This window comes from Microtus pennsylvanicus, chromosome 18, assembly GCF_037038515.1.
Source record: "Microtus pennsylvanicus isolate mMicPen1 chromosome 18, mMicPen1.hap1, whole genome shotgun sequence".
Taxonomy (NCBI): Eukaryota; Metazoa; Chordata; class Mammalia; order Rodentia; family Cricetidae; genus Microtus; species Microtus pennsylvanicus.
In genome coordinates this window covers 41365171-41436097 of record NC_134596.1, presented here as the reverse complement: position 1 = coordinate 41436097, position 70927 = coordinate 41365171, and the positions used below count along the sequence as shown (strand labels likewise).

Sequence of the window (70927 nt, the reverse complement as noted above, 5' to 3'; positions counted from 1 at the left end):
TGTCCCCCACATACACTAGAGCCCCTTGGAGGTAGGGTCTGAGCCTGCTCCATCTTCAATCCCCTTCCCACCCAGGACAAGCTTCTGGCTTTACTGCTAAGCAGAGAGCTGGATGTTCGAAGGCAGGATGGTAAATGATGGGTTGATGGGGTTCTCCAGGTCCCTTGAGGCCCCAGGACAGCTGTCCTGAGCCTGGTACCCCTGCTTTGGCCTCTCAGGGAAGATGCAAAGACATCCCATCCCCCACCAGCTCTGATTTGTGGGGCTCCTGAGATGGTGAGAGTAGTCTGGGTCCCCTCTCTCCTCAGCTTACCCAACATGGTCCTCTCAGAATCTCCTTGCCAGAAAGCTCTCCTAAGGCAGTGGCTCTCAACCTTCCTGATGCTGTGACCCTTTAAAACAGTTCCTCATGTTGTGGTGAGCCCTCCCAACCCTAAAATTATTTCATTTCTAACTATAATTTTGCTACTGCTACGAATCTTTTTTTTTTTTTTGGATTTTTTGAGACAGGGTTTCTCCGTAGCTTTTTTGGTTCCTGTCCTGGAACTAGCTCTTGTAGACCAGGCTGGCCTCGAACTCACAGAGATCCGCCTGTCTCTGCCTCCAAGTGCTGGGATTAAAGGCGTGCGCCACCACCGCCCGGCTACGAATAAATGATGTAAATATCTGATATGCAGAATATCTGATACATAGCCGGTTGTGGTGGCGCACGCCGGTAGGATTTGCTGAAGGAGGCAGAGGCAGGAGGATCACGAGTTCGAGGCCAGCCTGGGCTACACATTTTAAAAAAAAAAAAGAAAAAGAAAAAAAAAAGAATATCTGATACATAAACCCAACAGGGGTCACGACCCACAGGTTGAGAACTGCTCTCCTTGTTGGGAGCCATCTCTCAACAGTATCAGAGGACAGACATAGCCAGCTCGCTTGTCAGCCCTGCTCGACACCTGCCTGCACTGCTTCACAGGGAAAGGCTTGCTCTCCCTTCTTGGCGTTTGCCTTGGAGTCCTTTCCTCCCCACGTCTGCTCCCCATGAGCGCGACCCGCTCATTTCCTTCTGAAAACACCAAGGCTTCCTGGCTTTGCAGAGAACCACCGGGTGAAATGGGGCACCGTCCGAAAGGAGCCTGTGTACCCTCGGCCCCGGCTGCGCCGAGATGGCCCCTCCCTAGCACATAACGTCCCCCAGCAAGCCTCTGTGGGGTCAGCCAGGGTCTGGGCTGCCAGCGTTGGTGACAAGAAGCACACCCATCTTTACTTCAAGGCTTGGAGAAGAGAAGCCAGGGGCTGTCACTCTCCAGGTTGGGTACAAGTCCTGACTGGGTGAACCCAAGGCTGAGTGTCCGGGTGAGGATCCCCAGACCTTGGCATTGGGTACAGATAGGGCAGGGCTGTACCCAATGAGAAAAGTGCTCGTTGATATGATGCAGGCACCTGGGACAGAAATACTCAAGCTGAGGAAGCAGTTCCTGCCAGAGACATCAGACCTTTGCAGGCGGGGGTGCATTGAGGAGAGTCACCGAGAGCCCCATAGTCTGGAGACTATGATGAACACTCACTACCTCTAAGGCCCCAGAGTCTGACTTCCTGTTCTGGAGGAGGGGACAGAGAACCCTGGAGGACCAGGATTCTATTTCAGACACAGACCCAGGTCGGGGCAGTGGTTGGGATGGGTTCAGTATAGTCATCGTGTTACTGAAGGGCAGGTCTCTGAAGCCTCCCACAAACCCATGTCCACATTCTTCATGTCTCAAAGAATTGAACAAGGCACAGGTAAAGCAACAGTCAAAGGGGCAGCCTTAGTAAAAGCAAGAAGGACCCTCCACAGGGTGGAGGCAGACACCAGCAAGCCTGTGACTCTACAGCTCCTCTTTCTGGGTCCAGAGGGGAAGAGTAGCTCCCTAGGGCGTGACCCTTCCTTTGAGCGGCATTGGTGATTGACACTGCTGAGCTATATAAAGTTCTGTTTATTGTGCAGGTGCTACCCCACTGTCCTCTGTTACAATCCAGGCAGGAGACGCAGCCCCAGTGCGTTAGCCGACAGTGGTTTGTGATGTCTTGGGACAATCTTGTCCCTAGAATGCCTGTGTATCTCCAGGGAATTCGCCTTATATTTTCATTGCGGTCAACTGTTTCCCATTTGTTGAAGGAAGTTTGTATAACATGCAGCCATGGGCAAATGACCCGACCGTCTTCCCTCGGTCCCACTTCCTTAGGAAAAAGGGACACACAAAGGGGAGATGAGAGAGAGATGCGGAGGACAAAGTCCAAGGGAGGCAGAAAGCAAAGTCTGACTTGTAGGTGAAGGGGGAGATGTGGATAAACGTGTTTATGTCCAGCCACCCTCAGACAGCCCGACCTTGTTGGACCCCTGGATATTCCCGGGCCTGTAGACCCAACCCAGGATGGGCCAGGACAGGACACTGCTCCCTTCCGGGACCACTTGGTTATATCAGACAGTTCACCTGATGACACACAGAGATGGGTATATTTGGGATTTCCTGTTTTTTGCCTTCCCTCCCTCTGTTTTGCCTTTTTAAACAGCCTCCTGTAGTGTAGACTGTTCAAGACTTGAACTTGCTGCTATAAAGCCATGGGTAGCCTTGAACTTGGGATCCTCTGCCTTCACTGTCCAAGTGTTGGAATTAAAGGCTTGTGCTGGTTTGCTGGGGCTTTGTGTTTACTCGGCAAGCATTCTACCAACTGGCTCCCCGCTCAGCCCCTCAAAACAAGTTTCCATTTAAAAAAGCAACAACCATAGCTCCCCCGTCTGCTGTCTCTTCTTCCCTTGCACTAGTCACTGCCCAGTCAGGCCATCATAATGTCCCCTGGACCACAATCCTGGTTTTATCTCCATCCTTGCCCCAAACTGGAGCTGCCAGAATAAGGTTTTTTTTTTTTTTAAAAATAAAAGTATAGATACCCTGTCCTTAAAACCTCTCACTGTGGTTAGGGAGATGGCTCAGAGGTTAAGAGCACTGGCTGCTCTTCCAGAGGGCCGGAGTTCGACTCCTAGCATCTACATGGTGGCTCACAGCTGTCTGAAACTCCAGTTCCAGGGGATTCAACACCCTCATATGGTTATACATGCAGGCAGAAACATGAGTGCTCATGAAATAAAAATAAATAATAAAAAGAACTCCCTGAAAAATAGCCACTCATTTCCTGAGTTGCAGATTTAACTGAATATGTATATCTGACCTAATACTTATAACCCCAGTTCCCCAAGAGCCTGCCACTGGCTGCTTAAACCTGTCCCAGGTCCTCCAGCCACGGGATCCATCTAAGTTCTTGAGAATTCTTTTTTCAGCTTCTTCCAGATTCTTCCACGTCTCCATCTCCCACAGCCAAGCTACAGTAAACTTCTTAAGATTTATCCATCTCTCCACTCAGTTTTTTTTTCTGAGCACTTACTATGTATCAGTCTCTACCCCAGCTGCGTGAGTCCCCCCAAAGTACGGTCATTTTGCAGGTGCTGCTGCTCTGCCTAGGAATCCCTCCAGAGTTTAGCTAGCTGATTAATTCATCTTCAACATTCAGGTCAAGTTCCCCCTATCCTCCCAGGGGATTCCCTGACCCTCCTGACCCCAGGCAATGGGTTGGGGGGCTGTCCTCAGGTTTCTTTGTCTCAGATGAGCACACTGGTTTGTCATTGTCATTGCCTGTGTCCACACCTGTCTCTCTATCAGACTGTGACTTCATCCTGGACAAGGGCCAGGTCTGACTCATCTCAGGGTCCCCAGGCTCACCTCAGTGCCTGGAGTGTAGCTGGCACAAGGAAAGGTGTGTGGCGCCTGCGGAGGAATGGGCGATAAATAAGCTGGAGTTCTTTCCTTTCTGTGGCTCCCCTAAGACCCCAGCGTGTCTTAAGTGCAGTTTAGGGGGACATGATCTCAACCGCAGGAGAAGCCCAGAGCCTGGGTACACAGTGGCTAGCAGCTGGACTGGAGGTTCTAGCTCTGTCTCTACCTCAGCGTGTCACCTGCCCTATCCTCCCCAGCCTCTGTCCCGAGGCTATGAATGAGGCGGTGGAGACTGGAGGGTGTCTAAGTGTCCTTGTCACATGGCCTTTCCAGTCCTGGCTTGCCCTCCTCCAATGGCCACGGGGCTCACGCTCCATCGCCTCGGGCTGTGGGAGTCGACACCAACAGCAGCTCAGGTGAAACCCCAGTGCATTAATGGGGCCCCTGTTGACCCAGGCCGGGCTCATAAAATGCTTCGAGCGGAACCGCTCTGAACTGGGAGCTGTGAGGCACTGTCCGTTCCAGTTGCTGGTCCTTGGAATGGACCACCCGGAGGGCCTGTCCTTCCACAGACACCCTAGGGAACTGCCGAGGGAAGCCTGGGAAAGCCTGGGAGCTGGAGAGTGGGCAAGGGCGGCTTTGCGAGGAGCAGGCCGTTGGAAGGTCAAGCTATCCACACCTTTCCTTTGCCAGGGTCCTCCGAAGGCCATCTGATAACTGAAAGGAAGAAAGACATAGGCTTCTGCTCGCTTCTTCTAAGCAGAAGCCTGCACTGGCACCCAGCAGACAGGGCTCAGGGACATGCCACCTCTGCCTAGTCTGTGTTCTCTTTCCCTGTACTTGTGGAGATCAGGGGGTAGAACCCTGGGTCTCCTGGTCCCTCTTCTGCAGCCTTGTTCTTTTCTGCCTTTGTCTTCTGTGTCTGTGAACTCTCAGGACCAGATATATGTCAGATTCAGTATTGCTTTGGGGGGAGTTTATGTCTAACCTAGACAATAGCTGGATACCCAACAAATTTGAGAATATAGCAAGAATCTGTTGGGACCATTTGGAGTCCTGGCCTCCAGCTGCTCTTCCCTGCTTGAGATCTTTACTTTCCTTCTGATTTGAGTTACTGAAAGCTGTGTCAAAGTTGTTTACCAGCTCTGCTTCACGAACACGTGTTGCCTTGCCTTGAGGATCAGGGGATAAAGTTTTCACCTGTTGGCCCACCTGACTGTGTTGGGTATATAAGCCTCCATGGTGCTATTGAATAGAGGGCTTCTTACCAGTGACTAGAGGTCCATGTCTCTGTCTTTCTGTCTGTCTTTGTGTGTTTCAATCTCCAGCCCCTTGTCCAAAGCTCGCGAACTGTATAGTAGCACATAGTGCGCAGACAGGCGTTGTGCGCTGCAAGAATCCGTCCATCCGTCCATCCATCCATCCATCCATCCATCCATCCATCCATTTCTTGAGAACAGTCCCGTCAGCTTCTTGAATACAGAAGATACTAGTGAAGGCTCTAGGTTCCCATAATTCTGACTTTAAACTTGCTTCTTATTACGCTATCTCTGTCTTTCCTGACCTTAGCTATGGAACTCTGTGGATTACAGAAGGGCCTGCCACTGTGGCCCAGGTACCAGGAAGCTGATGAAACCCACAGTGCAGGGCCCTTTCTTTGAAGCTCTTCCTCTGGAAGAGCCCCTAGCCATGTGTTACCATGACGGCAGTGTTCTGTGAAAATCTGTGAAAAGGGAGCTGTGCTAGCCACAGAAGTTTGGAGCATAGTTTCCTTCCGTGCCGAGTTCCCTCCACCCTTCTTTCCCTACAGGAGTGTTGAACGGCTGAGGCATTTGGGGGGCTGAGCCAAGAGGAGCTGAGCTGGGGATTAGTGATGTATATTTATATGGCTTGTGGTCACTTATGGGTACAGTCGTTGCTAAAGGTCCCCATGTAGGAAGAGCTTCCAGAGTGAGCACCCTGCTGTCCAGGGCACTCAGTCACGTGACACCCCAGGAAGACAGTGGAGAAACAAGTTTTGAAATGTTTGGCACTGGAAGCTAGTCAGTGGACTGTTCTTTTAGGCATGCAGAGTGTCACACTGTAGACAAAGAATCTGGGAACTGACGAAACAGATTCTCTTCTGTCAGGAATGTAACCGGAGAGCTGAAGATCTGGCTTAGACGGACCAGCGCCCACCACCCAAGCCTGAGGACCAGAGCTGGGTCCCCAGGATCCGTGTAAAAAGCCAGACGTGGTGGCATACACTTCTAATCACGGCACTGGGAAGGCAGATATGGGAAGACCCCTGAGGTTTTCTGGCCAGCCAGCATCCTCATCAGCTAACCCAAGGTTCTAGAGCGAGACCCCCTCTTCTTCCTCAAGCAACAGCAAAGAGACAAGGTGAGGGAGTCTTGAGGGGCAACACCCAACGTTGATTTCCGGCCTCTCCATGCAAGAGCACACATATACACACATACTTACACACACACCATACATACATACATGCAGCAGAATTGCGAATGATAACGCAGCCTATATAATTAGATAGCAGAGCTGTATCTTTGTTTTCTTCATGGTTGGCAGGTGTGTGACGTCGAAGCTAGCAGCTGCTCCGTGGTTGTTGTCAGGCATCAGGCTAGAGCAGGGCTGAAGGCAGCAAGTACATTTGGCTCTGAAGCTGCACACAATATACTTTGTCGGCAATAGCGAATGAGTTCCAGTCAACCATGCGACCTGGAGGACAGGGCTGCCTTTCCCTTTGTTCTGTGACAGACAGTTAATAGTTATTATAGTGTAAAGTGGAAAACAATTGGGACAAAGCCCCAATTTCAGGTTTTTGTTGTTTTTCATTTTTTTTGTTTGTTTGTCTAAGACAGAGTTTCTCTGGGTAGCCCTGGCTGTCCTGTGACCTGCTCTGTAGACCAGACTGACCTCAAACTCAGAGATCTGCCTGCCTCTTACCTTTCAAGTCCTAGGATTTTAATCCTAGGATTAAAGGTGTGCACCACTACCAGCAAGACCCAAACTTGTAAGAAAAGAATATTGAAGAGAAATTTCTGATAGTTAAAAATACATTGTTTTTCTGTATTTGGTGATACTTGTTGATTTTTAAATTTTTCTGATTGGGGCCAGCTAAGCGGCTTGGCAAGAAAAGGCACGAGCTCCACAAGACTGAGCACCTGGGCTCAATCCCAGGAACCCATAAAAGGTGGAAGGAGGGAGCCAGCGCTACAAAGTTGCCCTCTGACTGTCACACACACACACACTCACACTCACACACTCACACACTCACACACACACACTCACACACTCACACACACACAGAATGTCCTCCAGCCACACAAAAATAAAGTTTAAAAGTGTTTTAATTGTAATTGATTGCCAGGCGGTGGTAGCACGTGCCTTTAATCCCAGCACTTGGGAGGCAGAAGCAGGCAGATATCTTTGTGAGTTCAAGGCCAGCCTGGTCTACAGAGCAAGTTCCAGGACAGGCTGCAAAGCTACAGCGAAACCCTACCTTAAAAAACAAAAACAAACAAAAAAAATGCAATTGATTGTGATTTTTCTCATTTTAAATAAATATTCACGTCTATACTTGATTTTAATACATTTATTTCAGCCCAGCTTCCTCCAAACTGCAGCCAAGCCTGCCTAGCACACAAGACTCTAAGCACTAAAAGGTTTCTCACTGAACCCTTTCATCCTAACCTACTCCATTCAAGGTCTGCCCACTCTGCCATCACAGACCCCAGAATCAGCCTCCCATACAGAGGCCCTCTGGCTCCCCGGAGAGTCCTGTGTCGCTGACCTAAGTGGGAACGTCATTGAGCACACCCCACTACTGACCTTGGCAATGCGGTGTTGGATGATGTCACAGTACCCCATACAGTGTCCTTGTTCACCCTGTGATGTCACAGCTGCCTGCAGCTGCGGCTTGCTCACACTGCCCAGTGTCCTGAGGGATTATGACACTGCTCACCACTGGCCCAGGAAGAGACCTACTTCCAGTTTTTGAAGATCTGGGGATCGTGCCCCATATTTCAGCTACTTTGGGGGTTGAAACAAGAGGGTGACTCCATGAGTTTAAGACAAAGCTGGCATAGGGAAACCTCCTTCTACTCCCTCAAAACAAAACAAAATCCACTTCTTAAAGGTACCGTAACCTTCAAAACCAAATGGTGACTAGGTTTTTAAACATATTGGGGGATATTTTGGATTCAAACAGTAACACACTCCAAACCCCCTAACCCCTCTTCCCTTTTAAATGATACATTGTTAGATATTGTTATTTTGTCCATGCAATGTGGCAGCAACTACTGATCCAAAAATTGAGCACCATGGATGCCCCATGTTCTCTGGGGCTTCCCCCAACTCTACAACTGTTCTTGTTCTTAGTCTACAGATAGTCTTGCTCCAGGCTCAACCCACCCTCAGCAGTCCCCTGGGCAGGATGTAGATCTGGTCCACATGGCCCTGTCATTTCCCTTCAGGTCCTGCAGCCCCAGTGACCCTGCTGGGGTAAATCCAGTATGAATACTGACAATAACAATTCACAATGGCCCAAGTTCACGGAAGGCTCACTCTCCAGATGAACCTGTTCCATTTCACCAAGTGACAGGCGCTAATTCAACAAGTCTGCAGCCACCTGAGAAGGTGCCACAAGTATCCCACTATAGAGATAAGAACACTGGAGCACACAGAGAAGTAACTTGTCCCAGGGTTCCATGAGTAAGACGTTAGCAGAGTCCGGATGAAATTGATGAAGCCTGGCTCTGAGCCCTGAGTGACATCTCGGCATTTGTTACATGTTCCTTTGTAAAATAGTTGCAAACCGGGACTGGAGGACACAGGGCTGTGGAGACCAAGGTACCTGCAGTTGGAACACTCACAAAACAGAAATGCAAGTGTCACGTTCAAACATTTAAGGCCACGGCTACTCCTGCTCTCAGAGGAGGCAGCTGAGCTCAAAGAGATGGGGGTGCAGAAGTTAGCCCAGCCTTAGGAAGGAAAGGACCCCAGGGGCCCCACATCGGAGTGCCCAGTGTCCCTCAGTCCTTGGCCCTGCCACCTATGAAGCAATCCTTCCCAGGCAAGCATCAAGCTGATGCCCCTGCTTCCCTGGCCCTTATGGAATGCTGACCCTTGGCCACGCCTCAGTTCCCAGTAAGACTCTGAGAGTTAGGAGGGAACTTCAGGCTAGCACCTCCTGTCCAGACAGAGAGGTCCCTTGAATGCCGCACAAGGTGCTGCGGGCAAGTCATGGGATTGCTCTGAGCCTCCTTTTTTTTTTCACCTGCAATTCGATATTGAAGAAAGGGATGGGCATGAGAGTCAGTAAAACAAAGCACGTACAACTGAGCCTTGCAACAGACTGGGCTCCAAAGCATGCAAACGCCAACTTCCCCTTCTCATCACCATCTCCAACCCTGCCCTGCACTGCCTCCCTTGTGCCTCCCCCTTGCACTCCCCTGGGATGGAAGCTGAGGATTTGCTGGGACTGCTGAATTCACTCCAGGGCTCTCCTCGGGACCACGGCACCCAGGAGTAGACCCTGGTCTTTCACGGGCCACCTCTCGCAGCAAGCTTGGACTTCAGTACACTGACCTGGGTGGTGCTACTTCCCGCTGTCCTTGGCCGTCTTTTCTCCCCACCCACATCCTCAGCCTTCTCTACCGTCCTTGGCAGCAGCCAATGTCCTAGCCTGGTCCTGGCTAAATATAGCAGAGTGTCCATGTTAACCCTGTGGCCCCTCTCCTCTCCTCCCAACCCAAATCTCCAGATGACTTAACCTGTAAAGAAGACACACAACCCCCACAGTCCTTGCCCTCCGAGGACTTTCAGCTCTGGCCGCCTTCATACTTGGCTGGGAACGACTGTCATTATCGGATCGGTTTGGAGCCTACACTTTGTCTCTGTTTTGCACCGCTGTCTTAAAATGTGAGTGTAGGGCAGGGTGGTGGCAGTGCCCACCCTGAATCTCAGCATTCGGGAGGCAGAGGCAGGACGACCTCTGTGAGCTCAAGGCCAGCCTGGGCTACAGAGTGAGTTCTAGGAAAGCCAGGGCTATACAGAGAAACCCTGCCTCGGAAATAAAAAAAAAAAAAAAAAGCAAGCGTGGGATCTGAAGCAGAGAAGGTGTCCACAAAGACTTCCAGGGCTTTCTCTTCCAAAAACAGGGGAAGACAGAATCAACAGGAAGAAGAATAAAGAGCAGAAAGCAGAGCAATGTGAACCACCAGACAGCCGGACCCCTGCAGGCTCCTGGAGATGGACATAAACCCAAGGATTGGGAGGGATTCGTTTTTAATTAAAAAGCTATCAAGGCCCAGATATAAAGTATCATGACACTAATAGCCCAGGAAATCTGGAACCTTAAATCACAACAATTCCTCCCCCGAGGGCAAGCCTGGGACCTTGGGATGGGGGGGGGGGGTCTTGCCGCTTGCCGGGGTAGGAAGTGCAGGTGGCGAACTCTGCCAGAGCTTCCAGACGAAAACAGGCAAGGGCTCCAGCTAGATCTGGTTGGCACCGTCATTTCTTAAATGGGGAAACCGAGGAAGGGTCTAGGGGCACCAAGATCTCCCAGGGAGCAGGAGCAGAGTGGAAGCCAGAAACTGAGCGGAAGTTTCTCATTTTAGAGCTGGCTTGCCATCACTCTCAGGCTGCCTGAGGGGTGGGTGGGGCTGACGTCGAGACTGCAGGTGGGCCACGCTAGATGTCCCCCTGGAGCAGAGGCTTTCTGCACCCAACATGGCCCTCTTCCACGAGGGCACCATGACTTGTTAATCTAGGGACCAGTGCCCACCTCCCTCTGTGGTGAGAAGGTCGGCTAGACTCTCTGCAGAGGCCCTTCTGCTGCTAACAATCTTCAACGCTATTCGTCAATCGACCCTGCTGTTCCGCTCCTCAGTAAGATGGATTCTGGACTCAGAAGGCTACCAGCAGGGAGCAGTGATGAATGGAGAGACCGGAAATAGTTTGAACTCTCAAAGCAAAACTCTAACAACCACCTCCAACCCGGAGGGTCCCCCCTTGTACCACCTGACTCTCCAGAGTTTTCATCTCAGGGCTGGCCTGAGCCAAAAGCCAGACACTTCGTTCATTCTTCTTCCCAAGGATTTATAGCTTCCAGGGAATGTTCTTGCTTCTATAATTCTTACATTGTCTGAGAGCATGCAGCTAAGGTGGGAGGATTTCCCTGCCTCAGCTGAGGGGAAGACGAGATGCCAAGCAATCGCTCATCCCTTGGACCACATCCACAGAGATACTGTACCCAAATCCAGGGAGAGGATATTCCCAATCTATTTTACATCACTAGATTTCCAGAGAGTGATGGCCGGTATAGGAACGGAACATTGAAGATCTCCAGAAGAGGTGGCCAGGAAGCTGGGACCTAGACCATGTGAGATTGCTAAATCAGGTCAGCTCAAAAAGTGAATGAATGCAAAGGGCCTGGGTCCTGGGTTCAAATCTCTAGAAGCATTCTGCAGCAGAGGACACGTGTGTTTGGGGCAGTTACAGGCCTGAAATCCTCTCTGTGGAGCTTCTATTGGTTCAGTCTAGAGTCTTCCTGGCAGTTCCTTCCTCATAGGCTGAAGCTGAGTGTGGTGGTGTATACCTTTAATCCTAGCAGAGGCAGAGGTAGGTGGATCTCTGTGAGTTCAAGGCCAGCCTGGTCTTCTCAGTGAGTTCTGGGACAATCAGGGTTATATATAAAGAGATCCTGCCCTCCCCTGAAAAAAAAAAGATTTGAGCTGATAGGAAGGTCTGTTCATTTGTGACATTCCGGGAACATCAGTCACACATCCTTCTTCATTTCATTCTCACAACGCTGAATTACCCCTTGTTTCTACAAATCCTAGGCTGAGACCATGCCGGGCAGCTCCCTCAACCCCCGACTGGGAGCCAAAGCAAGCTGGGAGTCAGCCTTGCATCTCTGACACCACAGAGCTCTCTCCTCTTTCCTGCTTCTGCCACCCTGTCCCCTCCTCCCTGAGCCTCATCTTCTGAGAGCCTCTGCTTTTGCCTGAGGCTCCGGGTGCCCAGAGAGTCCTCCCTTCATGGCTGGGGATGGAAACCTCCTCCTGAAGGGTATGTGTTTCTCATGGCTGCGTCACACATGCCCCAGCTCCTGGGCTCACTTTCTGTTGTCCCCCAATAGGTACTTGGCATTTGAGTCCTTGGGACATCCTGTCCTTGACTCAGCTCTCCCTGACTACAGACCTCCAGGGTGGGCAGGTTTATCTGGGTTCCCCACCTCTAGCCTAGCTCTGATGTCTCTTTCGACCCCAACATTGGCACAAAGACTTGACTCAGGAAGGCATGTGAACACCAGGCAAACTGGATCACCAGTGAAACTCAACGGCAGCCTCATCTAATCCCCTGCTGTTGCAGAAGGAGAAACTGAGTCCCAGGGAAAACAGACTGGAGGTCAGGATCTAAGCAACAAGTTTCCCTAACACTAGATGGTCCCGATCAAGAAAAGTAAGTGAAGAGGAGGCCTGTGGTGGCCCCTGCTGGCCCCTCAAGATGGTTACCCTGCAGTGGTCTCAGACCTGCCTCTGGGACTTTGGAGAGGTGAGCCAGAGGTCAGGGGGAGTTGCTGAGGCTTCTGCCTCCCCACAGAGGCCTCTTATATTCCAAACTGAGGTCCTGCTCTCCGCTGGCAGGAGGAAAGGCCCCTGGTGGGTACTGAGTATCAGCCTGAGGTTCAAAGGCTGCCTGAAATAGGCACTAGCCCTCTCAGCTTCCGCCACGAATTTACAACCCCCAAAAAAGTCCTCTATGCTGGGAGTGGGAGGCGATTTTCCACGGCTGGCCCAGCTGCCCTGCCTGGTCCCCAACTTACTGGAAAGTCAGAGACAAAGTGGGTTGTTCATGCTGGGGAAAGGCCTGGCCTGGCCTGAGAAAACAGACCCTGACTAAGTGGGCTGCAGGTGTGATGTCACAGGCACTCCAATCTGAGAAGGCCATGTCCTGGGCTCCCTGGCTTCTGAAAATAGAACTCAAATCCTGGGATCTAGAGGAACAATCGGGGGTCATTAGGGAGGGAAGAAGACTGCCCTCCTGCCCCGCTTGGCCCACAGACGGGCAAGCCTGGCAGAGGATCCCAGTACTGTAGACAGCAGTCTGCAGTCTGCAACAGGGGAGAGTATTTGGGACACAGCAAGCAGGGGACTCGAGGCTGCAGGGTGAGCCCCTTGAGAAAACGTCATGAAGGTACAGCTCCTGGGGGAGCAGGATGCCTGCTGTGGCTACCGGAGACCTCCGCCTTACTCCTCAGCCCTACAGTTCTCGGATGCCAGTGTCAATGCCTCGACTGGAGTTGCACTGACTTATACCAGAGTTTGCGGGATCCACAAGCACCAGATGCAGGAGAAGCCAAATTGGGTCCCCGACTCCAAAATCAGCTTTATGCAAAATGGAGAAGTAAAAGGGAGGAAAGGGAACTGCCCCAGGCTAGAGCTGAAATGGTAAGAAAAGAACACACCTTGTTCTCCTGTGGTACAACCGGCTTTGGAGCGTTCACTTGAGCCAGCTAGGAGAGCTGCAAGCAACACCTAACCCAACCTTCCCTGATTCAGGCTGCCTGGGTATGTGGCCCTGAGGTCTCAGATCTGCTACAGGCCTCCTAGTGAGACAGACGCTGAGGGCAGACCCTGTGTTCAGAAGGATAAAGGCAGGATAGAATGAGGCCACAGAGAAGTGGGAGAGAAAGAATCTAGACGGTGGACCAAAGTGTTCAAAAATTGGGAGGGTATACCCAATGAGGAGTGCACCCAGCCAGGGGTGTGGGTGTATTTGGAGCATCCCAGGATACAGGGTGGAGTCAAGATGGACAGGAGGAAAGGAAGCAGGAAGGAGCTGGGGCAGGAGAGGTATGTGTGTTGAGCCGGGCTAGGTTTGGGGTCTCTTGTGAAAGAAACAGGTTTCCTCCTGAATTCAGAAAGGGTTCAATCAAGTGCATCCCTCACAGTTTGCTGTGACAGAGCCAAGCCAATGCTCGGGTACCTTGTTCTGTCTGCACCCATCCACTCACCACAAAGGCCTGCAATCACAAAACACAAATACTGGTCCATGCCCAGCCAAAGGCCACCCCAGATCTCATCAAGGTCCTACTCTAGGATCTTGGGAGTCCTGTTTGTCTAGTCCCAGCCTTCTCTAACCAGAAGTTAGCATCCTGCGGTCTCTAATTGGGGCCATTTTCTTCTGCACATGATACAAATCAAAAACAAAACAACAAGCCTTGTTCCCTGTTGCTTGGGGACAGATTTCCCCACCCAAGAGCCCAGTAGCCTCCACACATGGTTCCCCAGCATTAGCTACAACTCCCAGTGTGGGCCAGACTAGGGGGCCAAGGTGTGGCAGGTCAGCCTGCCCACCACAGGCTGCAGGAGGGGCCAAATCACAGAGTCCATATAAATTAATTTAATTGGGCCCTATTATCACTTTGCTCTGAGCCTGCAAGTCTAATCTAGCGTTGAAGTAATTCATTGGGTGTGAAGTGTCCCTAGCCAAGACTTCCCTCTGCTCACGGAACAAACCTCTCCACACTTGGCGGAGACCCTGGGCCACTGCAGCCTGGCTCCGGCAGAGGGGTTGTGCAGGGAGCAGGGCCAGCAGGGGAAAACTTAAAATAGCTCCAGGGTTGGCTGCTTCCCCTGACTTTTCCCAGAATGAGGCCCCAGCCCACACCCCACCAACCCCCCAAAGTACACATATGCTCAGCCACACAAGTATAAGATGAAGTGACATTCAGGCCTTTGCAGAGTCAGAGGGTGGTTATAGACGTCCCAGGAAACCCAGGTCAACCCCAAATTACTAGGAACTTTTGGGGCAAGTCTTTTCTCTCTGCTCTGTGCCTCAGTTTGCCCTCCTGAAAAAAAATGCCCTGGCTTCTCGCTTCAGAATCAAGTCGTTCAGTTCTCACCTGTGAAACAGGCTCTCCTAATGGTTAGCAGAGTCTCTGGAAGGGTTAGAGGAACTAGCAAATGATGAGGACACAATGGCACGCAGTAAGCGCTCCCTAAATGCTCACACATTGTGAGACTCAGGTAGAACATGGTAGGGAGTCATCTGCAGCTGTAATGGCTGAGGCCAAGGCACACACGTGTTGTAATTTCAGAGCTGCAGAAGGGCGTGGGATGGTATGGTTCCCACGGAACCTTGATCCCGGGGTTGGGGGCACCTGAGAACCGAGGGACTGCAAGGTGCCCAGCTTGATGTGTTATGATTTGATTTGCATAAATTATGGTGCAATTGTGCATAGCCTGATGTCAAGCTCATTAAGTCATCAGGCACCATGAACCAGCTAGTTGAGCCCAAATCTGAGGTGGGGGAACCTGGGGACCCGAGCCTGAGGATAGAAGCAGGAGCTCATGCATGAAGACATGTACGCATAGCAACACCCACCTCGGGGCCTGCTCCTCCGTCCCAAGCAACTCCTCAGAAAGGGTGCTGGTTGTAAAGGCCTAGGGGAGGTAGAGGATTTCCTGAGTGGTCTGCCCCTCAACCCCAGATACTGAGATAGCACCAGTTTTTTATTTTATTATTATTATTGTTATTATTATTATTATTATCTGGCCTGGAACTCACTATGTAAACCACTCTGCCCTCGAACTCACAGAGATCCATCTCCCTCTGCCTCCCCAGTGCTGGGATTAAAGGTTTGCAACCACGATGCCCAACACTGCCAATTCTTGTCCGATTCCTGCTCCTGGGTCTGAGCTAACCTCAGAATCTGAACTACACCACAGCTGTAGGAACAGTCACCAATAGATGAGCAAAATGACAGGCGGCAGAAACAATCGGAACCTCTTCTAGCAAGTGGCAAAGTCCCGGTCTCCCTAATTCAGAGAGTACAGGACCCTGGCTCCGACTCAGAGGAAGTATCTGGGAAATTGAAAGGAGTAGGAAGGGACTTGGGAGCTCAGTTTAGGCCCTTTCTCTTCTCCAGACTCAAGTCTCCTACTCGGAGTCTGCGCACGCTGGTCTCAGTCTTCCCTTCAGCAATGGGTCGCTGTGCAAATTGTGTCCGTACAAAAATGACTCAAAAATCCCGTAGGGTGCGCGTTAGCTGTACCAAGAAAAACAGCTTCAGAACTCAGCTCTAGAGACACCAAGTCAGGAAACGTTCAAACAGCTCCTTCCTTTTATGCCTTCGTCTCACGGAGAGGCCCAGGCTTAAGCCTTCAGAGAAATTCTCCTATAGGCTGGATCTCAGGACTCCAGCCTCATTACCCACAATGCAACCTTCTGTGCTTTCTTACCGCGGCCCAGGGAGTGGTTGGGAGGTGGGCGGTTCTTCGCTCCACACCCATGGCTCATCATTCACGACCGGCTCTGCTTCCAGACAGCCTTAACCTGTCTTCTGCCGATGGTGACGGGGATATGGACACAGACAGATACCCTTCCTCTTTACCCTCGCTCGAGGACTGCCAAGGCTCTGTCGCGGGGAAGGGACAGGTCACACTTCAAATTGCTCTCGAGTTCTTTTCCTCTCATCCGGTTCCCACCGCTTTTACCATTCGATGCACCATAGTGCTTAGACTCCCAGCGTCTCGTCTTTCAACCAGGCTGGCAAGTGGTGTGCCCTCACAGAGTGGTGAGAACCCAGCAATGTGCATAAAGGTTTCAGGAAAGCGCTTGGGAAACCGTGACTATGATTGGGTGTTGGTGTTTTGTTGTGCTTTGTTGTTTAGTTTGTCTAATCCGTGTCCTGGGAATGGCGGGGCCCAGCTCAGCCCTACCTGTCTTGCCCCTTAAAACATAGGGCTGACATTACCTGCTGGCTCTCAGTCAGGACCCGACCATGTCTCTGAAGGGCGTGGGGCCAAGGATATCACTGAAGTCAAGTGAGGGCAGTTCTGGGGCTGTGAAGCTCCAGTAGGAGGCCCCAGAGTCCCCTCCCTGATGCTATCTTAGGTATCCCAGATTGGCCTCAAATTCCCTGTGTAGCTGAGGGTGGTCTGGAACCGCCCATCCCCCTGTAACTCCTAAGTGGTGGGATTATAGATGTGGCCAGCCGGACCCCATCTATGCAGTACTGGGGATCAAACTCAGGGTTTCATCCATGCTAAGCAAACACCTTAACAGCTAAACTACAGTTTCTAGCCCCTCGTTATGGTTGGAATGCATCCTCTGCAGTGAGCACTAGGCACTTGTATCCACTGCACAACATTGGGAGGTGAGCCTCTAAGAAGTAACTCAGCCATAAGGATTACCTCCCTCCTGAATGGATTCCTATGGAGTGTACCTCACAGACAACACGGAACTATGATACAACAGCCCAGAAGGGCTGGGGGAGCCCCGAGGCAGCCCACTAAAGGCTCAGATGCTGAGAGGCCTTTTGGAAGAGTCGACGTCGGCAGAAAAGCGTTCTCAGCGCAGGCAGCACAGAGGTGCTGTGTCCCCACCTACCCTGTGTCCCAGTGATGTGGGACAGGTGAGGAGATGATAGCCCTGCAAGCTGTGAAAAGAACGCATGCTGGCCTCATGCCTGGAGGTGAGGGTGCCTCCTACTTCATCTCAGCAGCCACCTCTGCATACTGTAATGTTAGGGAGGGCCAGTGCAGGGCACAGGGAAAGGCAGGCCATGTCATGCTCTGGCCTCCGAAGACCAGTCCACTCAATCACTAGACAAGTGTCAATCAAATCTTATTATGAGGGAGTTAAGTTATTTCCCCATCACAAACACTCTAGGAAGAGATTATGGGTGAATTTGCTTTCCCTATGGGCATGCATGGAGAATTGGGGAAAGGACTGAATGTGGACTCCAAGTTTCATTCAAGAATGGGTTCCCCAGTAATAAATGCGCAGTTGGGGATCTCCGTAGATCAGGGAAAACAAAGACACCCACACCGCAAGAAAGCGGCCGTGAGGATAGGGAGATCTCTACATGTATGTGTCCCGGTGCCCTCTGTGTGTATTTCCTGATAGGCAGCAACTGGTTCAAGGATGAGACAGCCAGAGGAGGAGCAGAAATCAGGCAGAGAGGCTACAGGGCGAGCCAAGACTTGCCTGACTTCCCACCTGCAGTGGGATGATGGTTTTCCTCTCACGTCACCCGAGGCAAGTTGGTGGCACCGTCCCAAGAGTCAATCTGATTTTTCTCACTGGGAAATCAGCAGGGAGCTCACCTTGCATATCCCACAGCTGGGCAACAGTGAACAGAGAGTCCCACCATGCAGGGCAGGGTGGAGGTAGATAGAGGTACCTCATCCTGATCATGAAGCATTTGCCTCTTGGATGTGGTTAGACCCCTTGGCTGCATCAAGCAGCTGTGACCAGGACCTGTGGGAGCCACTGGGGAAGCCTTCCAGAGAGGATGACCTCACCACGAGGTATGATGCTGGCTGGCAGCAGGTGGGCACCATGTTGGGCATACCAAACTGACATCTCTCTTCCCCAGCAATCTTACGATGTCCTTCCCCACATATTCCCTCAAAGATGTTCATCTAGAAGGAGGGTACACTTGGAGAAGGCTCCCAGCACTCTCTGCGCGCTCATCCTGGGACGAGCTCATGTCCCCAGGCTTTGCGGTACCAGCCAATGTGCGGAGTATCCTTCATCATACACTGCCCTGTGGTGCCAGCGAACTTCCAGCTCCTCTGCAGGGTTTAAGTCTCTGTGTCAAGAAAGCCAAGACAATCTGCTCTCACCAGGTTGTCAGAGGCTGCACGGGGAAGCACAAAGCCTGGCCCGCTGGAAGTGGGCAGTGGCAAGGCACCTCCACAGTCCTGCTCGTCCAAAATGACTGTGCTGAGCCCTGTGACAGAGGATGGAGGTGGAGCAGGTATCAGGGCCCCTGTCTGCAGGCTCTGAGTCATCCATCAGAGCAGACAGACACAGGGCACTCAGTCACAGCGTCACAGGCAGAGGAACCCAGGAGGTGCACCTAGCCTTCCATGTCCCTGAGGCCCCCACCAAGGCACAGATGCTGAGCCGCAGTTTGACCAGAGGGTCATGCAGGGAACATTTCAGGGGCAGGGGACCTAGGCAGATCTGCATGCTAAGAGAACGCGGGTGTCTGTCGCAGGCTGAACAACCTGTGGTGACCAGGACACTTTAGCAGGGAAGGCTAATGGTTAGATCAATGGGTAGAAAAGTCCCCTGGAGTTGGGGGAAGGACTTGGACAGTCATGTAAAAGACCTACAGCTCAGAGACCTGAAAGAAGCCTGGGCAGTTCTGCCCTAGCCAGGCAGAAGGTTAGGGAAGGGAAGGAGGGAAGGCAGGAAGAAGGCAAACAGACTCAGAAGGAGGAAGTGGCTGGGTGGGAGAGGGAGCACCCCTCTGGCACGCTAGAATCTCTGTGTCTTACCAACCTATCCAGCGATTCAGCCAGCCCCTTCCTCGCCAGGCCTTAGTTTCCCCATCTGGGAAATAGGAGTCTAGGCCAGAGCAGCCCCAGAGGCCCATCCCAAGACACACACCCCCGAGAGGCTTTAAAGCAGTCTTTTCGTGCTTCAGGAGTAGGGGCACTGGGCCCCCACAATTGAGCCTTCCTCTCAATCTAAGCACTGGAGTTAGGGGGCCTCCCCCACTCCCAGGTGAGGGCAGGTAACCTAGCCCAGGAGGCTGCATTGCAGAACTCCAGCGCCACCTACTGTCCATCCGGGAAAGCCCGCCGGGTTCAGGCACTTGTTTGGACCCAAGTCCCTGCGGACTGAAGCACTTCTGGTCCCTCTTCAGGTGACTCATTGCACACAAAACGTTTCCTTCTCCGAAGATTCTAAACTCATCAGCTCTTTCCAGGAGGGGCACTGGGTAAGACAGCACCACCTACCTGCCCTTACTGCCTCCTGTTCATTTCACTCCCTCTGGCCCCACACCACACCTCCTGTCCTCACTCTCATCCCACACCACAGTGGCCTTCTTTAAAAGAGAAGACTGGAAGGCAAGACTTCAGCAGCTTTTCCAAGGCCAAAGGCTGGTCCAGCTCTTTCTTGCGTACTACACTTTTAAGCCCAGTACTTCACTGATGCATCTGACAGAAGGTCTTGGCATATTCTGTCCCCCAAATTCTTCCATCTTTAGGAACTTTTTGAAACTGTCATCAAGAAGCCTGGGTTGAACGGGGAAGCCTCCCGCTGCTGCCCACCCAGGGGCCGGCTTCCCTGTTGGATCCCAGGCACCCTTCTGGTGGTCAGGACAGAAGGAGCAAGGAAAAGCTGGTTTCTGGCCTGACTGCCCCACCCTCAGCCCTGGCCCACTAACGAGGGCTTGAGGGGAGGGTTGGAGGCTGTAGTAGCTCAGGAAACACCTTGCACCTGGGTTATACCTAGTGGGAGATGGGTGCATGGCTAGTCACTTGTGGAACCCAACCTCCCCCCAGTCTCCCAGGTTCTCCCCTCCCCCGCCTTGATGGCCGACTCAGTCTGGAAGCAAAGAGCCCCCCTCTTTATGCCCCCACCTATACTGGCTGACCCATAAAGGCGGAAGAAGCCTTCCAGGGAGGCAGGTGTAGCGCTCTCTGTGTGGGTGGCTGTTGCAGAGGCACCCCTGCCTGTAACATCCTAACTGGGCTCACTTCCCAGGCGGGAAACTGAAGCATCCCAAAGTCAGAGAAAAGGGCCTGCTGTGTCCACTCTGTCTTTAGCATCCCTGTAGATCGAGGGCAGCTCACTCTTGGATGAGCACAACAGATAATCGATACATACATAAACACGTGCTCAGGAAAATATCAATCAAAACTACACGGAGAATCCGTCTCACCTTAGATGGCTATCGTCAAAAAAGCAACTAACAAAGACTGGAGGGGATGGGGTGAGGTGATCTACTACTGACGGGGATGTAAATTCTCATAGCCACTACAGAAATCAGTATGGGGGTTCCTGAAAAACTAAAGACAGAACTGCCACAGGATCCAGATGTTTCTACCCCTCCTGGGTATACACCCAAGGGAACGGAAAGCCGGTGCATAATTAAAATCCTCTCACTTCTGTGTCTGTCACACCGGTAACAACGGCCAAGTCCTGAACTCAGCCTCTCATAGATGGGTGGATGAAGAAACCGTGAACAGATGAGCACAGTGGGTTATTACTCGACCATAAAGGAAAATGAAGCCTATCTGTAGGAAAGTGGATGGACCTGGGAACCATCATGATCAGCAATGGAAGACAAGTACAGTGTCTTTTCTTGTACTGAGAATCTAGAAAATGCAGCATCAAAGTGGGTCGGGCCTATGAGAGAAGCGGGGGAGCTGGGGAAGGAGCATAAGAGAGGGCCTTGGGAAGGTATGTCTACGTGAAGATATCATAATGAAACCTGTTGTTTTATACACCAATGACAATTGCGGTGAGGCCTGAGAACAGCTCAGTTGGTAAAGGGCTGAGTTTGATGAAATCAGGCTGGCCTTGGAAGGAAAGGATTTGAGTCCCGAAGCCAGAGCTTTGCAGCTGTGAGGTTAACCTCTGTATCCTGGCTCCCTCTTGCCTCAAAGAGAGATAGCATCCAACCCACCAACCAGTTCCTGTAACACCGGAGATCTGGTGAAAATGACTCACAAAGTTTACCCCAGCCCTGGTTATTTTTCCAGTCACTGCAAGTTCTCTATGAGAGAAGCCAGGCTGGGAGTGGCTGGTGGGCTTAGCAGCCCCTCTGCAACACCACCCTGGGCCAGTCACAAGGAATGAAGTCCCTCTTCCTCCATACCACACCCAACAGTTTTGTGGGGACTAAATCTATGGGCCTTCCCTGTGTCTAGGCTGACTTCAGCATGTGTCCTTTTCTCAACAGAACATGACCTCTTCGGGGTGCCTCAAGGTCAGCGATGGCAGAGGGCCTGGAGGGAGGGGGCAGAGCTGAGCTCAAATTCTAGCTCTGTCAGAGCTGTGGGAATGGTCTGTGGACCAATGTCCCTGAACCCCTGTAGCTAGAAAATGCTATGTATGAATGAAATGGCCCTGGCAAGGTACATCTGCTACTGTGGGTTGGCCCAATCAGATCAAGAAAGATATGAGCTTGGGAGACAAGAAGACATCACAAGAAGTCCCTTGAGCATTTAGAGCTGGGATGGGTCAGATTGGGGCAGGGGGAGTGGTTGAGGACCACACTGCCTTAGATGCTTCTGGAATTCACTGTGCCGAGTACTTCTGAAGCTGGGTAGGTATGGAGCTACTGTTAGGACTATGAGTGTACCGTCTAGGAGATATTTATTGGGTCTCATCTCTGCCACATCACAACTTTGGCTACAAGAACTCTTTGCAGTACCAGATCAAGTCACGGTGGCCAACAATGTAGCCATGTAGTATTCCAACAAATATCCTTGTAGTATTCCAACAATGTAGCCATGTAGCATTCCAACAATGTAGCCATGTAGTATTCCAACAAATATCCATGTAGTATTCCAACAATGTAGCCATGTAGTATTCCAACAAATATCCATGTAGTATTCCAACAATGTAGCCATGTAGTATTCCAACAAATATCCATGTAGCATTCCAACAATGTAGCCATGTAGCAGTCCAACATTGTAGCCATGTAGCGTTTCAACAATGTAGCCATGTAATAATTCCCGGGTTATTTTTCCTTCCCTGCATAGCAGCTACAGGGGCATCAGTCTCAGCATGTTTCAGTGTGTAGTGACTGTTTAGGGCTCTCCCAGCCTCCCATCCTGTGCTCTGAAGTCTTCTAAGGACTTCAGTACAGATTAACTGTTCATTTGTCCCATGTGTGAGTGATCAGCAGCTTCTAAGTGCCAAGCACACACTTATGGAATAATATGACCCTTGCCGCTTAGTCAGCAGAATGACTAGCCTTAGCCTCACCCTGCCTTGTGGTTCTGGTACAAAGCAGATGCTCAAGAAATTGCTCTATGCATGTGGTGGAGGCTCCTACACTCCCAGTGTGCAGTAGGATTTGAACAACTCTCAGAACCTTCTAGCAAAGTGCCAAGATGTCCCCATGTATCAGTAGAGCTGATACGGTAGAGAATGACCTCTGGGTCTGGGAGGTGTAACCTGGGAATTGAGTGTGGGGAAACAGGATGTAGTGATGGGGGTCCTTGGAGGTTTCATGGGTGTCTTGGAGGTCTGCTGGAGGAGGGTGGAAGCAGGAGGAGGTAGGAAATCAGGGTATCACGGAACAGCTCTAGAGCATCCTGGGCTAGAGAATGACTCATCCTGGTCTGTCCACTCAGAGCTGTCTAACTCACTGCCCCATGGTCCAGCTTCCCGTGTCCAGCTTGCTGAGGTCTCCATCTGGAAGGATGTTTGAGCCAGATTCTTCCCACGCCCTGGGATGGGATGGGTGGGGTCCCAAGCCCAGGCCTGTGTCCCTTGGCTGGTGTGTCACTGAAGATGCTGGCCCAAGGGCTCCAGAAGAATGGGACATTAGATCATTTAACCCAGAAGGTTCCCAACTTTTAGGGTTTGTCAAATTTGAACTAAAGAGATGGAAACCGACAAGTCATCAATTTTTTTAATTTGGTTAAGAACATTCCAAGCTGGGTGGTAGTGACACACACCTTTAATCCCAGCACTCAGGAGGCAGAGGCAGGAGATCTCTGTGAGTTTGAGGCCAGCCTGGTCTACAGAGTGAGTTCCAGGGCTACACGGAGACACCCTGTCTTGAAAAACCAAAACAAACAAACAAACAAAAACAAAAAAAGACCATTCCAAGAAGATTTCATCTTAAAAAAAAAAATGTGTTTGTGCACCATTTGCAGGCAAAGGCCAGAAGAGGCTGTCAGATCCTCTGGAGCTGGAATTATAGGTGGCTTTGAGCAACTAGACATGGTTGCTGTGAATCTTAACAGCCACTACCTCGGTATTTCAAAATAAATTTAATCCCAAAATGCAAGGGTGACTGGGACTTGGCCTGACTGGGCTGGTGAGGGAATGAAGAAAGAACAGACACGTGTCCCGAAGTGCTGGGGTCAGGAGGGCTGTGCCTGCCCTGACGGAGTTACACCAACTGCGCAGCAGCCCAGAACCTCAGCATGTACGTCCAGCAGCATGGCGGAGGGCTCAGCTGTCTTGGTCGTTTGTGCCTGCCACTCAGCTCAGGCTGTGCCCCCAGAAGCTGCAGCCTGGCCTTCAGCGCAGAGAGGACTGGGTCACCCTGTGCCTTGATCACGTGGCAGAGTGATCAGAACTCTGAAAAGAATGCTGTAGACCCGGGAGACCCCAGTCAGTCCCTCGGTTGGCAAGTTTTTGGGGCATGTCAGCCTCCCTTGGGTCAAAACTGAGACCTAGGAGGGGGTGGCTCACTCAAAGTCACACAGCAATCTGGGGAAAGAACCTGGGCTCTGGGAACAGTCAGCCCTATACCGCCTAGCCCTGGGCTGGAAGGTCCACTGGTAATCGCTCCTGGCCCTGAGAGTGGCTCACAGGTCCCACCATGAGGCCCTTCAGACATCCAGGGCTGGTGCTGGGCTGCAGGGGATGGTTTGAGTTACTTGCATGGAGACTTCCTCTCAGAAGCCAGACTGCATTCCCTGGTTGGCAGGAACACAGCTCAGCAGGGCAGGGCTCCTGCAAGAGGCCAAAGCCGCTACAATGGAGCCGCCCAACACCTCTTCAGGGCTGCTGTCACCAAGCTTAGGCTGACACCCTGGCTCTGGCAGAGAATGGGTGGGGGCAGAAGGGGAGGTTAGGGAGGCTCTGCCAGGTGGACTGGGGAGGGATACTTGGCCTCTACAAAACGGATCTCTTTCCATCTGGAGCGCCTTGCTCAGCTGGCCTCTTTCTTGCTTCCCTCTCCTCAGGCATGCCCAGTCTCCACTGACTGCATAAAGCCTCTTTGATTAATGAGGCCAGAAAGAAGCTGCTTCAGGCTATGGCCTTTTCCACCCAATCTGTAAGATGGCCAGTTATAAGTGATAATCTTTTTTAAAAAGGACTAATTTTTTATTATTTTAAAGTGCGTGTGTGTGTGTGTGTGTGTGTGTGTGTGTGTGTGTGTGTGTGTACACGCACACACGCAGTGCCCACAGAGGCCAGAAGCAGGTGTCAGAGCCCCTAAAGCTGGAGTTACAGGGAGGGGTTCGTGAGCTGTCTGCAGTGGGTGCTGGGAACTGAACTTGAGTCCTCTAGAAGAGCAGTAAGTGTTCTTAACTGCAGGGCCATCTCTCCAGCCCTATAAGCAATAATCTTCAAGGAGCCCTACTGGCACCTATGCTGAGTGCTGGGGAGTTTGTCAGGGGCCCATTCCTCCCCTGAGCAGAGGGGCAATGACCTTTAAGTCTTCTCACACACAGCAGAAAGACTCAAGTCCAGACGATGATCCGCGAACTATAGGTTCCAGATGTCTCAAACGTGTGGTATTGGGCGAATGTGTGTGTGAAAGGCTAATAAAGTTCATTTTAAGATCATTTTATTTTTGTTTTGTAACACAGGAGGTCCAGGCATCACATCCTCAGCTCTGTTTAGTATTATCTTAACCAGGGAATGGAGAGACGATTCAGCAGTTAAGAACACTTGCTGCTCTTGCTTACGACCTAGGCTTGGTTCCCAGCACCCATATGGTGACTCACAACTACCCCTAACTCCAGTTCCAGGGGATCTGACACCTTTTCTAGCCTCTGCAGGCCCCAGCCATACATAAGGTACACATAAATAAAGCAGGCAAAACTCATATACGTAATAATAAAAACAAACCTTTAAGAGATATCTTAAGCAAAGATGCCATTGCCTCAACAAAGCAGAGTCTCGCTCTAGCAGGCTGCATGTGACAGAGCAGGAAGCAAGGCTGGGACAGGGCCCTTCTTGCTGAGGTCACTGGGATGGCCCATGGGGATCAGTCTGGCATCCTGAGCTTAGCTGTCAGATGGCTGTTGCTTTGGTGAGTGAGAATCTGGCCCAGCCCAGGGCTCAAAACTCTGTGGAGGATATATAGCTTCCATGATATCCGAAGCCTCAGTTGCTCAAAAATCCCTATCATCTAGCTGATGAGCCCACTTTTCCCTGAACTTTCTTTGGGTTTCCTGACGCCCGTGGCCAGCTGGGTGGTTTCAGTAGCCCCCTCCTCAAGAATCTGACATAAAAATTAGCCAGCACAGGTGTGTGCCTTGCCGCACAACTGGGAGTGGAGGGGCCTTTACCGTGGCGCTTCCGCCTTGTGAATGCACTGAACTATTGGTGCTTCTCAAGTTTACTACTGGAACCATCTTTGCAGGCAGCGTCTCTGAGGAGGAGCATTCTGGGGAAAGCACAAATGCCTTCCCTCCGGTACGCGTACACCCTACACTACTTCACTTCCTGTGGTGCGTGCCTCAGGTCCCTGACCAGAGAGATGCTTGGTGGGCAGAAACGCTGCTCCACCACAAAGGATGAGAGCGTGTCCTCGTGTCTCCCTCTTTGCTCATGCTGTGTGCAGAATGTTAAAACGTCTCCAATTCCGCTCACGTGGACCCTGAATCTTGCAGGTCTGAGGGTGCCAGCATTTGGACAGTCCCCAGGGACAGGGAAGGTCCTTCTCTCCTAAGTTCTCCCTTGGGCCTTATTCCTATCTGAAGCTTCACCCAGAAGACCACTGGCCTCTGGATATGGATCTGGAAGTACCCTGCCTGGTCTTAACTTTTAGATAGTCCCCTTGGGGAACGCATGGAAGCAACACGTGAGTTGGCCTGGCCACGGCACGGGTGGGACTCTGAGCAAAGTGAACTGTCTATGCTTATACCCAGACTCAGTGGACACCCAGCACCGCCAGTCCCTCGAGGGTGGGGTGGGTGTGAATTGGCGAGAGGCCAGTTGACCTGCCTGACCTTCAATTTCCTCAGAAGCCAGTTCCTACCAGCTAATTTCCTCCCTCTTCCTTAACTCCACAATGAGAGAGAGAGAGAGAGAGAGAGAGAGAGAGAGAGAGAGAGAAAACCAACTTTCTGGTTTCCTTGGGTGTGGAATTAAATTACACAGGCATGTGGCGGGCACTCAGCTGCACTCTCCTGTCTCCTTTTCCCCCCAGTGCTGTTTTCTGAGCTGCTAGAGGGGAAACATCCCTTCATTTTCTCTCGTGTGGCATCAGGACATTGGATGAAGGATGAACTGGGAGGGAAGCTATGGCCCAGCCCACACAAAACATAGACCTACTTTTACGGAGTAGCCTGAACCCCACTAGACCTGTCTTCAGAGCAGCCTGAACCCCACCAGATCCACCTCTCTAGGGCAGCCTGAACCCCACCAGATCCACCTCTCTAGGGCAGCCTGAACCCCGAGACTGGCTTGCTAACCCTTCCCCTCTGAAGTTGGCTTTGCCCTCAATGGCCTGGAACTAACCAGATTTCTACCAGTCTGCCATTTCCCAATTCTTCCGCAGACACTAAGCCCCTCACATCAAGCACCAGAACGTATCAGCTCTGTGTCATCAAGCCCTTCAAGGGCTTGGCCCAGAGTGGGTCTGCCTGATAGAATTATGAGCAGGGTGTTATCTGTAGTTGTTGATGAAATGCCCTTGAAGAGCAGCTTCTCTTGCCTCTGAGAGGGTGTCAAGCTCTTGGCAAGCGTGAGTGGGCACTGGGAGGCCGGGCAAAGGGAGAGAAGGGGTGAGAGGCAGGGATGCACGGAGCTCAGATGAACATGCTAGCTTTCAATTTCCCCTTGGCATTCACTCGTCAAACCCCACAAGCACTAAGCACCTAGGCTTGCCAGGATCGTGGGGCATTCTGGCTTGGGGCGCTGCTGAGCGTCCCAGCTAAGAGCGCTGTATGTCTGGCTCTGCACATTCTTGGGTAAGTTATTTAAGGTCTCTGAGCCCTGGTGACATCAACCCATAGCCATAATATTCAGTGTTCCACAAGGTTGTTCCGAGGAGTACACGCGTTTATTTGTATAACGTTTTTGGCACAGTCCTTGCTAGATATACGCTCATTACTATAACGTGAAAGACAACATTCTTTCAGCCCTGCATGGTTAGAGCAGGCACTGGGGTCCTGTCTCCTAATTTAGCATCTTTATCAGATGCTTGAGAAAATCGAGGCCGGAGCAAAGCACTGTTTTTCCCCGAGTTTACAGAGCAGGCCTGCTCTCTGACTTCCCAAGTGCTCCTCTGGGGAAAGTGGTATGTGCACAGCAAGGCTCAGTTCACACATAGTGCACAGCCTGGGTGAGTCCTCGACACACAGCTGAGGATGTACTTAAGAGGCAGAACACGCTGCTGAGAACCCGACCTCTCCCTCCCATCCCTGCGGCTGAGTTACAGCCCGGCCAAGGAGAGAACGGCTTCACCCCAGAACATTCTCTTACTGGATTGAGTCTGTGGCCATCAGAGTGATACAGTGTTTCCATGGTGCTAGCATACCCTTGATTTCATTGGACCCTCACAGAACTTTTTAAAGTTACATTGTGTGTGTGTGTGTGTGTGTGTGTGTGTGTAGAAGGCAGAAGCATGCATGGGCATGAACACTTACATGTACCATAGCATACGAGTGAAGTCAGAGGACAATATTTGGATGCTGGTGCTCTCTTTCCATCATGTGGGTCCTGGCAATCACACTTGGGCTCTCAGGCTGGGCTGGAAGTGCATTCACAGACAGAGCCATCTTGACAGCCCTCTTGTTTGTTTTTTCCTAACACATACAACTCTATTGTCAATCCTCTCAACAATTGCCACTGAGGAACAGAGGTCAAGGAAACAGCCCGAAGATACACAGCCGGGGTTCCAATCCGTATACCTGGGCTCTAGTCTACCCTCCTTACTTTAATACCAGCCTGTACATTTGAGGCTCCCTTGCATTGTAGAATACATTGCTGCCCTCCTGGCCTCTGTTCCCTCCTGGCCCGTGGTCCCTTGATGCTGGGAGTCCTCCCCTTCCCATAGCTGTGAGAACCAAAAATGTCCCTAGACGCTGGCAAATACAACACAAGGGGTAAACAAGCCCCAGGGTGAGAATCCTTGTTCCCATGCTATCCTGACAGAAAGCAGAGTCATTTGGAAAACACAGCAGCTTCTAGTTAGATAAATACCGTTTCTGCAGATCTCTTTCCAAAACGAACGGTTATTGAAATTCAAATCAGCCTTGACTGCTTACCCCTGAACCCAGGCATTTTACAGACCATCATGAGAATGAGCTGATCAGAGCAATCCAGTTTCCTGCCCGGAATAACAAAGCTGGTCCATGGAAGGATGGGAATTGGAATGCTGGCCTTGGATTCCATATTTCTAGCACTAAAGCAGTAGATCAGGATTTCTCTCCATCCTCAGATACACATCCCCCTTTGATTTAACGGTCTTAGATTTGAGATGCAACTTAACACCAGTGAATGCGTGGTAGAGCTGCTTTCTAGTTCCCCTGGACACTATTATTCAATCAAAAATATGTCTCAACGGTTTCTTAGAATCCAGAGTCGGGACACAAGCCATGAGGATTGAAGGCATGAACGGAGGAAGACACGGAAGAGGAGACCAGTGATATTTTCCCTGCTCCAAGTTCTGGTGCCTATCCACCATGCTGTCCACCTCGGCCAACATCCTGACTTGCTGAAGACATCCAGGAAGACTTCCAGGTACTGTGAACCTCACCTTTTCTAACTCCTTCTAGAAGTTTCTATCTAGAGCAATATGAGCAGCTGGGCATTTTCTCCTTCATTGTGCGGCACATGCACCCCTGCTTTGCAGATGAGGAGACGGGGGTCCAGAGAGCGGTTAGCAGTCAGGCTGGCCACACCTGGCATGACTCTTCTCAAGGTTCTAGTCTCTGATATAGCATGGTTGGGCTCCAGATTTGATCCCAGCAAAACAATACAAACCCCAGTGGATCCATCCACGACTAGACCATTGCCTACCAGGCTACTGGGGAGTGGCAACATCTTTAGGTGGTTGAAGGAAGTAAGTCACTGGGGGCGTGTCCCTGAAGGGGACATTGTGTCCACAGCCCTTGGCTGTCTGCCTGCTTTGCTCCTCCACACTCTCTTCTGCAATGTCTTCCTTGACTCGGGCCCAGGAATGGCAGAGCCAGCCAGCCACAGGCTAAAAATCTTTGAAACTCAGAGTCAAGATGAATCTGTCCCTTATTTTCCTTGGGTAGTTTTCAGGGTAAGGAAAAGCAACAGCCAGCCCCTCGAGTTATCAATCAGCCCAGGTTTCATCTGAAAGCCTGCTTCCTCCTGTTGCTGTCTAACCCTGATCCCCTCGCTCAGAATCCCAGGCCTGCCCCTACTCTCCTTAGCAGGAAGGCTCGGCAGCCTCCTCCAGGCCTCCCCAAGGATGAGGAGCCTCAGCTCTCCTCCCAGATGGCACTGTTGTTACTGCAGGCTCTGCCTGTGCTCCAAGTCTTCACAGCTAAGACTGGACCCCTCCAACCAACACAGTGGCATGCGAGAAAGCCACAGGGACAGAAGACAGGAGGCAGGAGGCCCAGGCCCATGGTGCTGCATTTGGCAAGTCTTCCAGGGACAGTGCCTCCAGCTGAGAAGCTGTTATGAGGACTGAGTAGGCGTGAAGTCTGTGGTGCTACTTTCAAGGCCCATGATGGGACTGAGGCTGGTCACACAACACTGCCGATCATGGCCTCTGGCTATGCACAGATGCTGGCCTGAGGCAAGTGACCTCTTGAAATGGTTGACTTGTAGGGACATTATATCCACCTCATTAAATTGTGGGCCACAAATGAGCTGATACAATCAACTCCTCTCACACTGCCTGGCAGAGAGGAAGCAGTTGATGGACATTCTGTCCCTCCTAAATGTGAGCATTGAGCACACGAATACCAAGGACAGAAGATTCTAGTTGTTGGGGGGTGTGGCTCCGTGGGAGAACACCTGACCAGCGGCATGTAAAATTCAATCCCAGGTTTCTCTTATTTAAGCACATGGATAAATCCCACGCTCTGCAGAGGAAATTTAACCATTGCTAGAGATCTTAGATTCAAATGTCATCACCTCTCTTCCTGGGCACTCCAAAGCGGGAACAGGAGCTGCCATCCTGGAAGAAATGCCGCCGTGTGGTAGATAACTTAGAGGGACATGGCTTTCACTTGCCTGCTTTAGGTCTGTTACCCTTCCCTGCTAAAAGGCTCAGACAGCAGCCTGCTCTAAAGAGAGCAATGAAAAGTGTATGGGCTGTGGTCTGAGAAGGGAAGAAAAGCCCAAGGCAGGGATTACTTGACTCAGAAAGGAAGCGGTAAGATGTTGGTACAAGTGAAAGTATTTAATAGCAGGGAGGGTGGTGAGTCCTGTGTCAGAGCCGTTAGTGTGGCGGGGCCTAGGGGACTCATCTTAAGATCTTGGAACATTTTGGGAGAAAGACTTTACCAATCACAGACTTTATTACTAATCATGATTAGCAGTGACCGCGACGCTTGACTGTGTCATTTTCTAAATATGTCTATAAACTGCAAGCCAGGTGCTTCTCCATTCACCTTGTGACCTTGACCAGTTCACCTTGTGACCTTGACCAGTTCACACACTGCGGGACTTCAAGCTCAGCCTCTCCTGAGCACCCATTGACCAGAGATAGGCAACACCTGAGCAAATTTCCAAGGCTGCAGGTTGGCTTCTGAAACTCCAGCCACTCTGCTTTCCCCACTGGCACTAATACCCTTTGTTCGTTCACTAGAAGGGCACGGGGCAGCTGGTACCTGCCTGGCTTGGTCTGACAGCTGGGAATACAACCACCGTGAACAGGACATGGGTCTAGGCCTTGTAGAGAAGCCATTTGGAGAGGAGGAAGCCTGGTTTGGAGAGCACATGGCCGTGGCTCTCAACCTTCCCAATGCTTCAACCCTTTCATACAGTCCCTCGTGTTGTGATGACCCCAACCACAAAATTATTCCACTGCTACTTCATTAGCTATGATTTTGATAGTTACAAGTTGTAACGTCAATATCTGATCTGCAACCCTCAAAGGAGCTGCGAGCCACGGTCTGAGAAGCACTGAAACCACGGACCTAGTGGAGGTGAACTCAGCAAAACGGTGAATGATACCAAAAGCAAGCTAAGAGTGAGGCTGGAACCTGCAGACACAGTGTTTGGCTTTTTGTAATACTGGGTATTGAACTTTGGCCTCTCCCATGCTAGGAACAGGCTCTTCCAGAAGCTTTCAAGGGGCACCATAAACATCCTTTTCTGCATAGGCTGAACGAGAGAGAGAAGCCCGAGAAAATCATTGCAGATGAGGCCGCTGGTGGGCACAGAGCAGTTCACATGGGGCCCTCGCTCATGATCAGGGCCTCCTTGGGGAGGAGCACTTGTGTTCCAACCACACTGGAAAAAGAAACTCAGACAGACAAGATAAACAAAAGATGGTGGACCAGGGTGGCATCAGGAAGGGTGGTACCTGGGGAGAGCGATCGATAGTCGACATTTGGCATCAGGAAGGGTGGTACCTGGGGAGAGCGATCGATAGTCGACATTTGGCATCAGGAAGAGTGGTACTTGGGGAGAGCGATCGATAGTCGACATCTGAGCTTGAAGAATGAGCAGACAAGTATGTTGCCTCTAGACTGCGGTCTTTGCAGACAGCACACCCAGAGTCATGGCTGGCACTAAGGGAACCAAAATAACAAATATTCTTAAAGAAAAATGTTGTCATAAATAATATTAAAGTGTCTCCTTTAGAGTGCTACTGGAGTTTAAGATGAGAAAAACATGTATTATTATAGAACATGAAGCATTATGGAAAATGTTGGGCCAAAATTATCTCAGGGCCTGTACCTCGAGGCCTACAGGACAGAGAAAAGCCTGGCTCGAGTTTGAAGGATAGTCTCAAAGCTACTGAGTGAGGATGAGACAGCAAAATCTAGGTGGACGCTCCTCCAGTCAGAGGGAGGGCTTGGCTGTCTCTCATTGGTTGGAGGTACCCCACATCACACGATGTCACTTAACCTATAAAGCTGATGCTCTCAGTCTCTATCTGATGGCCAATCCTGGTTGTCAACTTGACTACATCTGGAATCAACTAAATCCCAAACTCCTGGGTTTTCTTTATCAGATTATTTGGAGCAGAAAGACCCACACAGATAAAGACATGGAAGGAGGAAACATTGCCTTTGCCCGCTTGCCCTCACACTCACTGGCAAGTTTATCTAGTTGCTGCAGCGGGTATCAAATCCACCTTTGTTAGGGTCCCAATAGAGACTGAAACCAGTATTTCTCCAGGAATCATCTAGGACTCCAGTTCCAGATTGGGACTGCTGAGACATCCAGCCCTGAGGATTGAAAAGCTACTGGATTCTTGATCTGAGAGACTGCTGGATCACACAGCCTGTTAACCACTTACTAAAGCCCTACACACACACACACACACACACGCAGAATTCATTGTAATGTGGATAACATTGGTGTCAGGAAACAGCCTGTTAACCACTTACTAAAGCCCTACACACACACACACACACACACACACACACACACGCAGAATTTAACGTAACGTGGATAACATTGGTGTCAGGAAGCGACATTACATACTCATGGACCTTGCATACAAGACACAGTTATTAATATTTTATCTCCTAGGGAGATGGTGGTCAAAGTAACAACCCTGTTTTCACCAGGAAGGAAACAAGAGAATGTTAAAAACATTTGGGGCTATTGAGTTACTTGGTAAACACCACTTTCAAGGGTCCATCTCTTAGCAAATGTTATTTCTCAGCGGCTTCAAACTTTTTCCCGGACTTTACTGGAAAACGACAGGGGCAGGTCTGGTTGAACTAAACGCGGTCAGCACTGGGTAGTTTAAAGAGGATGTTTGGGAAACTAGTGTTCCTATAGACTTCTGCTAGTCCTCAGCCTGCCAGCTTCCTACACTCGATGATGTCCGTGCCGAGCCTCAAGATAGGAGCACCCAATACCACACAGGTTCTCACAGGGCTTCCATCAGTGAATGACCTGGGCAAACCCAGGGACCCATGTAAGAGCTACTTGACCCAGGGAAGGACCTACAAAAAGTGGCATCAAAGATGTAGGATGAAGGCTGAGCAGTGAGGCTGGTAATATGCCACACAGAGTACTGCCTCCTCTGAATGGCTCAAATCTTTTCACAACCTGAGGTTTCCTTAGTGAAGGTGATCTGAAAAGCTCTGCACTGATGAAAAGTCTGTTCGTGTTGCTGGGTGGTGGTGGCACACGCCTTTAATCCCAGCACTCTGGAGGCAGAGGCAGGTGGATCTCTGAGTTCGAGGCCAGGCTGGTCTACAAGAGCTAGTTCTAGGACAGGCTCCAAAACCCTGTCTCGAAAAATTAAAAAAAAAAAAAAAGAAAGAAAAGAAAGTCAAGTCCATTCATGTTAATCTTGAGAGTGCTGCAGTCAGGATGGCCAATTAGTTCTCTACCTGTAGCCCTGATTGTGGTGGGCCCCAGCTTGCGTGTCTGGTGCCCCAACATGAATGAGCTCACGGAAGGCCTGGATTCCGTCTTCCACCTTTGTATCCACAGCGTGGGCTTTGCTCATTCTCTATACCCAGGGTATTTAGCTTTGTGCCTGAGGTTAAGTGGTTTGAGCACAGCAGCCATCCGATGTTAACTTGAAATTAGGGTAAGAGGTAAGCAAACCTTCACGCCATGCTGGAGTCCTGGTTCCACAGCTCACTAGGTGTCCGACTCCTGAGTCTTCGGCTCTCACCTGGAAAGGTGGCACAGATACCTTCTTTATGGGGTGGTAGCTTCAACTAGATAGACCAGGCGAACGGCCTCGGCCCAGGCCTGGCACACACCAAAGCGGCTAGCAGAAGCTGCTACTGTGAACAGTAAGTCTCCTGCTGCTGCTGCTGCAGGAGAATCCAATCGGCACCTCACAAGCATCCCACGGGGCTCAGTTAACTGCATTCAATGAATGCTTGGTCTATTGCTAGGTATTGGCTGCAGACCAGGTTCTTGGATTACAAGACTCATTAATCAAAGTTACAATTTAGAACTCAGAAGCCTTTGACTTTTCTAAGTCCAGTTTTAATAATTAAAAAAAAAACCACCCTCATTCCTGTGCCCTTAAGAATAAAGAAGCAGATGAGAAAGGAGGCAACTGCCCACTGTGCCCCAGACTCGTCCTGTGGAAGTTACTCGTGGAACCCAACTTGGACGTTTGGGTCCAGCTCTTCTTTGCTGTCAGCCTCTCGTGCGTAGTGATGAATGCACACAGAGAAAATAGAAAAGCCCCCAGACTGCACCGACCGCTTTCTTGATCCCTCAATTACAATATCCTCTTTTGCAGTATATCCCTGTCGAACATTTGGAACGAATTAGGACTTTAAACTTCCAGATGTTCCAACTACTGTAAACTTAAACTCATTAAAGAGAGGGCAGATTTACTACCTCTACTCAGTTTTGAAGTCTGTTGTTCACTCCGTCCAAGTACTTTATGGACACAAACACAGTGGCATGTCCTGTATTCTATTTATAGAGCATGCGTGTTGGGAAATAAAGGGCACAAAAACAGGCCTGGGAAGGAACTGCCAACCTATAGTTCAGACTTATTGTTCCTAAGTCAGTAACTATTTCCTGAAGCTGACCTAGGAGATAGGTTTATGCTAATCTATACTAAAAACGACTCTGCTTTTCCTGGGCACAGAAACCTGGCCAGAGCAGCCTTTGACGGTGGCGAGGCGAAAGCTGCACCCACTGGTGAAATAAATGGACCTGGGCCCACAGCCCTTTGTGGTAGTGACTTGGCAGCTGAACAAAGGTGGTAGCATTTCTACATCCAGTTTGTAAAGCCTCAGAAGTCGTGGGCTCCAAGATTTTGCATTTTCGACGTTGTGCTGAAAGCTGGCAACGGATAAAAGAAGTCTGTGTCCAAGACAAATGTTTCCTTACAAACCTGAAGAATGAAGTGGCTTTCATAATCAATTTTAAGATCAAATGCCTGGGCTGAAGTACCTGGTTCTGGTCCTGGTTGGCTATTTAATTGGGGACAATTAATTTACCTCTGTGCTCTTGCTTTCTTCACTGAGAAATGGACGAGATAATGAAGGTGCTTTGTCAGCTCTGAAATATGGTGTAAATATTAACAAACACTGCACGGACAGCTTCCCTGTGCCTGATGAATCACTTCAGTTCATGCAGCGCTAAGAAGTGGCCAACCCCCAGAAGAAATGAAAATAAACCAGACCCAGCTCATTTATTACAGAGGGGTCGATCTCCAGAAGAAGTCTCTTCCAACCCAAACCTCTACTGAATTTACTGGAGTCTATCAAAGAAGGCAGAAGAAATTACATGCGAATTTGAATGGAGGATCTGTTCCCATCTGCTTTATAGAGCCACCAGCCCATAGTAGGATTAGACTGTGTGACTTCCCCCCAGAAGTGAGAGTAAATGCCAAAAGCAAAAATTCCTGAAATTAGATGTTAATTCTTGAATACATTTTTTTAAAGATTTATTTATTTATTATGTATACAACATTCTGCCTCCATGTATGCCCGCACGCCAGAAGAGGGCGCCAGATCTCATTACAGATGGTTGTGAGCCACCATGTGGTTGCTGGGAATTGAACTGGGGACCTCTGGAAGAGTGGCCAGTGCTCTTAACCACTGAGCCATCTCTCCAGCCCTTGAATACATTTCTTATGACATTTTGCAAGCTGTCCAGATAGACTTCTTCAAACTACACAAGGCTTTTGTAGACACTTTTCCTTCGCCATAATTTTAATAAATCTAATCTACTGAAGTTGTGCGTGTTGTGTGTATGGTTATTTAAAAGTACAGTTGCGGGTGGGGGTGGGCTGGAGAAGTGGTTAGATGGTTAAGAGAGTTCAGTGTTCTTGTAGAAGACAGGGCAGGCAATTCCCAGCACCCACGTCTGGCAGCTCACAACAATCTGTTAACTCCGGCTTCAGGGCCTCCAATCTGTGCCCACAAACACACATACCCCCCCCACATATATACAATTTTTAAATACAAATTAATCTTTAAGAAATAAAATACAGTTGTGGTCCCATGGGTCAACTCTAGGCTGTAAGTTCTGTGGGTTAGTGTACTTGGTTACTGCCAATCCTTGGCTGAGAAGTCTGGCGTATTTGTGATATAGATAGCCACCACAGTCACCATTTTCTAATTGCTTTTTGAGACAGGGTTTCCCCTTGTAGCCTTGACTGTCCTGTGGACCTGGCTGGCCTTGAACCTAAGAGATCCGCCTGCCTCTGCCTCCCAAGTGCTGAGATTAAAGGCGTGTGCCACCACTGCCCAGCTAATTACCTTCTTATAAAGTAGAAATTCTCCACAAAAGCTACACAGACTATGAAAATCCTTTTTCTGTTTACTGAAAAGGGGTTCTCACTATTTTTTTTTTTTTTAATTTTTCGAGGCAGGGTTTTTCTGTAGCTTTGAAGCCTGTTCTGTAACTAGCTCTTGTAGACCAGGTTGGCCTCGAACTCAAAGATCCGCCTGCCTCTGCCTCCCAAGTGCTGGGATTAAAGGTGTGCGTCACCACCAATCTCAAAAGTGTGAAAAGTGAAATGCTTTCTTTAAGCCATTAAGTTTGAGCAGCAACAAGGCATTAAGAATAAATTATCTAATCCTCACAGCAACGCCTGGTAGAGGAAACAGACTTTGGTTGGGACAGCCTGCCAGGCACAACACTCGAAAGTGGCCCAAGAACTCGAAACAAACGACAGGCCAGGGCTGATCGGTCAGTTCTCTGTTAAAGACAAACACCGTGCAGAACGCCAACAACATAAAGTCGTTTCGTCTTCTATAACCTGCACAGGCAATGTGTCCATTTGATACACCACAGGGCTTGACCCAGCGCTTCAGCACATGTATCCGACAAATGCATTTTCCTACACCTTAAGCCACATACGAAAAAGGAAGTGGAAAGTATCTCATCTTGAATTGTAAATCATGAGGATGATTATTAAATAATCATTTTAGGAAAATGTACAAGAATGTGTTTTGATCTGCCAAAAAATACCTCAATTTTTGAAATTTAAACAAAATTTACATTTTATTTAGATTGAAATAAACTGTACAAAATTGATTTTATTCACCAAAAATAACGGTAATATTTTCTGTATTACTCTTTAGATAAACCACAAAACATTTATTTTTGAAGGTTTTGCTTATAAATCAAGACACGGTGGTAGACATAATCACGAAAGACAAGAAAACAGACAAGTCGGTTGCCTGTATGGGTGGCCTTTGCCTGTCTTCACCGCAGAGCAAAAGTGAATTTACCTGTGGAAAGGGCTATGGAAATGTGGGCTCGACAAAGGAATGTAAACAGCAACAACCAAGTGGGTTGACAGCGCCTGGCTCTGCCGTTCACTCGCTCCTCTGAAGTCCTTCCGTCCTGCACAGACTACTGAAAGCTGCTTGCTGAGCTCACAGACTCTGTAACTCCTGGGCTGCTCATCCTGCAGTTGGATTCTGTTGCTTTCTTCTCTGCTCCGCAGTCCTGAGGCTTGGGCTTGCACGTGCTCAGCAAGTGCTCCACTGAGCTATCCCCGGCCCTTGCTCTTTTTTTTTGAGACAGTCCCACTATGTAGCCCAGGCTGGACTAAAACTTGTGATCCTCATGCCTCTGCCTTCCAAGTGCTGCTACCACAAATTTTAAGCACCCATAACTCCTACAGGTCAAAAGTCAATGGTGTACACTTCATCGTAATACATTATAAAATGTATCTCTCACAAATTCATTTTTCAAAGGCCTGATAACGCACCACCTAACAACTGAATCCATAATGATAATGTTACGTCTAGAATAACTTTAAAACAGTTCCCGAGTCCCACAGCAGGGAGGCATTCTGACATTCCCGGTGCCAACTGCTACAACAGACAGGTACGGAGAGCATGAGAGTTCAAACAGGAGCAAATACATGGGTTACCAACAGCTAATGACGCACTTGACTGGCGGTACGCGCGGTTAACTGACCCACTATACCTTACGCTTTTCTTCCAAAAGGCCAACACAAAGACGACAGTCATTTCAGAAATCTTTTAGGCATTTTCAATGGTTTCCGAATTATTTGTAGGAAGCTCTGGTTTATTTGTATAGAGTTTGATGTATGTGTCCACCATTAAATCCAGATCATGTTTTATATCAAAATTTATGTTAAGCAAAGCCAAATTACTTGACCTCTGGTCTGTCAAAGTGTTCCGCAGATACGCCTTGAGACGCTTCCGTCCGTTTTCGTAGCGCTCATTCTCAACTTTCATCACAGGGAGAATACACAGGACCTTCAGCAAGGCATACACATTGGGGAAAAACTTGATGTCCGGAAGATGCAGGGCTTCGTAGATGGTGGACGGGAGGTCGATGTCTTTCCCTCTGTGCTTCCACTTGATTCTCCAACAGTGCAGCTCGGCTGAGAGCGTGTCAGGGTTGGGCAGGTCACTTCTGTACATATCGGCATGGTGCTCCTCTGAGGTGTTGAACTTGAGCTGCCCCATCACCGAGGGGACCAGGGACAGGCATTTCAGAGCTTTGAGGTGCTGCTCAGAAAATATATCTTTCAGCTCCTGAATAATGTGCTCCACCGTGGGAACACTGAGGGTGTCTTTATAGTAACTCTCCGAGGTCAGCTGAGATTCCACGTTACCTTGCTGGGCCCTCCGGAATTTCCCTGGGAGTTTCATTTGAACGTCAAGTTTGGTTGCTAAGTTTGTGGCTTCCTCAAACCAAAACTCGTGATAAACTTCGATGTTCTCCATCACCTCGTTAAGCGAATGCAGTACTGCAGTCAGACTGCTGGCTGCAAAGAAGACATCCGAGGTTTGTCCCTGGAGATTCTTCCCAAAGGCTCTCGTAAAAGATAACACATTCTTAAGAACAACAATGGTAACGATGAAATCAAAGTCTGTCACTGCGCTACAGAGGACAAACGCTCGCCCCGCTACGCAGTTATTCCACCTGATACTCGTGTCGCTGTTTATGCCATCTAAACACAGAACAAGCGCTTGCAGGAGATCCACCAAGACCTCAAAGGCATCGTGCCTGCCTGTCCACTGGGAATGGCAGATCTCCTTCAGTTCTTTCCCTCGCTCTTCACTGTTCTGGAAAAGAACAGAGATCACATTGTCAAGTTCTAAGAGCAGCTGTGGTGACCGGTGGAAAAAAGAACAGACTTCCTCGATCGTCCCTAACGCCATGGACACCCCGACCACAGGGACAGACTTCGCCAGCCAGGCATTCAAGGCACAGGAGGAGCAGAGGGTGTAGACGGCCTGGGGGTATTTTTCTAAAAGTCTCGAGGCAACAACTTTCATCTTGGAAGAAAACCCACTGGACACAATGTAGGCCTGACCACGGCAATACTCCATATTCAACCCCCACTTCTCAGTTATCGTAGTGTGAAATTTCACAGCCAAAATCTCTGCATCGGCTTCGTACGGCAGGAAGCCCACAAACTCCTCTCTCAGGTTGTGAGCTTCATCGACAAACCTCACCAGCACGGGCAGCTGCTCCTCTCCTGCTATGTCCACCACGTCGTCTGTGATGATAGAGAAGAAGTGTGAGTCCCTCACTTCCCTGAGCGTCTCCTCCCGGATGCAGCTCTCGCAGATCTCCAGCATCTGTCTCTGCTGAGCTTTAGAGCAGAAGAGCGTGTTCACCGCTGTGGTCTCAAATCGTTTCCGCAGGACCTCTTCTCCAGAATTGATCCGGCACTCCAGCAAGGCCTGAAAGTTGTCTGGAGCGAAGAGGCCTTCTGGGACCTCATCAGCCTCGTGCCCATCCAAGGGTATGTTCTGCTTCCCCATGAGAATCAGGATCTCAAACAGCGACTTGAGGTACTCTTTGTTCTCCTTCTCTTCGAGGGTGAGAGGCAACACGTTTCCATCCTGCTGGTTCCCTGTTTCAGCACTGGGGTTCTGAGCAGTGTTGTTAGTTTCCTGTTCTTGTTCACAAGCTTCCTCAACTGGAAAACAAAGGAACCACAAAAGACAAAATAGATCACAATTTTGATTGGGTAAATATCTAAAATCTACAAACTCATTCATTCACCACTAAAAGAACAGGATAGGACCCAAATTAGTAAAATGAAGAGACAAATGCTGTGGACAGACTTTAATAAACACAAATGCTGTTATGAAGTAGGGACAATTTTTAATAACATTACACCGTGAGAAGAGGACAGTGTTTCCACAGGTGTCTTACATCTTACATGTATCACACTACTTTCTTCAGGCGGATGCCATCAACCCCACTTGACTGCACAGTTGTCTTTCCTAGTCCAGAGTGCTCCATGGAAGCCAGGCCATGTTGTCTCTAATTACAAACTCCTCCCTCAGTGGTTCCAACTGCTAGCAACTCACAACACTGCAAGTTCTGAACTCTGCTCTCTCCTCTGGGTTCATCTGTTAAGCGCCATAGGCTATCAGAGATGCTAACAACATCTAAGTGAGGGTGTTTACTTCAATCTAGCAGCTTGTTTTGTTCTACTGTTTCTATCTTTCCTGCCTTTCTTTGCTGAGCATGTTTCTTTATCTATAAAGAAGGAAAATATTATTTATCATGCAGCTACTGAGGGAATTAAACAAAGCACCAGGATGATAAATGGTATCAGCCAAAGCTATGTCTATAGTAGCAGAAGAAGATAAAGGAGGAGAGATGGTGTCCACTGGTAAGAAAAGAAGCAATTTCTAGCCCCATCGTTTGACGACAGCTTACACATCAACATCAGCGCCTACAGAGACTCTGTTACAGCCAGGAACTAATTATGTTCCACGATGTGCGTGGCTGGCTTTTCTGGGGCACTCCTTCCCTACAGGGACCCCTAACCACTGCGAGGGCCTCGAGGGGAGAAGGCGCTGTGCTCTGCACATGACAATGCAGGCAGCACAGCAACTCTGCACACAGGGGACCCTACAGGCTGCAGGACAACGATAACCACAGCTTTACACTCATGCTCAAGGAAGGTTTTGGATATGAAACACATTTATTTGTTCTTACCAGGTCAACCCTTTTAAAAAGGAATTCAAAAGCGTCATCAACATTATCACTTACTTTTTTTCTGCTTCAGTGTTCTGATTTCATCTTCACTCTAAAAAAGAAAAAATGTAAGACAATCATCTTTAGTAAATCATCTAGACTTAAGCCTGTTCAGAGCAAAAAAAAAAAATTTCATTTGAGAGTTTAAGGGGCTTTGTTTTTAAACAAAGTGTCTCATGTACTCCAGGGTGGTCTTGAACTAAGTAGCTGTGGATGACCTTGAACTTCTGACACTTTGCCTTTACCTCCCAAGTACTGGTTTATGTGGTGCTAGGAATTGAACCCAGGCCATCATTCACGCTACGCAAGTATTCTGATCAGCAAGACTACATCCCTAGCTCGAGAGAGAATCAATTCTTCACACTGAATACATTCTTAAGACACATAATAGGAAACCAAAACCATGTGACATGCTCTTGATTCCAAGCTTATACTGAAGTACTAGAGGAAAAATGACGTATTATTGACCTACTTTCTCCCTAATGTATCCTAACCGGACAAATGCATACTGAGTGATAATTGAGATGAAGATAGACCACAGCACTTAGCGTCATATTCACGAGGACATGATGACTCCTCTTCCCAATCTAACCCTAAATGTCACAAAACCAGGAGGCTGCTGACCACAGAACTTCATGAGAAGGCCTAGGAAGTACAAAGTGAGGCACCAGCTCAGAAGAAAAAGCAACAGAGTTTCTCTGTACCCCAAACCATGAGAGGTAGAACTTTCCAGATCAGTCTTGCATTCTCCCACCAACACTCTCTAGTGTTTGTATACACTCCACCACTATCTGTGGCAGGAAAGCAGTGCCAACGAAAGCCAGAGACAGCAGGGCACCCGATGGGACACTGCACTAAGAGAACCATTAACATGCTGGCTAAGTTGACAGCCCTCCCCTAGCCCAGAGGGCGCAGTTAAGGGATGGCAAGTGTGGAAGTGTGCCTGTCATGAAAGGCGGGCACAGGGAAGCGACAGCTGATGCAAAGGACGGCCGTGAGTGAGTGTGAGCACTCATCCAGGACAAATCCCAGAGAAGCGGAAGGGAAAAGACGAGGAAGCAAAAATCAGCATGAGAGATTAAGTCCTGAGATGTAAACGTGTCATCAGACTACTCAATACAGGAACTGAAAATACACTATGGCACTTGTTTTTATAATTGTTTCGGTGGTGCTTGGGACTGAACCCCGTGCCCTGCAAATGCCAGGCAAACACTGTAACACCTGGCTGTATGCCTGACCCTGTCCAATAAAATTTAAATGTCCACAATAAAAAACTTCAGAAAAGCGGGACAGTGGTGGTACACGCCTTTAATCCCAGCATTCAGGAGGCAGAGACAGGCAGATCTGTGAGTTCGAGGCCAGCCTGGTATACAAGAGCTAGCTCCAGGACAGGCACCAAAGTTACAGAGAAACCCTATATCGAGAAAACAAAACAACAACAACAAAAATCCCTTCAGAAAATTCTCAGGAAGAATAGTGGACCACTTGAGGAAGCACCAGAATTCAGGGACAATGGAGACACACATACAAGATCCTGTGGTCTATAGGTACCCTCTGTGTGCTACCTAACATTTGAAATAAACAACATGAAGAGGCTTAAAAAAACACCTTTGAGAACTACAGGAGACTACAAAAGGCTGCTGCTAATATGTTGCCTTTGTTTAACTCTGTGAAGCTATGTTACTGTGCCTGTGTAAAACACCTGATGGTCTAATAAAGAGCTGAACGGCCAATAGCAAGGCAGGAGAGAGAAATAGGCAGGGCTGTATGCAGAGTATAAACAGAAGGAGAAATCTGGGAGAGGGAGGAAGATGTTAGGGGCCAGGCACGCAGTCACCCAGACAGCCACAGAATAAGAGTGAAGGTAAGGTATAAAGAAGAAAAGAAAAAAGCCCAAAGGCAAAAAGTGGTTGGGATAATTTAAGAAAAGCTGGCAAGAAACAAGTCAAGGACTAGTATTCATAACTAAGAAAAAGCCTCTGAGTGTTTTATTTGGGAGTTGGGTGGTGGACCCCCCCGCCACAAAAAGCCAAAAGAGTAAAACATCACACAACATTGAAGAGTTAACTTGTCTTCAAACTAGATGAGGGGGAGCTGAGTCAGTAAAACGGCTTAGCAGGTAACAGTGTGTGCCTCCCAAGCCTACCCTGGGCTCCCACAATAGGGCAACAGTGTGTGCCTCCCAAGCCTACCCCAGGCTCCCACGATAGGGCAATGGTGTGTGCCTCCCAAGCCTACCCCGGGATCCCACGATAGGGCAACAGTGTGTGCCTCCCAAGCCTACCCCGGGCTCCTCAGGTGTCCACACGCCTGCTGCCATGAATGTGTGCCTAATGAATAATTAATTACGTAACTGAAAATAAAAATGAACCGGGGTAACGTGTATATAAGGGTGTTCACCCAAGGTCAACAAAGACAGGTAGGTTTTAGCTATCTGAAAGGTGGCAAAGGATTATAAAAGCACATATAATTTATACGACATTATAAACTTTTTCTAGATCCTGTCACCAATAACAGCAAAATTCTCCACTCTAAAACAATCTAGATCTCCTTGCCACCAGTCCAGGAAAGCAATGAGCTAGTGACCTGTAATCAACACCGCGCCTTGTCCCAAGCCAACAACTATCAGCTGGGCTCTATCTGGAGGAGCTTTTCCAACTTTAACAGCACTGCGACAGACTAGCCATCTCAATAAACACGGCTCACTTCCTAGCACACTACCTGGGAGACACAGAATACCACAGGAGAGCTGCTAACAAGTGCTTCCGTGCTTGATGTAACAGGATGTGCAGAGAGAGCAAAGCTGAGGAGCCAGAGACATACCAACTCTTTTATTCGTTTTCTGTGTCTGCTATGTGGGTTGTTCAAATGACTGGTGAGGTCAAATATTGTTGGTATTGCATTATCTCGAAGAACTGTACGGTAAGGACTCTGAAAAAGAAAATGTATCAATTCAGAAAAGGTCCCTAAAAAAAAAAGTAAATAAAATCCTCCATTAATGACTTCTCTAGAGCTTCTTTACCTGTCTCTAAAGTACAGACGCGCAAATTCCGATGCCCTTCTGTTCTGTCCTCCATTAGCTACCAAGTCTACAGGAATCACAGGTCTCCGGAGTTTTCTATGCCCTTTAATGTGCAATTACAATGCTCCCCCTTCCCTGCCATTCCCTCCACTGTTGCTAGCACTGGGAAATATCAAGGCAGTAAAAACATGAACTTGACCAATGCCTTTTTAGACTCCAGTTCCTTGATCTAAATAGGAGTCAGGTGTCAAGTAGTTCACATCTTCCAAAATGAAATTATTCACATACTAAGGATAACAAAATACATAATCACAAGTCTACCAACACTCAATTAGGCATTTCTATACTCCCTTCTTGTCTCAATGATCTGATCACTAAAAAGGCACCTTTCTCTGCCCTGCTGTCTCACCAGAAGCTGGACCTAAACCTGCATAGTGACAGTCTTCCAGAGTGAGCCAAGAGGAAGCTGGGACAACAAGAACTTAATTAAGGAGAGTAGCTGATAAATCACTATGATTCCCACTAGTTAGTCCAAGGAGAGAGTGACTTTTATTTCTCTCTCCAGTTAGAGGAAAACACAAAGCACACTTCATTTGAGGAACTTTCTTGGTGGTAGTGATATTTCAAAGCTGACTTCTCTGAACTTTTTCACCTTGGTAAGGGAGGTTGGGAAGACAGGACAGAAAAATGTATCCAAATGAAACAATCTGCTTGGATTCCAACCAGAGGTGCTGTGAGCACTCAGGGAGAATTACTAGTTAGTCAGTGTTTTCTAATTCAATCCCACACATCACAGAAAACAAAAGGTCTAATTTATTATTATTAATTATATTTAATTTTTTGATAAGTTGAGACATGGTCTCACCATATTGCTCAAGTGGCCTTCAACGCATGATCCAATCTACCTCTGCCTCTTGACTGTTGGAATGACAGCTATGAGCCACCATGCCAGGCGCTCACTCACTCTCTTTCTCCAGGGTTTTCTGAGTAGCTTTGGAGCCTGTCTTGGAACTCACTCTGTAGACTAGGCTGGCCTCGAACTCAGAGATCCTCCTGCCTCTGCCTCCCGAGTGCTGAGATTAAAGAGTGTACCACCACCACAGGGCACAAAATGCAATTTCTCAATACTTGGCTCCTAAGGTGGACTAAGAACTCTGAGTCTACCAGGAAGTCTGAGTTGGGATTGGTATGGACAAAGCTACAGAGGAAAGTTCACCTATGATACCCTGGGCTTTTCATCTTTCTCACTAAGCCAAAGTCTCAAAATTAAACATAATCAACATCAAATAGTTGGGTGATTGGGGGGATTAGAGGAGGGAGGAGATAGTCTAGAGAATTTTCAAAATTCAAATTTAGCAGACAAAGCAAAGAACATAAAAACTGGAATATGAATGAAAATGATATATTCTATATTCATTTATAAATACACATGTCAAAAGATTAAATCTAACTCACATGAACAATGCTAACTCCACATCACAGTTTACTCTTTGCAATTTAAAGGAACCACGCTTATCTTCTTACTCTAGCACCAAAGATAATAGAGGTTTTGTTTTTTTCTGTTTTTTTTTTTTTTTTTGATAATAGAGGTTTTGGCTTTGGCAGAACTGCTCATGTACGCTAAAAAGCTCTTAAATGCCAAACTAATGAAGCCAGCAGGCTCACATGTTTCAATACAGTTATCATGCAAGCCAGTCTTCAAGATGCTCGTTCTGCACACACAGAAAGAACATGTCTCCCATTTAAGTTAATTTACTAAAGATGAAAGAAGCATTTGGGAATTACAAAAAGCAAAACTAGCTATTCTATTTCTACTCTATGCTCTGACTAAAGTCAGCTACATTAGTGAGCTATATTTTAAATTTTTCAGATTAATCAGGCTAGAATTACACAGTTAAAAGATGATATTCACTATACTAAAAGTAAAAATGCATGGTTTGTGTATTTTAAAATGAACACAAAAGTAGTTTGCCTTTAAAACATACGGCTGATCAGTATAACGCTTGTAACAAAGCAAGGTTAAAAAAAAATCCCTCAAATATTTGTGATTAAATTGTTGAACCGGAATTGGCTCACCTCCCAATGACTTCACAAGTATCTGCTTCAATTAATATTGAGAAATAAAATAACCCAATCATTCTTTAGTTTTCTGATGCCTCTGCAAAATGTATCTGAAAAAAATATCAAAATAAATTGCTTCATAATAATATATAGTGTACCTTCAAGTCAAGTTCACGTCTATCCAAGCCTAATCAGAACGTTAGTTATACCTAAGAATGCTATGGATTTACCAAACTCTTTCTTGTTGGTTTCTGGTCCACACATGTCAATCAAATCTGCCTGTTTCTTTTATGAATCACATTCTCTTACTAGAGAATCTTAGAACATTAGAAACCCTAAGATTTTGTTCAGGCTCAGAAGGGAAAGGTCTGGGTGTAAGAACAGCTTCATTTTACCCATGTGATACAGATTCTTGTTCTAGCTAGTCCTTAAAATTACACAGTGGGAACGAGGTAAGAGGACATTCAAGCCATGAACAAGAGCATCATTCCTAGGTGAGACTGCCATTCACAAGAATGCTCTAGAGGAGCTGGGGTTAACTCAGTGGTAGAGCTGTGTAGTGTTCAGAAGGCTCCGGGTTCTATCCCTAGAACCACATTAAAACAAAACAAAAAAACTCTAGAAAAGTAGCTTGAAATGAACAGCCACAGTATTACACACGTACATTTCTGTAAGTTTAAAAGTTATTACCTCTAGTGAGGTGGGGAGGGGGCATCAAGAAAAGAGGGGTTTAAAAAGTCAAGGTTTTGGGGTTTTTTTTGTTTTTTTTTTTCGAGACAGGGTTTCTCTGTGGCTTTGGAGCCTGTCCTGGAACTAGCTCTGCAGACCAGGCTGGTCTCGAACTCACACACAAAGATCCGCCTGCCTCTGCCTCCCAAGTGCTGGGATTAAAGGCGTGCGCCACCATCGCCCGGCAAAAGTCAAGTTTTTGAGAGCAAGCAGATACTACTACTAGACTCCAGACCTATCTTCAACTCAAATTGTATAGGCAGACATTCAATAAAAACTGACATTGCAAACCAGACAGCAAGGGAGGAGAGGCCACGCTCTTACTTACAGTTCGACAGATCATAGAGGTCTCGAAGTGTTTGGCGCATAGTCGATAATGCTTATTTAGCTGATCGGGGGTTTTGTCTTCTAAGTCTGCTCTCCTACAATTTTCAACCCACTTCTGGCATCTATAAACAAAACCAAAATATAATTATGAAATATAAAGTCAAAGTTTAAATTTTAGCGTTTGGGCTGGGCATAGGAGCACACACATATAATCTCAGTACTTGGGAGGTTGAGGCAGGAAGACTCTGAGTCTGAGACCAGCCTAAACTACATAGGAAACCTCATCTCAAAACATAATTAATCTGAGTCAGGCATGGTACATATACATGTTTTTTTTGGGGGGGAGGGAGGGTCTTTCAAGACAGGGTTTCCCTGTGTAACAGTCCTAGCTGTTCTAGAACTAGCTCTTGTAGTCCAGGCTGCCCTTAAACTCACAGGGATTCACCTGCCTCTGTGTCGCAAGTGCTGGGATTAAAGGCGTGCGCCACCACAGCCCGGCCTGATATACACACCTTTAATCCCAGGTGCTGGGATTAAACAAATAAATAAATATATTTGGAGCAGGCAATTATCTCTTTTAAAGGGCCACAGACCATACATAAAAGTTTAGTTAAAAATATATAAACATATTTATAAATAGACTCAAAACAGAAATCAGTGCCAAGTGTGGCACATGACTTTGATCCCAGCACTCAGGAAGAAGAAGCAGCCAGATTTCTAAGTTTAAGGTCAGCCTGGGCTGCAGAGCAAGTCAGGGTTACAAGAGAAACCCTGTCTTGAAAACCAAAAATAAAAAAAAAAAACAAACAAAAAACAAGTATCGACAATGTAGAGAAAGAGAAATCAGTCATTTGAAATTAATTTCTGTATGTAGTATAAAGATAACTATTTTCCCCCCAGCACAGGCGATAGAACCTGGGACCTCACTTATGCTAATCAAGGTCTTTAGTCCTGAACTCCATCCCCTGGCTGAATTTGGAATTTCCACCAAGCCTGCTGTCAGATGCCGCATTACAAATCAAACTTTTACTATTCCCCAACAAACTGTATTTCCCAATCTTCCTTATGTCAGTAACTGTTTAATGTTAAAAGCCTCAGGAGTCTGGGAGAGATGGCTCAGTGGGTGAAAGCCGTGCAAGCCTGGGGATCTGAGTTCAGATCACTACGCCCACACGAAAAGCTGTGTCTGCAGGTCTAACCCTATGGGAGCAGAGACAGGAGGCTTGCCGGGGTTTGCTGGCCACTAGCCCAGCTACCGGTTCAGTACCCACACTACCCTCATACACACACATAATCTCGGGAGTTACCCTTGACTGTTTTCTCTTATAACCCACACCCAAACTATTGGCAAATTAAGTTGGCTTCATCACCAAACTTTATCTAAAACGCACAGTGTGCCTCTTCTCCTCTTCTGATCTGGACTATTGCAACAGTCGATCCCTGGTCTTCCTACTTTCGCTTTTGCTCCCCTACAATGAACAAGCAGCCAGAAATCCCTGGGAGAACCTCTCTCAGCTCTAAGTTCTCCTGCTTCACTCAGAATAAACCCCGGAGTGTTTCCACAGACAACTCCTGAACAGCTTGTGACTCCCATACACACCTCATCAGCAAGCATGCCTTGACTGCACTCTTCCTGTCTCCAGACTTCCTAAGGTATTTCATGGATATCCCTTGCCCTAATTCAACTCTTTGCTCAAATTCACTGTGGTGAGACTTTTATTACTCCCTCTGTTTAAAATAGCAATTGTACCTCTCTTATTATCATTTTTTTTCTTTAAATGGGTAAGTGAGACAAGATCTCACAACTGTAGCCCTAAATGTCCTGGAACTTGCTTTAAGTCAGGCTGGCTTCAAAACTCAAGCTAATTCACCTGCCTCCTCAGAGCTGGGATTACAGCGCATGTCATCAAACGCAGCTCCCTGGCTATGGTTTTTTTTTTTTTAAGTCTACTTATTGCCGGGCGGTGGTAGCGCATGCCTTTAATCCCAGCACTTGGGAGGCAGAGGCAGGCGGATCTCTGTGAGTTCGAGACCAGCCTGGTCTACAAGAGCTAGTTACAGGACAGGCTCCAAAACCACAGAGAAACCCTGTCTCGAAAAAGCAAAAGAAAAAAAAAAGTCTACTTATTTATATGCATGAGTGTATTACACACAAAGGCCAGAGGAGGTTGTGCATGAGATCCCCTGGAAACGGAGTTACAGGGGGTTAAGTCACCCGAGGTGGGCTCAGAACCCAGGTCTTCTGCAAGCGCAGCAAGTGCTCTTCAGCGCTGAGCCGTCTTTGCAGCTGCTCCCTGGCTACCTTTAAACTCTTCCAACCCCTGCTGTGTTTTTCTTTAGGGTATTTTCTCATTTTGGGGGCACACTACTGTAAATATTTTACTTCCAGTTTCCCACCACTTGAACGTAACCTCTGAGAGCAGGGACTTTTCACTGGCTCATCTGTTACCCTGCGCTCAAACCAATTTCTACCAATTGTAGGCTTTCGATAAATATTTGTCCAACTAATAAATAGCATGCTACATTACAACGCCTGTTGATAGATCTGCTCCCTCCACGGATTAGGCGCTTTCTGCAGTTCCTGACAGCATTCCCAGAGTCCCCAGCACCTGACACGAGTACTCCAAACACGGCTAAGCACTGACTTTTAAATGAATGGACCAACAAGAGAGCCCCGTGAAACGCCTGCTGCCTATCAATCACACTCAGTCCCTACGCCTCTCAGAGCACGACCCGGAGGATGAGCTGCCCCAAGGGAAGAGTGAAGTTTCAATACCTATTCCCACGCCCTCACACGCGTCCTCGGAGCTCCCCACAATAACCGAGGGAAACAATGAGTAACGGTCCGCCTTTGAACGCTGAGAGCGATGACAACCCCAAGGAGGCAGCAGTTGTGACCCGATTGAAGATCAAAGCAAGCGGCCCGACTCCAAACAGAAACACCGTCCCAGGAGCAGAGGCAGGGCCGCCCGGACCGCAACCAGGGAGTCCTACCCTTCCCTTGACAGCTAGGAAAACGAGCCGGACGACGGAAGCCGCTCGGCGCCCCCGGGGTGGCACCCTCAGGGCCGGGTCCCCGAGGGGGCAGCAGCGCACGTGCGCCCGACTCCGCGCCCCGCTCACCTACCTGGCCGGGTCCCGAGGGAACCTGAAGAAGGCCAGGTCGGACTGCGTGCTCTTCCGTGTGCAGTTCGGGGCGGCGCAGAAGTTCGGCATGGTCGTCCGGCCACCGGCCGGTCCAGCCCTCCCCTCCCCGCCTCGTCAGGGCAGCAGCACGGCCGCCCCGCGGGGCCGGGGAGGGGAGCTGGGCCGGCCAGCCGGCCGGCTCCGCCAGGCCGCGCGCGCGGAGGAGGGGCTGGCAGGCGAAGCCGCGAGGGACAGGAGGGGCGCGCGGGCCGAGGCCGGGCTGGGGCCGCGGCTCCACAGTGCTGTGAGCGGCCGGGAGGATTTACCGCCGCCGCCGCCGCTGCTGCACCTCCAGCCCGCCCGGGACGCTGCCGCCTCCTTCCCACAATGCACCCTGGCGCTCGGGGGTGCCCTCTCTCCTCTCAGCCTCCTCCTCCTCTCCTCGCCGGCGACCTTTCCCGCGGGCGAGCATGCGCACACGAGCCGAGCGCTTCCGACCGGGCGTGGGCTGGTGGCGGCTGAGCCCGGCGCCTGTGCCTCAGTGCGCACGCGCACAACCCAACCCGCGCGAGGGAGGCATTGCGCATGCGGCCTAGCCTCCCGGGACTCCGCAGCCTGCAGAAGCCAGGGCTTCTCCGGTAGGTTTGTCGTCTTTCAGGTCCCCGGGGCGAGTTCTGACGTTACCGCCACGGCCGCGTCATCCTGCTTTTTGAGTAGCCGCGCTTAGGTGTCCGTTGCATGGATGCCATAGACTCTTAGGACCACAGAATCCGCACGACTTTGGTGACTGCTTTGCAAACTCCGTGCACGGATTGGACGCAAACGTGGGGGTTGTAGAGGCTTTAATTTTTCCCAGCGTTGCCTCTCGGTTACTTTTATAACCCGGTTAGTGCGAGTTTGCCAGCCCCACACCTCGACTAGACGCTAAGGGCGAAAATTCAGAAAAAGCAGAAACTTCCCTGGTGGCTTCTTGAAGAGCAGGAATAGCGAATTGATTAGGCCAGCAGCACCCTAGAGACTGATACATCGGGGCTTCTCACCGTCGTGGCCTGATCATGTTCCTGTGTGACTTAATGCCGAAATGAGTGGTCGCTGTTTAGAGCAAAGGATTAGTATCAAGTTTTGCGTGAAATTGAACAAGTCTGCCAGTGAGACCCACCGTCTTTTGAAAGGGTTTAGGTAGGGCGGGAAGATGGCCTAAATGATGCATAAAGAGTTCGTCCAGTCACGCACAGGACGGATGAAAACACCCAGAAAGTCAAGGACTCGGTTTTTTCAAACAGTTAACGGTGAGAATGCTGCTGAATGTTAGACTCATTCTGAAAGAAAACCTGAACATGAGAAAAATGTCTGCCAAAGTTCCAGCGAGTATTCTAAAGGATGAGCCTGAACTCGAGAAATTTGAATTCCCTCTGATTCATTCAAAGGAAATTACGAAAAACCATTTTATAGTGAGGGAAAGGGTAACAAGTTCTGAGATGTGGAGTCCTTTGCAGCAGAAAGCTGGTGGGCAAATGTCTCTGCCTGTGTTGAATCCCAGAATCCACGTCCCCACCCCCACCCCCGCCAGCCAGCTTCTGCAGGGGCCAGCCTCAGTCAGCAAGCATTCCCCCTAGGGTGGCTCAGCATTGGTTCACATCCTGCTGATATGAGCCTGAGGCCGCCAGAACCTGACCAGGGAGCTGTCCTCATCTACTTTTCCTCTCTGGCTCCTTCACGCTGGGCAGGATCCAGCTACATATAATACTGATCTATGGGGTTCTCTTCCTTGCTGTTCCCAACCTTCTTGGAGGGCTTGTGGCTGTTGACTTCTGGTGATAGTTTGTTTTTTATTTCAGCAAGTGTGGCTCTCTTCAGTGCCTGTAGCTCGGCTTGGGGCTACCCTGCACATCCTGCTGTCCCAGGGGAGCGTGCCAGTGAGAAGTGCGGGTCTAAGTCTATTTCTGTGTCCGGGGAGACATAATTTTCTGAGGGGACCCCAAAAGAAGTCCTGCAGTTTCAGCCTGCTTCACAGTCAGGGCCTGAGAGGTGTGGTACAGAAGGCAGTGTGATCTAACCCGAATGACTCACGGTTGGCCTACAGTAGTTACCTCACAGAACTCCCTTCCTCCGACAGGAGAGTTAGGTGTGTTTCATTCTCCTGTACTTTGGACCACCATTCTTTTGGGTACCTTCTGCTAGAAGAGAAGGGTTGGCCCTAGAACATTTAAGCCATGAGATCCAGGTGAAGGCCGTGATGTCCCATGAAGAGACTAGGTGGTTCCTCGGGTTTCACGTTAAGGGAGTCTGGGATGCAGTGCCGATTCACACATGACATTTATTTAGTTACTGAGGTCAAGTGTGTTTTGGATGGTGTTGAGCTCTGTAGTGAGATTGCTAAGGATAGGTGAGGTTGACGGAGGAGGTGGTTTTTAACTATATCCGTGAAGAAGGGTGAGAGAAAGGACCGTGAGATTGGAGGATGCACAGGAGGTGGTACAGCATGAGGCGGTGTAAAAAGAAAATGCACTTTTAGTGTTAAAATACTTAGGTCAGGCCGGGGGGCAGGTAGTAGTGTTGCAGACGAGGAATTTGAAAACTTTGGGCTTCCTCTCTTCTGCTCTTAATTTTATGCTAGTAGTTTATACATTGCTACCCCTATCTGCAGGTAGGTTTATGACAAACTCCCTTGTTAAAGCAGCTAATTGGACCTCCCCGCCCCCAAAAGGCAGGCTATACAAATTTAAACAGTCTCTTCTTACCTCCCTGTCAGAGTTCACAGAATGAAACTTGTCTCAAGAGGGTTGCAAGTACTCCACATGGACAGAAAGCATCTCAGAATGCCTAAGGGGATGCAGAAGGAAGGGAGGCAACAGCATCTCAGCGCTGGCCAGTGTCTGCCTTACCCAGGGGTTCTGACACTTAGTGACTCACTTGCTAAGAAATAATACTGGTTCATAATCCTCACAGCATAATTCACTTTACTGTCTCTCCTGCTTTCAAAAGGTCTCAAGGCCGGGTGTGGCAGCACACACCCAGACTTGGCAGGCAGAAGCAGGTGGACCTTCAGTTGTGAAGTTCCTTGAAAGCTAGATCTTGTCGTCTAGCAAAGCTCTTGAAGAGGGGTGGAGAAATGGCTCAGCATATTCAGAGCACCGACTTCTTCCAGAGGACCCGGGTTCAAATCCCAGCACCCACGTGGAAGCTCACACAAAGATACATGCAGGCGTAACACCAATTCAGTTCGCATGACATAATATCTGGGAGCTGGAGAGATGGCTCAGTGGTTAAGAGTGGTTCTTGTAGAGAAACGGGGCTCATTTCCCAGCACCCACATGGCAGCTCACAACTATCTTTAATTCCAGTTTCAGAGGACCTAACACCCATAGCAAAACACCAGTGCGCATAAAATAAAAACTATTTTTAAAAACGTATATATTTAAAAAAAAACTCTTAAATACAAGCAGCACCTTATAAACTTCTCCTGCTTAGTAGTTCCAAGACATCCCACTTCTAGGTCGTCCGGTGAGATGAAGTTCTGGTTCCTCCATGCTTGCCACTCAGGACATCTTAGGATGAAGTCCCCACTACTGCAATAATTTTGATGAATTCATTGATCTTTTCTCTGGTCTTGTAATCATTACATAATAGTGTGTCCATGGGCACAGACAAGGATCCCACAACCACTATTTTCAGGTCTTATCTCCATGTTACTTTATTTTACTTTATTTTGTTTTTTTGAGACAGGGTCTCACAGAGGTCCACCTGCCTTGGCCTCCCAAGTGCTGGGATTAGAGGCGTGAGCCACCACTCCTGGCTCTCACTTATAGCACAGATCCTGAAAGAAGTGGTTTCTGGGTTTATTTCATCCTGTAAACAGAGTTAATGTGAACCCAGCCCTGATGCTGGACTGAGACCCATATTGAAATACAAGGCCCCAGAAGTAAAATGGTCTGGGTTAGGGTTTAAACACAGAATACTAAGAAGCAGGTGTTAGGAGTGTGGACTCAGATTGTTCTAAGTGGTTTCCAAAAAGGGACTTAATTTATTATCCAAAGCAGTCAGATTGAAGTGCCATTTCAGTCCATTACTCCTTTGCAAGGCTTTCCCAGACATACTCAGCAGTGGCAGGGTGTCTCAGATTTGGGGGAGGTAAAATTACTGCCCTGACTTTTAGTCCACTTTCATATGACTGCAGCATCACTGAACCCAGCGGCAGAGCCTGGGCTCCTGGGTGACCGGAGAGCTCTAGCTCAGCGGCACTTACTGAGTGCCTGAAGTCGCTGATGGCCTGCACCTCACCGCACAGGCTTCCTGAGTTCCTGGTCCTGTAGACTGAGATCCAGCTATGGTTCTGGGCCACACCTGGAGGTGTGGCTGTCTTGGGCCTTTGGTGTGGTGTGATTTTCCTTCCTGATCTTTGGACCGTCTTCCTGACCCCCGACTTAAGCTGTGGTCCCACTGAAGCAGGCCGTTTCTGCTTCAGCCCTGGTTCCAAACTGTCTTCCTGCATCCGCGCAGCCCTCCCTTAGCAATCACAAGGATTGGGTACCTCTGGGCCCTAGAGTCAGGAAGCCTTTTCAGAGTTGTAGCTAGTCCCCTTCTCCCTGGCAGAAGGTCAAGCCTGGCGTCTTGTGAGGTCGAGAGAGCTGGCCATCTGCACGCCTTGAGTCATTCTCAGGCTTCGTCAGCTGACTCTCCAGTCATCTTACTCCCGGCTCTCACCTTCACCCCTCTGATTCTGAGTCAGTTCCATGCTACTGTATTCTGTGTTACCGCCAGATACCTTCTAGGAAGGTACCATTCCGTCACTGATTTTTGTTTACTTTTCTCTGTCTCAATCACCTCATCTTGCTTCCTGTCCCACCCAAAGTAATGAAATAAATCATCTTTTTTGGGTGGGGAGGGCAACATTTTATTGCTTTATTTTTTTGTTGGTGGTTGGTTTCTCTGTAACAGCCCTGGCTTTACAAACTAGGCTGACCTCAAACTCAGAGATCCGCCTGCCTCTGCCTCCCAGCTGCTGGGATTAAAGGCATGCGCCTCCGCTGCACAGTTTATTTTTTTAATAACATTTTTAAACAGCATTTTTTATAGCGTTTTTGGTCAAATGTTTACCAAATCTTTGATTTGAAGAAACAAACAACCAGGCAATGGTGGCACACACCTTTAATCCCAGCAGTTGGATTCAGAGGCAGAGGCAGGGGGATCTCTGTGAGTTCAAAGCCAACCTGGTCAACAGAGTGAGTCCCAGGACAGCCAGGACTGATACACAGAGAGCCTTTCTCGAAATACTAAAAAACAAAACTCTGTGTATGGGTACTTGTGACCAACGCTGGGGTGTGTCCTTTTAAGTGAATCCGTTTTTATTTAGCCTAAACAGATCTCTTTTGTCTTCATTGGAACAGCTTTCCCAGGGCTTTGGTAGAATTTCAGATGGAGCAGACCTTTACAAGACTGCTCCATCAGTGTTTCCCAGGAACTGGTAGTGACCAAACCCTCTGGCAGCCGTCTGAAAGAAGATTCTGTGTTAATTCACTCAACAGATGTTACTGAGTGGCTCCCACGCCAGGTACCATCCTGTGAGCTGGAATACAGCAACAGACAAAAGTGAGCCCAGCCTTGGGTTTGGCCCCTCATGTGCTCACACTAACTCCCTAACAGCAGCCCTGGAAATAGGGATGGCCTTTGCCATAGGCCTCTGCGCCAGAAGTCACTGTGCCTCTCCAGCTTCATTAGGAACCCACGGACTGTATGTTCCACTTAATTTTATTATCCTTTTGCACAGATCCATATTGGTAGAAAAAACACACTGGCAATGTTAGAAGTGTAAATTGGCAACAGCTTTCTGTAAGGCAGCTTGGCAGTATCTGTGGGGAGCTTCGCAAATGCTTGTATCCCCCGATCCTCCAAGTCCACTTCTGGGAATCTGTCCTAAGGAAATAGTCTAAAATATGGGCAGAATTTATGCTTAATAATCTGAAAGTCTAACGGTAGAAATCGGTTAACGAAATTGTAGTCTGACTGTGATAGGCTGGCAGTATGCAGTCGTGCTAACAGAGAACACTTAGCAGCAGACTGGAAAAGCTTGTGATGTTTTAAAAGAAATAAAGAATTCAATGCATACATCCAAAAAGATTCAAATACCTAGAAAGAATTTGTTAACTTTTGAGTTGTTGAACTTTAAATTTTTTTTGGTTTGTATGCCTTTAAAAGATATTTCTTGCCGGGCAGTGGTTGGCACACACCTTTAATCCCAGTTCCAGGGCAGGCTGCAAAGCTACAGAGAAACCCTATCTTGAAAAAACCACAAAAAGGGATATTTCTTTAAAATTAGCACAATATTTTAAGAAATAGCATCAAAAGTTGGCAGTGGAGAGGTTGCAGCTCTATCACTTTGATCCGTGAACGTTAACTGACTTGGTCCTGTACGTAATTGTGTTGTTATATTTTTTTAAGATTTAGTTCTAAACATTTGGAGGTGTATGTGTGAATATGAATATGGTGCCAGTGTGGGGGTGGGGCAGAAGAGGGCATCCGATCCTCTGAAGCTGGAGTGACAGGTGGTTGTGAACTGCCTGCCATGGGTGCTGGGTACTGAACTCAGGTTCTCTACAAGAACTACGAGAACGTTAGGCTCTCTTAACCAATGAGCTCCCCCTCCCACTTTTTTAAGATTATTTGTTGTGAATAGTGTTCTGCCCGCATGTATGCTGCAGGCCAGAAGAGGGCACCAGATCTTGTTACAGATGGTTGTGAGCCACCTTGTGATTGCTGGGAATTGAACTGAGGACCTCTGGAAGAGCAGCCAATGCTCATAACTGCTGAGCCATCTCTCCAGCCCCCAGTGAGCCATCTCTCCAGCCCCTATGCTGTAGGCTTTTAAATGAAAAACTGTAGCTAATGTCTACCCCAGATGAAACTAAAACGTGCACTTCAACACGAAAACGTTATCACCTTGGTAAAATTTCCAGCCTCAGAACAAGCACACAAAGTAAAAAGTTGCATTTAAGTGTTGCACAGGTTATAGATGCCCTGAACTGCGTGAGTTCCTCAACACCTACATGTTCATCCCTCTGTGTGTGGAAAGAATACTAATGGGGCTCAGGCTTTGGTTCTGGCTTCTCAGCTGGCTGTGGGACTGGGCGGTTCATCTACACCCCGAGTGCCTCCGTCATTTGTCTGTAAGAGGGGAAGAATACCACGTATCCTACGGCATTGTTCATTTCTCTAACTCAACAAATACTCGGGCTTATATGTGCCTGACACTGTGCTAGGCAGAGCGTATGGTAATATGCAAGACAAAAAAACATCTGTGGGCATACATCTGAGTGAGGGAAATGTAGCATCTCCGTGATCATAGAATCACTAACACTGAATGAGAGGAGGCGCAGGGCAGGAGACCTGGCATGCAGTTAAGTGCCCCCGTTGTCTTCCTGACGACTCCTAGATACTGTACACAGTGGGGAGGAGGGGAGAGGAGCAGCAGAAAGTGGACCCCGCTCGCTGCTTTGTTCTATCTCTGACTAGTCACTCTCTCAGCCAGTTCTGGCTTCAGACAGATTCTTCCATGTCCTGTGAGTCTTACAGTGTGTTTCCAGAGTGACAGATCAATTCAAAGTGACCTTTCCTGGAGCTGCTGTTGGGTGTCCTTGCAGGGGACGAGATGGCAGGTGTGAGGTCCACAAACACAGGGTTGTTGCCGTCTAAGCACAACACACACAATCGTTTTCACGGTTGCTCCTCTCCAAGGAAAGCTGCACTCTGCATCCACACCAGACACCAGAGAAGCAAGCAGGGCTTACAGCGTTAGAATTGGCTACTGTGTTATTTATGAGAAATAGGGGGGTGCTGACAAAAAGCCAGAAAAGATGCTCTCACGTGCGGTTTGTTCATTTTTACTTGTTGAGAATTTAGGAAGTTGAGAAATGCTTACGGAAGCAGCCAGAAGTTTACCACTGGCACTGGAAGCCTTTACCAGCTCCATCCCTGCCTCAGCCTCCTCCTCCAAATTATCTAACAAAGAGCCACTAACTGACTTTCTCTGGGCCTGCTCTGTTCTAGACCGAAGGTATAGCCCTTGTCCTTAACTGCTGCCTTGCTCTGTGGGACGGAGGGAAAGGACCAGATGTGGAGAGATGTACCCTCTGTGGGCTCTTGCCTTACAAGACTAATTTCCCCAGAACATGGTTGTAAGGACCCAACTCCTATAAAGAAAACAGAAGGTTGGAATTGTTGCCTTTACAGTCATTGTATAAATGAGCAAAAGGCAGTGGAGAAGCAAAACATGCAGTGGAATGGTCGCTGTGAAGCTCATGCTATCACTAGGCCCTCTTAAGGAGAAAGGCCCCAGAGCATTGGCCTCAGGAGCTGGTTTGAAACCCTATCTCCTGAAGGAGACTGGACATCGTCCTCACCTTACGAACTTCGTAAGTGGGGCTTATTAGGTAAAGGGGTCTGTTGCCAAGCCTGATGACCTGAGTTCAATCCCTGGTACCTCCATGATGGAGGAGACAATTCCCACAACTTATCCCATGACTGCTACATGTGTGCCATGGCACAAGCATGTCCCTACACACACACACACACACACACACACACACACACGAGAGAGAGAGAGAATAAAACTGTAATAAAGAGAACCTAATAAGTAACAAATCAGAATTAAAGCCCAAATTAGATGAAGAATAGGTCCAGGGAGGTCTGAAGCTTCTTGAATTACACATCTGCTTGATGGCAGAGCTGGGACAGGAACAAGGGACCCTGAGCTTATCCAAGCCAGTCAGATGGGTTTTTTTTCCATGATGTCCTTCATAATCATTTCTTTTACTAAAATGTTTGTCCTTAAGGTGTCTTGCATTTGACCATGGTGCAGAGCTCTGAGGACTCTGAGGAGTATGGTCAAGGCACAGACCGTGGTGCAGAGCTCTGAGGAGTACGGTCAAGGCACAGACCGTGGTGCAGAGCTCTGAGGAGTATGGTCAAGGCACAGACCGTGGTGCAGAGCTCTGAGGACTCTGAGGAGTATGGTCAAGGCACAGACCGTGGTGCAGAGCTCTGAGGACTCTGAGGAGTATGGTCAAGGCACAGACCGTGGTGCAGAGCTCTGAGGAGTATGGTCAAGGCACAGACCGTGGTGCAGAGCTCTGAGGACTCTGAGGAGTACGGTCAAGGCACAGACCGTGGTGCAGAGCTCTGAGGAGTACGGTCAAGGCACAGACCGTGGTGCAGAGCTCTGAGGAGTACGGTCAAGGCACAGACCGTGGTGCAGAGCTCTGAGGAGTATGGTCAAGGCACAGACCGTGGTGCAGAGGTTCCCCACATCCCCCGGGGTGTCCACTCACACCTGCTGGTCATTCTGCCTTTCGCCTTTTCCAGATGTTCTTCCCAAGTTGTACATTGCACTTTTGCGTTTTTAGAGTTTCTCACAGAGAAAATGAAAACCTGGACACATAAATCCTGATAAAGCGCCCAGCTGTCTCCTCGCCGCTGGCTCGTATTTCCTTGTTTGTATTTATGACACGGTGTATGAAGTCATGAATCCTGTCACATAATTCGGACTTGCGTTTCTGCAGGTTCTCAAAATTCTCAACACTTCACTTGTAAACCCCACTGTATCATGCTATGGTGTTTCCATAGTAACATGTTTCAAACAGAAAAACAGGAAGCCCAAGGAGGAAAGATGGTTTCGAGCAGAGAGAAAGGGGGGAATAGGAGACGGAGAGACAAAATCATTCGATGTGGTAGAATACACAAGGTGTTATGAGGGACACGCCGAATACTCTGTCCAGTTAAAAGTCTCCTGAGTGGAGTGGCCTGCCTGCTTACCACAGGAAGGCCGGGTGCAGAGGTCAACATTGGGCGTCTTTCTCCATCACTGCCAAGTTGTATGAGACAGGGTCTCTCACTGAACCTGAAGGTGGCTGATTGGCTCTTGCTTTGACTGTCCTGGAGCTCACTACTGTAGAGCAGGCTGGCCTTGAACTCACAGAGATCTGCCTGCTTCTTCCCCTGAGTGCTGGGCTTGAAGGTGTGTGCCCCCATTCCTGGCTTGCATACTGTTTTTGAAATTCATTTATAGTGTGCATATCCCACTGTGTGCACATGAAAGTCAGAGGTCAGCTTGCAGAGGTAGGGTTTCTTCCTTCACTGTGTGAGTCCGGGAGACTGAACACGGCATCAGGTTTGACAACAAGCACCTCTATCCACAGAGCCAGCCAGCTAGCTGGCCCTATGTATACTATTTGTTTTTATTTTTATTTTACGTAAACACTGCTTTTATAATTATAAATTTATGCATAATGAACACTAAGATTACTTTTTTAAGAAAGAAGAAAAAATACACATTTTATGGCCGGAAAGCGATCTGCCCCCAAGGAGCTGATGACTTCATGGGAGGCATGGGATACATACACACATACCTTTCTTACAAGGCAATAAGGAGGATAATGGAAATTTCACCAAGTGTGGGTGGAAGGATCAACTCTGCCTGGGAGAGCGGTCCTTCAGTAAAAAGAGGTGACATTTGCACAGGGTCATAAAGATGAATAGAGGTCTCCAGGGCTTTGTAAATCGTTAGGCTCTGTGCAAGTCTAAGTTAGTCTTTGGCCGTCCTTACCGCTGTCAAGGCTTCCCCTGTATAAAGCTCTCTTTCTTGTCTCTTTCCCATGCTCTCCAAAGGCCAGGATCTCTGGGCCAGGAAGCAGCCACAGTTAAACAGTCCCACGTCAGTGCTGCAGCCAGTGGACTGCGGTGCATGCACAAGACGCAGATTCAGGACCAGAGACATAAAATCACCCAGGAGCTGAGCCAGGAAGGTTGGAGCGGGAAGCTCCCTGTTGCCACTTTGTGGAAAGGCCAACTTTTCATGGGCCTCCACCCTGACTGGTGTAGATGTCTCTACCTGGGGGGGGGTAAGAATTTAGAGCAAGCACCACACATTGGTCTGATTGACCCCGACAGGAAATGACACGTTAGCTGTCTTACGGTCTGCAGACAGGGCGGAGTAGAGAGCGGGCTGTGAGGCAGAGGACAGGCTGGGTGGCAACAGATGATCTGTTCTTGATTAATGTCTTCTGATTTAATTCTCCTGGTCCCCTCCCTGGAGTCCCCATCACGGTGTCGCACCCCTTCAGGGTTGGGGTTAGAGTCCTTCTAAAACCTCTATGGAAAAATTAGTCAAAGCTTGCTCTGGGCCAGCAAAGGACTTGTGTTGGTCGCAATATCCTCCTGTGCCTGCTCTTATTTATTCACTCCCTTAACAAAAGTATACTGGACACTCACCATATGTTCTATACGTAAACTAATGGAGGAAAAGACAGACAAGACTTCAGACTCCTGTGGATGGAGTGTTTTATTTTATTTGTGTTTTTTTTTCCCCAAGATGTGATTTTTCTATGTAGCCCTGGCTATCCTGGAACTCACTCTGTAGACCAGGCTGACTTCAAACTCGAGAGATGTGTCTGCCTCCCCAGTACTGAGATTAAAGGTGTGTATAGGCATACTTTTTGTCCCACCAACTGCTCCCCAAAATAACCACACAGAAACTTCTTATTAATTATAAAAGCACAACTTGTAGCTCAGGCTTATTACTAACTAGCTCTTACAGCCTAAATTAACCCATTTTTACTAATCTGTGTGCTGCCCTGAGGCTCATGGCTTTTACCTCTCCTGCAGATCCTGCTTCCTTTCCTTCTGCGTAGTGACTCCTCTGACTCCGCCCTTCTTCCCAGCATTCTCTCTACCCCCCAAAACTCTGCCTAGCTATCTGCCAGTCAACTGTTTATTAACAATGAGAACAACACAGTTTTACAATGTACAGAAGAATTATTCCACAGCAGGTGTGCTCCACCATGCCCAGCTTTGTTTGTTGTTTTGAAACAGAGTCTCATGTTGCCCAGGATGGCCTCAAACTTGCTGAATAGCTGAGGCTGATCTTTAACTTATTTTTTTCCAATTAATTTTTTTATTTTATGTATATATTTGCTTATGTGTATGTACATGTACCATGTGCTTGTCTGGTATTGCAGAAGCCAGAAGAAGGCATCAGATCCCCCAGAACTAAGGTTACAGATGGTCATGAGCTACCATGTAGGTTAACTGCTGAGCCATCTCTTCGGCTCCCCAACTACTGATCTCTTGGTACTCCTGCCTCTGCCTCTCAAGTTCTGGGATTATAGACATGCACCACTAAGCCTAGATAGATCAATTATTTTGTTATGGGAAAGAGAATTAAATTTAAAAATAAGAAAGTATCATCTTGAGTCAGGTGGTCGTGAGTGCACGCCTTTAATTCCAGCATTTGGGACACAGAGGCAGGCAGATCTCTGTGAGTTTGAGTCCAGCCTGGTCTACAGAGCGAGTTCCAGGACAGCCAAAGCGACACAGAGAAATCCTATCTCAAGAAGAAAAAAAAAAGAAAAGGAAGGAAGGATGGAAAGAAGGAAAGAAGGAAAAGAAAAAAGGATAGGAAGCAACTCACAGGAACCCTGAATGTATCTGAGCTAAGTCTTCTGCATTTACGCTATGGTTGTTAGCTTGGTGTTCTTGTGGGACTCACAACAATGGAAATGGGAGTGTCTCTGACTCTTTTGTCTGCACTTGCGACTGTTTTCTCCTACTGGGTTGCTACGTACAGCCGTGATACGAGGGCTTGTGCCCACTCTTACTGTATCTTGTTAGGTCCCATTTGGTGGATGTCCATGGGAGGCCTGCTCTTTTTTTTTTTTTCTTTTGAGGGGAAACTAAGAAGGAGTTTATCTAGGGAAGAAGGGATGGGGAGAGACTGGGAAGAGTGGAGGGGAAAAAAACCTTGACTGGGATGTAATAAATGAGAGAAAAATAAAGGTTAAAAAGAAAATACCAGCTCATAAATACCAAGAAGGTATTTCTTTATTTCTGTGCTAGGGTTCAAATCCCGGACTTTAGGGCATGCTAGACAGATAAATACTCTTGGCATTTGAGTCTCTAGTCCCACCTCTTCAAGGTGTACCACATCTAAACACCACCACACTGAGGCCTAAGCTTCTAGCACAGGAGCCTTTGGGGACCCAAAACATCCAGCCATAGCAGAAGGAAATCATGCTGCCCTGCTTGAGGTACTTTTCTTTCTTCCTTCCTTCCTTCCTTCCTTCCTTCCTTCCTTCCTTCCTTCCTTCCTTCCTTTCTTTCTTTCTTTCTTTCTTTCTCTGAAATAAAATATTCTCATATAACAGGCTTAGCTAAAGCATCACCTCTTCAGGAAAGTCTGCCCTGGTCTCCCAGGTGAAATGGCCACTGTCTCTCTTCCTCCTTGTTAACCCCCGGTAGACCTCTGGTTTGCCATTGTTTTTGCCGGTTGGCTGATTTTGAGACAGAGTCTCAGTCTTTAACCTAGACAGGTCTCAAGCCTGCTTCATGCTGGCCTTGAACTTGAATCTTTGTTTCTCGGTGCTGGAATTACAGGCACCACCACCATGCTCAGCCTCCTTTCTGTCCTTACCACACTGGATCACCATTACTCTCTGAGAGGCAGCAGCCTCATCCAAGGGTGGCCTGAGCTGCCCGTATTAATCTCTGGCATCAAGAACAGAGACTGTGGTCAGTGCTCATTTGTTTCAGGAGCATGAGATTCCTCTCATTCTACTTTTTTGTTTGTTTGTTTGTTTTTTTCAAGACAGGTTTTCTCTGTGGTTTTGGAGCCTGTCCTGGAACTAGCTCTTGTAGACCAGGATGGTCTCGAACTCACAGAGATCCGCCTGCCTCTGCCTCCCAAGTGCTGGGATTAAAGGCGTGCGCCACCACCGCCCAGCATTCTACTCTTATCAGAACTTTACTGTTGGCACTTTTTAAAATTTATTGGTTTTGTTTTATGTGCATGAGCGTTTTGCCTCGTGCATATACACCACATGAGTGCCGGGCACCCACAGAGGTCAAAAGAGAGTACCAGACCTTCTGAAACTTGAGCTATAGATGTCTGTGAGCCATCGTGTGGATCCTGGGAACTGAACCCAGGCTCTTTGCAAGAGTGGCAAGTGTTCTTGACTAATAAGCTGTCTCTCTAGCCCCCTGAGAGTGCTTATTTAGACCTGGCAGATCTGTTGCTCAGTGCTCAGACTTGTGCTGTGAACTTTTCAGCCTGCTAGCTTGCGTGGGCTTCATAACGGCCCTATGCAGGGCCATATAATATCCTACAATTAAAACTCAGACCAAGGGAGGCCAGGAATACAAATGAGAGTTCAGATACTTTTCTTTCTCTGTTTTTATTTTTATTTTACATCTATGAATTGCGGGTGTGTGCCCGCATGGATGTCTGCACCACACATGTGTTGTGTCTGCAGAGAGAATCAGACCCCCTAGAACAGGAGTTACAGGTGGTTGTGAGCTACCATGTGGGCACTCTTCTGGAAGAGCAATGGTGCTCTTAACTGCTATGCCATCTCTCCAGCCCCCTGAGATTTTTTTCTTTTAACAAGTAAACAACTTTAAGATGTATTTTATTTTTAATTATGTATATATAGGAGTATCTGTCTTTGTGTGCACACATCTGTGCAGGCGCCCAAGGAAGCCAGAAGAGGGCAGCATCCCCTGGAACTGGAGCCAAGGTGGTTGTGAGCTTCCCAGGGTGGGTTCTGGACATGGAACTCAGGTCCTCTGCAAAAGCAGCAAGTAGCAAGTGCTTTATTTATTTATTTATTGGCTTATTGGCTTTTTAAAGACAGTTTCTCAGTGTAGTCCTGGCTATCTTGGAACTTACTTTGCAGACCAGGCTGGTCTCAAGCTCACAGATATCTGGCTCTTCCTCACAAGTGCTGGGAGTAAAGGTGAGTGCAATCACCGCCCAGCAAGTGCTCCAGCAAGGGCACTTAAGTGCGAGCCATCTCTCCAGCCTCTGCAGCTATGAAACCAAGTCCTCCTGATACCATACCCAGATACTTGATCTTCTTTGTCATGTGATGTCACCAGTCCCACGCCAGTTCATGTTGTAGACCCACCCCCTTTCTCCTGGATCACCAATCCTTGAGGGAAAGCTCTGTATTTGACTCCATTCCCTGTTTCCTATGGCAACAGAGCAGGGCTTGCCATTGACTACACTAAGTATGAGTCTTCTTTTGAGAAACGGTCTCACTGTGTAGCCTTGGTTGAGGTGGAACTGACTTTGTAGACCAGGCTGGCCTTAAATTCACAGAGGTCTCCCTGCTTCTGCATTCCGGAGTGTTGGAATTAAAGTCATGTTCTACCATATCAGGATGCAAGTAGGTTTCTGTGAGTTGGAGGCCAGCCTGGTCTACATAGTGGGTTCCAGGACAGTCAGTGATACATGGTAAGACCTCGCCTTAAAAACAACAACAACAACAAAACAGAGACATATATTTTTAAGACAATGTCTCTCTGGGTACTGAGATTAAAGGCATGTACCACCATGCCCAGCTCACTCCACATGTCTTACTTAAATCTCCAAGGACTGGAAAAGAATAAGAACTTCTTCTGTAGACCAGGCTGGCCTCGAACTCACAGAGATCTGTCTGCCTCTGCCTCCTGAGTCCTGGGACTAAAGGGGTGTGCCACCAAACCTTTAATCCCAGCCTCTGACCACCACTGACAAGAATGAGCACTTCTAACATCAGGTCATAAGAAGTGATGGGCAGGAGGCAGGCACCTTTTGAGGTAGGTACCTTCCCGGTTACCTCCAGGCATCTTTCTCAGGAAGGTTGGGGAAAACCGAGGATTCACTCAATGCTAAAGCACTTTTAGAACTCATACCTTTTGCTCAGCTCTCCATCTCGGTAGACAGGCACACAGGCAGGTCAGGCAGAGGGGAACACGCATGTTTTCCGGCGAGTTGGGAAAATAAGGTCAGGTTTGGATTCAGATAGTTATTTGTGTTTTCTGGGTCTGCATGGTCGATAAACGTCCAAGGAGCAGTGATTCTGTCCCTCATCTTTCATTGCTTTATGGGACTGCGGAGAACCAAAGCATAACATCCTGCTTTCCCATAAGTTCCCCGGCCGCTACCCTGGCACCGATTAAAGACATGTCTGCGTGATTAATCAAAAACCGATGTGGAAGCCCTCTGGCGCTGCTCGGATATGCTGCTGGCTTCACACACAGCGGTTCCTCGGCTGCAGCGGGTGGGCCAGCACATAGGGGCTTTTGATGAACTGGCTATGCTGCCCTAAAGTTAGCAATGTCATCCGACATGACTAATGAGGCTCGGGATCTGATCTGTGCCGAGCAGCCCTGCCGTCTAGAGGAGGCTGAGTTCCGCAGCCAGCCTGGGAAGAGGCTGCGCCCTGGGCTGTACATACACTCCATCCTTCCAGCTGGAGTCTGGGAGGCCTCTAGCGTTGGAGCTGGGAGTTGACTAGCAGAAGGATGAGAGAAATTTGTGCTAGGTTCTGTGCTAGGCCCCGCAGTGTATGTGACCCAGTTAAACGAGCTCAGCCTCCACTTCGAGAAATGAGAACTAAGATCCAGGAAGAGTGAGGGGCTTGCAGCGGCCGTCGACACAGGTAAACATGTATGATGTTAATGACTGCAGTGCCGTGTTAATACACCTTACGAAGGGCTCCACTCTGGCCTGCCTCCCTTCCTCAGCAAAGTATTGAAAGGTAGGCAGAGCCCCGTCACCCCTCGTAGTTCCAGAGAAAGGCCTGTGGAGTCAACAGAGCTGGGTTTGGGCCAGCTTCATCTTCAGCAGATCACTTCGGTTTTCCTAGCTTCAGTTTCCTCAGCTAGAACAGCCAAATACTGCTCACCGGGCTACTTCCTAGAGCCCTGTGAGACTTGGCAGTCATGCAGAGTTCCTATTGCATTATTGCCCTCTCTCAGGAGCTCTGGCTGGACTCTGGAATGTGGATCCACAGAGACCTTTAACCCTTTCCTTTCTTCTCCTAGAACGCACAGGGATGCAAGGGACATAAAACCAACATAAGCAGTTGTGTGGGCATTGATCATGTCTGTATATATAAATGCACTTCTTAGTTGAGCTGTGTAGGGCTCTGTGATTTCAGTTCTGTTCTTGTTTGGAGTTTAGCTTTTCTTGGAGGTAGTCATATCTTGTTTTCTTTTGCCTAGTTTCTTCGTGCCCATCACTTAATCTTTTCCTAGACCCTTTGCCAGAACAATCTGCTGACTGACTCTGTCAGGTAATTTATTATGTCCAGTTATACTACAAGCGCTGTGCCATGCTGGCTCTGGGGATTCACCTAGGAGCAAGACCTACATGGTCCCTGCTTTCCCTGAGTTTATGGTGTAGCAAGGGGAGAAGTATAAAGTATAGCATCCCTTGGTAGCTGTGAGAGATTGGTTCTAGAACCCCCACCCCGGTCTTCAGCAGACATTCAAACCCACAGATGCTAAGATCATTGACTTAATATGGAATAATATTTACATACAATTCACACACATCCTCCCACATACTTCAAATCCTATCTAGAGTGCTTGCAATGCCTACCTCAATGGAAGGACTGTGTAAACAGTTGTACTGTATTGCTTAGGGACTAATGACAAGGAAACTGTGTCTGTACATTTTCAGCATGGAGGTAGCTTTGTTCCCTGTCTATTTTCAGTCCTTGATTGGCTGAACCTGTAGGGGTGGAATTTATAAACCTATAACGTGAGCGAAAACAGAGACTGCATCTGCCTTGCTCATAGCTGAATCCCTAGTGCCAGCCAGCCTTGCGTAGGACTGGAGATGATAGATTGCCCAACAGCTTCGGTCATCTGTTGCTCTGTCAAAGGGCCAACTGTAGTTGTAATTAAGTGTTATAATGAGAGACCGTGTGGGTCCTCTGGGGACTCGTAGCAGAAACACCTCACCCAGGGAGACAGGAAAGAGTACATAGTTGAAGAGTGGGTGGAAACAGTTTATTCGGGCGATACAATTACCGAGTACCACTCTGCCACTGTGAACAGGGCACTTGATACAAGGCAGCGAGTTGCCCGCCTCCCTGGAGCTTGCATTCCGGCAATGGGAGAATGAGCACAGAGGATGGTTTTCAATAGAAACAAAACCAGTCAGATTAACAGGGGCGGGATGGGGGGGGAGGGGGATGGCTGAGCAGGAAGTGAGGATGAGGCCAGCTTAGGCACATCGGCAAGGTCATTTCATGGAATGTCTCTCTGAGGAGAAAATGCTGAACGTGGTATCTGAAGCATGAAATCGGCTAGCCACGTGAAGAGAGAGGGACCAGGAATGCAAGATCCTCGGGTAGTAGAAGCCAGTGAAAAGGTAAGAACATTACATTAGGGACACAGAGAGTGGTTAGCACCGAGGGAAGGGACATGAGTTCTAGGTTGCCTGTCCTAACAATATCATCACCGATAAAACCCCTCTTCTGTAGTCTGTTTATTATAAGATCCATCCCCGGCAGCTCACGAGGCCCCACCCCCTCTACTCTAAGCTAATGGTTTCTGGGGGTGGGAGTCATTTTCTCTACTGGTATAACCCGTTGTTTACATTCATGCAAGTAACCCTAAGTAAACTCATGGATCAGAGAGAGAGAATTGGGAGGGGAGGGAGAGGCTGGGAAGAAAAGGTTCACTGGAAGTGGGAGAGGAATGAGAAAGGGTAACGGAGAGCCCCACTTTCTATGCCCTCCTCTGTATTACAGGCAATATAGAAAACTTGCAAATTAGGTTGGTTTTTTTTTTTTTTCCCGCATCCCCTTGCTAGATGGCAGTGTTGACAGGAGACTGGAAAATATGTGGAGAGAGAAGGTTCTTTTTTTGTCCTGCTTTTTGGAGGCCCCTCTGGAAACAGCAGCTGCAGCACAGTCCCGGTTCCTCCTAAAACAGTGTGTTCTTAGCAGCGGGGCCCAATGGACCAGAGTAACTGGAGGCTAGCTGACTGGAGAGGTGGATGGATGAGTGGGCAGATGCGCACTGGCAGCAACCACCGCTTGCCACTTTTCTAGCCCCGCTGAGCCTTTTTTGTACTCTTCCCAAACATCCAGAGTCTTTGAAAACAAGTTCCTGAATTCATTCATCTACAGCAGCGCTATCCGATAGAATACTCAATGGTGACAGAAATGACCTAACAGCGCATCTTAGCCAGACGTGAAGAGTGAGCTCTTGGATGAAGCGGTTAGTGTCAGGAACTGACATTTCAGATTCCTCTAGTACTTTAAATGTGGGCCGTTACAATGGCCGCCTCATGAGACAACACAGAAAGACACTGGGTGGGTTGAGTCGTTGTGGCGATCTGACCCACAAAGACAGGACTCCTACGGAGTACCTGACTGGGCTCGTCCAGCGATGACGTCACTGGCGACGCAAGAGGGGTTGCTCTCCTCGTGACATCAGGCAGCCCCAGGGCACCAGAAGCTTGGCCCAGCTCAGCAGATAGAGAAAATTTTCAGCAGTTCCATTGTCTGCAAGTCTGAGAGGTCGATGCAAATCGCTGGGATGGCAGCTTTCCATGTCGTATGGGAGTGCTCTGCCTAGAAAGCCCGAGCCGAGAGCTTCGACGCTTTTATGGCGAGCAGGCAGTCAGCCTATTTCCTTCCCTTAGGGGAATGAACTGTTGGCACAGAAGTCATGCTCTAGGCTCTTTGACTACCTAATTCCTTTGTGACTAATTAAAGAAATGACTCAGGCGTAGACTATAGTTAAGTCTTACCCGTTTGGCACATCTGCCGCGGACACAAACCTGGAGCTCTCTGTTGGATGACATGTCTCAGCAGCTAATGGTTTATGGCATGCAAAGAGAAAGACTTTGCTTAAATACCACTTATGAGAACCCGGGACAAGATGACTGTGGGAGACAAGGCTTTGGGAGACCAAGTGATGGTTGGAAGGGACTTTATTTTTTAGTTTTTTTTTTTTAAGACAGGGTTTCTTTGTGCAGCTCTGGCTGTTCTGGAACTTGCTCTGTAGACCAAGGTGGCCTTGATCTCACAGAGATCTGCCTGCCTCTGCCTCCCAGGTGCTGGAATTAAAGGTGTGTGCTACCACATGCTGGAAGTTACTTTTTAAAAAAGATTTATTTTATATATATATATATATTGCTCTGCCTGCATGATTCCTGTAGGTCAGAAGAAGGCACTAGATCTCATTATGGATGGTTATAAGCTACCATAATGTTGCTGGGACTTGAACTCGGACCTCTGGAAGAGTAATCAGTGCTCTTAACCACTGAGCCATCTCTCCAGCCCCTGGAATGGACTTTTAAGATAGGATTTTTAAGGTG

General features: G+C 48.6%; 2 protein-coding genes across 6 annotated transcripts; one reads left to right on the top strand and one right to left on the bottom strand.

Moving 5' to 3' along the window:
* Nucleotides 1–36264: 36264 nt before the first annotated feature.
* On the bottom strand, nucleotides 36265–51206 carry Thap12 (THAP domain containing 12). Of its 5 annotated transcripts, none has more exons than XM_075952344.1 (6): nucleotides 50780–51205; nucleotides 47654–47774; nucleotides 44337–44444; nucleotides 41529–41565; nucleotides 39971–40440; nucleotides 36265–39577 (listed from the first exon to the last, which is right to left on the bottom strand). In XM_075952344.1, exons 1-6 carry the CDS (start codon nucleotides 50866–50868, stop codon nucleotides 38522–38524), a joined length of 1881 nt encoding a protein of 626 aa, XP_075808459.1. In that variant the 5' UTR covers nucleotides 50869–51205; the 3' UTR covers nucleotides 36265–38521. The 5 variants fall into 5 exon arrangements, with proteins under 5 accessions (XP_075808459.1, XP_075808460.1, XP_075808457.1 ...); XM_075952345.1 differs by adding an exon at nucleotides 46612–46706 and having other exon boundaries at nucleotides 36265–40440; nucleotides 50780–51203; XM_075952342.1 differs by having other exon boundaries at nucleotides 36265–40440; nucleotides 50780–51204.
* A 142-nt stretch (nucleotides 51207–51348) lies between these two features.
* Nucleotides 51349–63532, top strand: Gvqw3 (GVQW motif containing 3). The gene is given in 4 exon segments (XM_075952415.1): nucleotides 51349–51956; nucleotides 51959–52057; nucleotides 52060–52373; nucleotides 52375–63532. Coding segments are annotated over 4 exon segments (561 nt in total). The 5' UTR covers nucleotides 51349–51859; the 3' UTR covers nucleotides 52426–63532.
* Nucleotides 63533–70927: the final 7395 nt, after the last annotated feature.

Coding starts and splice junctions, on each gene's coding strand:
- Thap12 (XM_075952342.1), bottom strand. CDS start 50,868: ATGCCGAACTTCTGCGCCGCCCCGAACTGCACACGGAAGAGCACGCAG. Junction 47,775..50,779: donor TTCCCTCGGGACCCGGCCAG/GTAGGTGAGCGG, acceptor TTTTGTTTATAG/ATGCCAGAAGTGGGTTGAAA. Junction 41,566..44,336: donor GAAAACGAATAAAAGAGTTG/GTATGTCTCTGG, acceptor TTTCTTTTTTAG/AGTGAAGATGAAATCAGAAC.